At 29.3% G+C, this 72,089-nt stretch overlaps 7 protein-coding genes across 10 annotated transcripts; 2 read left to right on the plus strand and 5 right to left on the minus strand.

Moving 5' to 3' along the window:
- Positions 1-7,070: 7,070 nt before the first annotated feature.
- LOC124942040 (heavy metal-associated isoprenylated plant protein 30-like) lies at positions 7,071-9,818 on the minus strand. The gene is made up of 3 exons (XM_047482447.1): positions 9,549-9,818; positions 7,576-7,651; positions 7,071-7,507 (listed from the first exon to the last, which is right to left on the minus strand). Exons 1-3 carry the CDS (start codon positions 9,723-9,725, stop codon positions 7,185-7,187), a joined length of 576 nt encoding a protein of 191 aa, XP_047338403.1. The 5' UTR covers positions 9,726-9,818; the 3' UTR covers positions 7,071-7,184.
- Positions 9,819-13,819: 4,001 nt separating this feature from the next.
- LOC124941131 lies at positions 13,820-18,539 on the minus strand. The gene is made up of 7 exons (XM_047481396.1): positions 18,368-18,539; positions 17,949-18,208; positions 15,568-15,702; positions 15,317-15,359; positions 14,502-14,570; positions 14,305-14,419; positions 13,820-14,233 (listed from the first exon to the last, which is right to left on the minus strand). Exons 2-7 carry the CDS (start codon positions 18,203-18,205, stop codon positions 14,103-14,105), a joined length of 750 nt encoding a protein of 249 aa, XP_047337352.1. The 5' UTR covers positions 18,206-18,208; positions 18,368-18,539; the 3' UTR covers positions 13,820-14,102.
- Positions 18,540-30,298: 11,759 nt separating this feature from the next.
- LOC124943843 (nuclear pore complex protein NUP98A-like) lies at positions 30,299-36,115 on the plus strand. Its single transcript, XM_047484304.1, has 11 exons — positions 30,299-30,320; positions 32,025-32,294; positions 32,375-32,521; positions 32,721-32,960; positions 33,258-33,482; positions 33,684-33,908; positions 34,097-34,321; positions 34,503-34,823; positions 35,068-35,298; positions 35,501-35,719; positions 35,901-36,115. Exons 1-11 carry the CDS (start codon positions 30,299-30,301, stop codon positions 36,113-36,115), a joined length of 2,340 nt encoding a protein of 779 aa, XP_047340260.1.
- A 7,844-nt stretch (positions 36,116-43,959) lies between these two features.
- LOC124941336 (nuclear pore complex protein NUP98A-like) lies at positions 43,960-52,482 on the plus strand. Of its 4 annotated transcripts, none has more exons than XM_047481639.1 (13): positions 43,960-44,038; positions 44,466-44,547; positions 44,998-45,276; positions 46,107-46,613; positions 47,020-47,244; positions 47,328-47,941; positions 48,469-48,550; positions 48,651-48,702; positions 48,986-49,124; positions 49,961-50,074; positions 50,238-50,415; positions 50,720-50,776; positions 51,518-52,482. In XM_047481639.1, exons 2-13 carry the CDS (start codon positions 44,526-44,528, stop codon positions 52,180-52,182), a joined length of 2,934 nt encoding a protein of 977 aa, XP_047337595.1. In that variant the 5' UTR covers positions 43,960-44,038; positions 44,466-44,525; the 3' UTR covers positions 52,183-52,482. The 4 variants fall into 4 exon arrangements, with proteins under 4 accessions (XP_047337595.1, XP_047337597.1, XP_047337598.1 ...); XM_047481641.1 differs by having other exon boundaries at positions 50,720-50,773; XM_047481642.1 differs by having other exon boundaries at positions 50,720-50,773; positions 51,521-52,482.
- A 2,922-nt stretch (positions 52,483-55,404) lies between these two features.
- LOC124941500 (probable cinnamyl alcohol dehydrogenase 1) lies at positions 55,405-57,650 on the minus strand. The gene is made up of 7 exons (XM_047481840.1): positions 57,624-57,650; positions 57,295-57,397; positions 57,097-57,210; positions 56,791-57,021; positions 56,054-56,339; positions 55,835-55,985; positions 55,405-55,758 (listed from the first exon to the last, which is right to left on the minus strand). The coding sequence occupies exons 2-7, from the start codon at positions 57,381-57,383 to the stop codon at positions 55,562-55,564; spliced, it is 1,068 nt and encodes a 355-aa protein (XP_047337796.1). The 5' UTR covers positions 57,384-57,397; positions 57,624-57,650; the 3' UTR covers positions 55,405-55,561.
- A 6,602-nt stretch (positions 57,651-64,252) lies between these two features.
- Positions 64,253-65,233, minus strand: LOC124943845 (zinc finger BED domain-containing protein RICESLEEPER 2-like). The gene has a single exon (XM_047484305.1). The coding sequence runs from the start codon at positions 65,231-65,233 to the stop codon at positions 64,253-64,255; it is 981 nt and encodes a 326-aa protein (XP_047340261.1).
- Positions 65,234-68,095: 2,862 nt separating this feature from the next.
- Positions 68,096-70,547, minus strand: LOC124941781 (probable cinnamyl alcohol dehydrogenase 1). The gene is made up of 7 exons (XM_047482132.1): positions 70,518-70,547; positions 70,214-70,324; positions 69,383-69,496; positions 69,001-69,231; positions 68,637-68,922; positions 68,409-68,559; positions 68,096-68,337 (listed from the first exon to the last, which is right to left on the minus strand). Exons 2-7 carry the CDS (start codon positions 70,303-70,305, stop codon positions 68,141-68,143), a joined length of 1,071 nt encoding a protein of 356 aa, XP_047338088.1. The 5' UTR covers positions 70,306-70,324; positions 70,518-70,547; the 3' UTR covers positions 68,096-68,140.
- Positions 70,548-72,089: the final 1,542 nt, after the last annotated feature.

Consider the following 72,089-nt stretch of genomic DNA (forward strand, 5'->3'; position numbering starts at 1 on the left):
AATAAATATTTAAGAGCGCAAAAATATGAACTATGACAAAAAAAAAAAAAAAAAAAAACAATTGGATAAATTTTTACATAAACAAATATAACTAAAAAATTACCATTATTTTGTAATGTTGGGAGTACATGTTTGTATTTTCAATTTCCAGCTAAACGACATTGAAGAGACCCTATAACTAATTATATGATTTTGTAGCTTATGGCAGTAGTAGGTCTGGGACCCCTAGGGTTTGGATGCATTATGCTATGGCAAACTTTTCCTCATTAATAATGATATTAAAGCTAGAATCCCAATTTAATATAACATTTTTATTTCAAAAAATATTATGGTTTGAAATTGGATTTGTTTTGGAATATTTGATAGTAAGCATAATTTGATTTTAGTATTTTTATTTATTTTAGAAATGGTCGACCTATTAGTTAAAATGAGAGTGGTTTAAGTATACAGCGAAACTAAATATAACATCCTACAAAATTAAAATTTAAAATTCATAGAAAGAAAATTAATTAACCAAAAGTTTCTCAAATAGAAGATCAATCATGGACTTCCCAACTAGGGAGGACAATTATAATGTGTTATGCGGTTTTGGTTTGAATTGTTCTATTATGGGCAATTTTTCTCCGATTTGATGGTAATTGACCGGGGATGAGACGGGGTAATTTGTGTCCCTCGCACTGACCCTGTCCCGATTTTACCTTAATTATGCCCCGAACACTAATAAACACAATTAAATATATAACATCTGTTTATATAATTTTTTAAAATATAATTTATTTTGTTAAAAAATTACGGTATAACGGTGTCCCGCGGAGATTCCCTGAAACCAAACAAATTTTCGAATTACAATGTGCCAGGGATAATAAATGCATGTCCCGTCTCAATCCGCCCCATTGTCATCCCTATTCCCAACTCAACGGACCTTCCAAAACAAATATAAAAAATGTCCTAATAAAAGTAAAAATGTCCTAATAAAAGGGTTATAGATTATTAGATTAGAAGCAAATTTGGTTTTGAATATTTGATATTTAATGATCATGCATTCCAGCTTTGATCTTATCCTTCATATATGAATAATTAGGTTGTCTAAAAGATTGGACAAAATAATTATGGCAAAATTGGCTATCTCAAACCCGTGAATAGTGTAGTCCCCATCAGATCTTCATGCATATGTTGATTTAGAGAGAAAAAGATAGTTAAATTCTTTTGGTGATAGGCACAATCATTTATGACAATAATAGAGCAGGAAAAGATAGTGAAAATGAGAAATGGAGGGAAACAAGTGAAATTTTTGTTGCTATTGAAGAAGTCATATTGTAAGGGCTATAGGGCTATAGTACTATTGGTTTCTCTAGATGGCCCATTGTTTGAGCTTACAAGGCATACGGTTTTAGCTTGTCGTGCCCTAGAAGATGTTTGGGTGAGAGCGATGTATTGTTTGACACCATTATGGATTATTTTTGTACTCGTTGTCTTTTTTCTTTTAAATGAATACAATATTATTTATCCAATAAATTGTGAAAATCGCACACTAATGGTAAAACCAAACAAAAAATGGTTATAATCAAGTTATGACATGTTTATGATAAATTATTCGAATATTACTCAAACGATATAAAAAAACACTAAAAAATTTATGATTATCGAAAAATTAAAGTAACTCACAACCAATGAATTTAGATGTCACATCAAAGGATCAGAAGATTGGAGAATCAGGAGAGTTCATAAAAACTTTCTTGTTTCTTCAATTTGTGGGATCTTGTTATTAGTTGAGATTTGGATGGACGAAAAATACATGACAAAGGGATATGTCTTATGAAAGTTAAATGGATTGTTATGGGGTGACACCTATTTGGAGTCTCATTTGGAATTTGACTAAAATTCAGTTGGTGATATTTAAGGCTCTCGATAGTTATTGAGAAGTTTGGATTGAGACGATAAATATAGCGAGTCTGAATCGTTTGGTCAATATTCATATTATCTTTTGTTAGACTAAGAAAAAGAATCGATGTGCTTTCAATGATCGTATTAATCGATATGTATTATGAAAACTTGTATTAATCGATAGGTAGTTTCTTTAGGTTTAAACGACACTATTTATGAAAACTTTTATTATGTTTTTTAGTCAAATTTGCTTGTAAGTAATTGAAATTTAAATAATTATAATAATTAACTAATACTCTATTTAAGAAAATTATAATTATTAATGTATATGAAACAACTGCTAAATGGTTTGTGGTGTGCCATGCATCAATTAATTGTCTGAAATAACATCATTACTGACGCACAAAATCATTTACTAGCCTTTTATTAGCGTCGCTAAAAACTTTTATACTGCTTTTATTATGCGTTGCCAAAATTCTTGCCAATAAATAACTTTATGAGCCGGAAAAGTTCATTTTCTTGAAGTTGATACTAAATATTCATAATCAATTGATCACTCTCTATTAGCAACTACAACCTGTTTTATCTTTACGGTAAAACTAATAACTTTTTTACAATTTACTTTATTTTTTTGAAAATTTAATAGTAAAATTTCAAACTCAATAGGTAAAGTAGGGAGATGGAAAGTGACAGTACAATAAAGGGGTGTAGGTTTTAAGGATGGAGTTGTGGGCAGCAGATCCCAGAAAACCTCTGCAAAATTGTTGTGAAAATATATGCTACTCATGATAGACCTCTCCCTAGCTAGCCAGCCCGTAATTGTCATTAATTTCTTTTTCCAACAAATTTAACTTATTTACAAAAACACAGTTAAAAAAAATGATCATTTTCATTGTCACAATCGTGCTCTATGGTTGGACCGAATTTTGGAAGCATCAATGATCTGTTACATTTGTTCAAAATGGTCCACAATATAATTATTGCTAAACCTTCAAAATTAGTTACTAAGTAACTAGACACCAAACTTGTGATATCGATGTTATTTCGTCTTAATAAATTGTTTTTTACTATACTAACCCATAAGAATACATGCATGAGGATTATAATATTACACAATTACAAGACAATTTATTTTCAATCTACATTTATATTTCATTCAACTATATATAATATTACACTCATAAAAACTATTTTTCGATTTCTCAATCAGGAGACCCACAACCTCATATATTTGATGCTCTATGATTAATGCAACACCTGAATATGCAATGGTTGTGAATGAAATCATGTAACATTGGATAGATTTAATTAAAAATTTGGGACCCTTTTGGGGTTGTTGGTTTTCAAGATAGAGGTTTGAGTCTACACTCTTCTTCCTTCAAATTTATCATTTTTTTTAGATTCTTTAATGTGTCATGTCTTAATTTCCCCCATTTCCCTAGGCTAATTTAATGCTATTACAACATTATTATTTAGCCCCCCATTCACCCCCAAAGACTGTCCAATTTTTAGGCCCATGTTCATTGTCCACACATTATGTCTTAATGTGAACCACCAACCCTAAACCCTATTATATATATATTTTTTTGTCATTTCATGACCTTATATTTGTCTTCATTTTCAAAGCCCTTCAATTGAACTATTTTCCTACTCTAGGGCATATTATTCTTGTGGGATCCTAATAGATGTTATTGTCACACAAAAATTATGAATAGTATATTATTATCTTTGAGATGGGATGTAATGTAATTCTATTGATCATGTCATGGCCTGTTTTGGAGAATTCATTTTGATTGGGATAGGTCATGAAGTAATGTGAAGACGATATTTTTAATTGTCCGTGACAGCACAAACATGTCGCGTGGAATTAACGTGCAAATGGATCTTGTTGAGCCATGTACACGACACGGGCTTGTGTCGGTCACCCATTACCCTTTCTCTAGTAACACCATATTTAGGTTTTGAAAATTGTATGATAAAATGACCTCCTAATTTTCTAATTAAAGATCAAATATGTTTTTAATCAAACCTTTTAAAATATACATATTGGTGAAGTAAAGGATCATCGACAAGGACATTCCAACTTTGTGAAAAAAAAAACCCATTGAAAATCTCTTTTTGTTGTAAATTTTTGTAATGAGTTTGGCTGCATGTGTAGTTGTGGGGAAGACATGGACCACAATATATGGATACAAACTGAAAGGGAAAGTGGGGAAAGAGAAGATGAGAAGAGTCTTTCAGAGTACTCAAAATGAGAAAGCAGAGTCAGTTTGTTGGTGCACATGAACTTAATACAAATTGGCTTACTATTAATTGAATGATACTGTGGGGATCAATTCTCAATTTAATTTACATTGTCCAAATGGATTGGGTCCACTCACTCTTTATTCAATAGAGAATTGTCATTTTCTTCTTCATTTCAAAACCGACTCCTTAAACTCATTTAATCTATTTTATAACATTTTTTTACTAAGAAGGGTGCCCATTCCGTCCAAATTGATAACGAGCTTTCGGTGTAAACCTAACTTGAAACATCCATATCTTAGTTCAAAACTCTTACATTCATAGTCTGATATTAATATGAAAGGATAACAATCGATAAAAATATTTTTCTTTTTCCTTTTTGCATGGTTCTCTTGAGTCTTATTGTGGATAATCAGTCCATTTGTAGCCAATTACTCCATGGGATATTAATTTAGATAAGATAAACTAATAATGTAAATATTTTTCAAATTATAAGTAACCCACTATTTGTGTTTTTAATTTAAAATGGAATCTGAAACCTATAGGAGACTTTTGGCATGTATTTAATTTGTAATAAAGTTAATGTAAAAATGTAATTTTGACATGATTTTTTTTTCAAAATCTTGTCTTTTGTCTCTCTCCTGGGTTGTCAGTGTACTTCGACCACAGGTTAAGGGTGGTGTCATAAAAAAAAAATTATTTAATTTTACCTAAAAAAAAATAATAATATTAATAATAATAAAGCAATCCTGTGACTTCTCATGTGGGTGTGGTACCACCCGAGTCCGAGCCCCCCCTCCCCCAACTGTAAATGACAGCCATAATTGGCCTACCCTCAACTCTTTCAAAGAAAAAATTTAAAAATTTTTTTTTTGTTATAAGTGTGTTTGAGATAGTCTTCTTGTAGATCTACCAAAACCAATTTTATCGTAATGATATTCATCTTCAATATCGTTTTCTTAATCTCGACGTGATATACATCTTCAATATCGTTTTCTTAATCTCGACGCGATATACATCTTTAATATTATTTTTTAAAAAGAGATCACATAATATTGTACATACCCACTTTCTAAATTTTGATCTTTATGAAACCTACCAAAAAATTTGAATTTTGGAAGCATATTATATTTTTTTTAAATGTAAAATTTAATGGGTTTTGCTGCTCTGTAATCCAACCAGGTATAGTTACTGACTATATATGTTTGGGTCCACATTAGTATGTAAGTGGATCTAGTTCTAATTCAACTTGTTCTCTAACTATGTCTCAACTAGTTCTTGGAAAATGAGAAATAAAAGTTTCAACTATTAATATATATATATATATATGTATTTATTGCAATTTGCATTATTTACACATTATTCTTCCTATGTACCTTAATTAGTGTGTGAGATTTTGTTTTGTTCAATTATAAATAAACAACTTATCTAAGATATGAGATGGACACAATTTTCTTAAACCGGACAACTTCAAATCATATAGTATTTGTGTTAGAGCATGTTGTTTTGTTTTGTGTCTGTTTCTCATGCTACACAATAATTACTAAATTAATAAATTTTGACAATACTGAACTACTGTGATGATTGAGATTCAGAACAATATTTTGCAGGCTACACTAAAAACCATTCAAAGAAGAAAAAATGGATTGGAATTTGATTTTCACGTGTACATTTTTTATTTTGAGATCGTGCAAGTGTAAGGGCCGTGTAACATAAAATGATTAATATGAAACAAAATAAAAATATAAACATTAAAAATGTCAAAAAAACTCAAATTAACGTTATTATCAAAATAGAGAAACTAAATACACGGCAATCAGACTTTTTAGCCGCGTCTCGAACCCGTTTTTGGCCTTCATTGAGAATTTTTTTCTGTTGCGGTTATTTTGTTATAATAAAATTTCTTAATTGAGATTCATTTATTGTTTATGACAATGCATTGGTTTCAATTATAAGAATTATATATATAGATTGTGTAGTGATGATGAGTTTTGAATGAGTGCAATTAAGAAAAATGTAAATATTGAAAGCAATTGAACTTTAAACATATGATGAAATTAAGCAAATGATGAAATTAAAGAGTATCAAACTGGATAAATTGTCTAAAACTTTATAAAAAACATATATGCCTAGAAATGTCGCTAAATGTGTCGACAAAATAAATAAAAATAGTCACTAAAAGTATGAAAATATAAAAACAAACGTCGCTAAAGAGATTAAAAAAATATAAACAAAGATAAATATGTTTAAGCAAATGTTTGTTTACGAGCCCAATAATATTTATCTTATGATCAGCCTCTTTAGTATTATTATTGGGCCTTGGACTTTGGGCTTATATTTTTTCTTTTATTTTTTTTTAGTATGATTTGAATTTATTTTTAAGGGTAGTTAGGCACTTTAAATTAAAGAGTTAGTATGAATATTTAGACTTAAGAGATTTTAAATCTCAAATCTCTACTTTTTGTCCATCTTTCAAAATAAATTACTTAACTGTTTAATTTTTTTAATAAATATATTTCTTAAAAATCAATTCAAATCCAAGATCTAGAAGCCATATGATTTTAGTTGATTAAACTAAGAGATTATTTTTATGTAATTTATTTGGGTTTAAATAACATTTTCCATTCAATTAATGAAAATTATGAAATTATCAATATTTGAAAATTTTAAATCATTTCATAATTCTTGGTTCACTAGATAAAAAATAAATCAATTGATGTTGATGGTTAATTAGAGTGATTCCCTATCTATATTTTGTTTATAAATTTTAAATATTTAAAGAATTTTTTAGTCATTTAATCAAAATACTTATTTTTTCAATTAGAATATTTTTTTAAATGTAATTTCTTTCTTTTATGAAAAAAATAGATATTATAAAAAGCTCTAAGAAACTTAACATATATAATAAAAGAAGATAGGAATAGACAATTTCCATACAATCATTTACTTAACCTATCACCTTAATAACATAGTTTCCATTCACACAAACTAGTTAGAATTTCTTATTTACATAAGTGGCTTTTGCCATGTAACCAAATCTTCGATATCTTACTAAACTACATGATTGTACAAGCGTTAACGTTGTCATCATTGAACATGTTGCTAACCTTGTCGTCTCCACGTTGAGTAACCGGAATATTCCCATGTTTGTCGCCAATATTATACCCATGACGCCAATAATTATAACTCTCCTTATACTCGTTATTTAGATCTTTAAAATAGTCACCCGTTGATGTGAAGTAAAGAGGAGGGTTCGGATAAGGCCAAAACTCGGCCCTCTTCCCGGCTCTCCTTACTTTTTTCAATATTCTGTTACGATCAACATATCCAATCACGGTCACTTTCTCCATCTCCAAGTTTACTTCAACCGAGTCCACCCCTAACACACACAAGACATATGTAACATCAAAATTATTTTGTTTAGTACTATGAATTTGATAAAACTACCTCGAAGTTTGTAGATCGACTTCTTGACAACCCCTTCACAACCTTTACAACACATCCTAACTTTAAGCTCGACAGTCTACATACATGCAAAGATCATTGTTTAACGAATAAAGAAACAAGAAAAAACAACGATAAAATCGAAAGGCTAGAAACCACAAGAGCGCGATCCCTTGACTACTACAAAATGTCCATTATACCCCCAATAGAAATTTAGATAACTAGATACCTAGAACTTAATTAATGGGTTGAGTTGAAAAGATGTTGTTTCTATGGGGAGTGGACACGGTTTTACTCTCCTTTCATGTTATTCTTTTATTCCATTTGTCCATTATTACCATCCATCACTTTCTATTTTACATCAAGCCGATGAATGATGGGACTAAGACAAATCAATAAGATCCTCCATCTTTCCTTTTTCAATTAATCACAAAGCACTAATAAATGGTTCTTCCTTATTCTTATTCTTATTATTTATTTTATATTTTGTAAAGATAGAACCATGTCATTAATTCATGTCTTTTTCTTTTGCAAGATAATCACAAAAAACAGTAAAAAAATTATTAAAAAATCAGATCATAATAAGATACCACATAAATGGTTATAAGTTATATAGTCTTGCACAAAATAAAATAAAAAAAGTCAGAGAAAAATAAACGTATGTCTAATTCAAGTCTTAGGCTTGTTCATATTTAAATAACCTTCTTTTGATTTATTTTATTAGAAATTGAATTATTTTGTAAGAAAAAAAATAAAGGGTATTAATATATAACAAAATTTAATTTTTTAAAGGAAATTGAAAGTATTCTAATCTTGATTAATAAATTGATCATTGAATGATGGATTATTGAAATATTTAAATTGAACTAGGCCTTAACTTGTATTTCAATATTTTTGTGAAGGTTTCACAAATATATAGATTAAAAAAAATGGTTATATTCTATTCTGAAATAATTTTTTTTATAAGAAACAATGTTATTCTCATTGTTATTGTTAACTTTACTTTATGTGTATTCCCCAAGTTGTGTAACTTTTCAACTATTGTTTGTATTACCTATAAGGCTATAACCCTATTTGACATATTTTTTTTTTAAAAAAATGGCTAAAGATGACAATTTTAGAAGTCACACTACCACCCACTTGACCCAAAAAAACATTCTTAGTTTCTTTTATCTAGAACAAAGTATATTACAAATAATATGCTCATTTTGTGTAGCTTTCCATAGAATTTAATAACATTTTCTAAAAATAAAATTTTATATATTTCTTGTCTCCCAATAGGGTATTTATAAAATACATCGATGTCGAGAGATGGTTTTTTCGAGTCCTATAATTAAGGTTGATGGTAACTTTGATATTTTTTTGAATAAATTATAAGTTCAAAAACCATACTTTCATGTATTTGTTTAAGAATTAATGTGTCTTTTAATTGTTTAAAAATAATTTATAAGATCAAACCGAAATAACTATTCATATATATTGTAAGAATTATGTTCTTTTTAACTCTTATTGAGATAACAATTAAAATAGTTATTATTTTAAAATATTTTCAAAAATACAAACTAATAATATAATAAAAAACTTTAAAAATTATAAGATAAAAGTTTGTTTATATTAAATTCAAATAAATCAAAGAAAAAAATATTCTCATTAGTGCCCTAGCTATTTAAATTATATATATGATTGTTCACTTCCAATAGTGTTGTTCATATGCCCAAGGCTCGATCATAACCTTGGTTAACTGTCGTGTTTTTCCAAAACAAAAACCAGTTATAATATTCCTTTTTGAAAACGGTCCCAAATATATAAAAACGTCGTTTAAACAATAACGACATAACCCCCACATCCGACAAAAACCTAGGCCAAAACAAAACTCGCAAGAGCTCAAAAGAAGAAACCATGTTCTTTTCTTGAACAAGATTCATATAATAGCTATAGGTTCTACCAAATATAAGAAGAAGATGTAGAAAAACAACCTGCAAAGAAATCGGGCGACCTTTAGGTGTGGTTCTGAAATACTTAATATCGTGATCTTTGACAGAGATATTAACGTTATGGCTACTACGAACGTGTTTGTGTTTCGTGCCGAAGAAACAAAAGGCTATGGCCGAGAAGAATGACCCGAAAACCCTCTCCAACAAGCTGGGTGCCATGTACGATTATTCGATGTCTCGATAGATTGAATTATTATAAGCTCTCCTTTCGCTATTTAAAGGGAAGAATGATTATCAATTATCAATGGAAAAATATTCTCCAAAGCCAAATGGCATCCCTTTTTTTCAATTTAGTTAGGTAAATACATGATCATCATATATATATATATTGATGATATAGTATAGTACTCATGCACACCGAAAAAGGCATTGTGTATAGTATAATATTTATAATATTCCAAACCCCATGAGAATTATTTCTTGTGCTTTAATTAATTCAATAGAGATAGAGAAAGGGAGGTTAATTATTTTTTGGGTCAAGTTACCACTTGCATTTTCACTTTCCAGATCGTCTTAGAAAGAACTTTAGAGGAATGGTATCTAAATTATTATTACATGACTAAGCTAGGAGGATCACATTCATTTTTTTGATCTATTATGGGAAAAAGCCCTTCAACTTTAACAAAAGAGAAAAAGTAAACTTATGAACTTTCAAAATGGCAAGGTATATGGGAGTTATCGCTAGGGAAGCTAAGTTGAATATTTTCAAGAAACTTACAAGAGGCCGAGGCCGATGGTAATGAATCGAGAGTTTAATCAAATTGAAAAAGTATTGACGAATCAGACGATAACGACGAAAAAACAAGATAATCTAAACTTGAGAAAGAACCTCGCAATAGAGAGAACAAACCAACTATATCAAGAGAGTCCAAATTAACATTAATTTAAGTGCTTACTATTTGTCTTGACTCGGGTTGTTTTTTCTTTTTTTTTTTTTTAGTCAACGATGATTTGTTGTTGTTATTTCTTTTGGTCGGTTGCATTTGGATTAACTTATAATGACTTGAATTGTAATGATCTTTTAATATTTTACTATATTAAAAAAAAGATTAAGAATTCATGATTAAACTATTTTAAACTTAATTACATTCAACATGAAAAGACTAAGAAATTAGTTAAAATAAATCTGTCACGATGTCAATGATAGTGGCATTGTGTGAAAAATCATTTATCCTTACTGGATAAGAATGGGTGTAGTCGAGTTCCTTCTCGAGATGTATTGATTACATTGTTATATCTAGATTGTCCAAATGAATATGGAAACATAAATAGTTGTACAAATGTCTCACATTTTAATAAAAATATAGTGATAATAAAGTTGGTGGAGAGTAAACTTATTATTTTTCTTTAGAAATTTTCAAGTTTGTTAATGCTAATTTTATATGTTGCTAGTGGTTGAGTATTTTGTTTTATTTTTCATTATTATTATTTAAATGGTTAAACCTGTATTTTTTTTAACGCTGAATTGCACTCCTCCTGCTGAGTGCGACTAATCTCCGCGGATTAAACATATAGTCCACAAACACACTTAACCAACTAACCAAGCTAACGAAATTTGATGCATGACGGACTCAAACTCAAAACATCAGGAAGACTAGGGATATCAACATTTTGTTGTCGCTAGACTGTTTCGAATGTGTTTAGTGACACTTGGGTCATTCGTTTTTCTATTGTTTTTATTTTAAACGACTATCATCTAAAAATTATATTGATCGATTTTAGAAACAAATGTCTCCACCACACTAAAATCATTCTAATCAATCCGAAAATATCCAAAGAAAACACTTTCATTTTTTTCATATATATGTCCCCTAGCTAGCTCTTCCTCTGGTCACACACTCCAAATCAAGGGAACACAATAACTTATATAGATGAATAATGAAAAGTTTATTAGGTTTAATAATGATGCTCATATATGTACTTTGCTAAAACCTTGAGTGCTTTTTTGTCTTAAACATCATAATCCGAGGGCTCTTTTCTTTCAAGTTCTTCCTTTTGGTCACGTCACTATCACGTGCTCCCATTTTAGGTGTTTATCAGTTTAGAAAAAAAGAGAGAAACGTCATGATCGGTTATCAGGTGATGAAGGGATTAATTAGGGCTTGTTTGGATTCAAGTTTAAGGCATGTAGAGGAAAAGGAAAAAAAAAAGTTAGTTTTGGATGCTATGCTAAGGAAACAAAATATTCCAAAAATCTCAATAATTTATATGTAGTTAGTTTTATGGAAAAAAAATATCTTAGCCCCCATGATATCAGAAGATTTCAAAACCAAAATAGACAGCATTTGGGCATCTTCAGTGTACAAAGGATCTAAATCAAAAAAATCAAAGGATATATTCTCTTCCATTATGGTTATAGCAAAGAATTCCATACAAAACTTACACATAGAAAAATTATTTAAACTTTATTGAACTCGAGAAGAAGAGACATATTCGCGCATCTAAATAATTTCACAACTTTCATTATAATCGAGATATAGAGTTCGAAACACACAACATAAAAGAAAATATCTTATCGGTCCTCACCCAACATGTAGGTTTTACATACTTCAACTATACGTTATTCTAAAAAAAAAAAAAAAAACTATGCTTCTCTTCTATTTTTCTTATATATATATATATATATATATCAAACTAACTTGTATGTGTTTTAACTAATTTTGGAATAGGTTAACACCATGAATTTGTTTGATCGTGTTTAATTTAATGAGTATTTAATATATTGGTTAATTAATTAAGTTGAAAAGAAATAAAACTTGATAGATTATTTAGTAAAAAAGTACATAACATTAAACGAGTTCAATTATTCTATATTGTTTCAGGTGTAAGTGGTTTAGATCGGTTTATTAACTGAAATACAACTGTTATAATTGGTTTACTAAATTTCAAACGGTTAGTTTGTCGGTTAGATCCGAATTTACTAAAATAGATTAAAAATGTATATCATTAACAACTAATATCTATATTCATGGTACAATGTGAGTCAACAATTTTAAAATTAAATTTGTCTATTACTAGTTAATATCCTTGATAATTTAGTAATAATATTATGTCATTATTATTAATTTATATGTGAGATTCGAATTTTGTTTTTAAACATTAGGTTGGTTTCAATAGCACTGAATCAACAAACTGAACTAGTAAAAAGAAAACAAGTTTGTTTAATTTAGTTTGATATTTGATTTAGTTTGAATAGTTTCAAATTTGATTTAATTTGAACGGTTTCAATTCGTTTGGTTTATTACACTCCTAATCACGATTATTTGGTCGCATTGAACGATTTGAGGTTTGATTTTTATTCTCGTCTTATTTAAACATTACTTTTAAATACTTCGTCGGTTTCCATGTCAATGAACCAACAAACTGAACCATCAATATCAATTTGGTAAAAAGGAAACCAGTTTGTTCAGTTCAGTTGAAGCGGTTTCAGTTCGGTTTATCTTAATCTCGATATTTTTTTATTGGATTGATGTGTGTTATATGTTGTTTTATATTTGCCCTTTTCTAAACAAATAGTAATGTTCCCCTTCCCAAAAATAAAATAAAATAAAATAAAAAAACAAAAAGTGGTACAACTCATGATCTACCTAATTCATCATTTTTATTATATATTTTATGTTGCAATTTCATTCAATGAATTGATTTCTTAATTAATGAAAAAGTTGAGGTAATGAAAACTTTGAAGAACCCACTTATCTATAATATTCCCCAATATTCCATTTTTAACCATTATTCTCAAAAAAAACAAGCAATCTTAAACATAATAAACTCAAAGTTATTAAAAAAAGTAAATTCATACTTCATAGTTAAGAAAAGAGAAAGTGAAAGAAGTGGTTTCAACAAAACCGTGGATAAGTTTGGATAAGTATTAAGTCATATAAATTCTTCCTTTGAATCCGATCCTTCCATGATGAAATGGAAATTTTATAACACACTCAAAAGTGCTCACATGTTTTGTGCTTAACATGGAGCCCTTCATTTTCTAAATAAATTAAAAGTATCCAATTTAAATAAATATATTTTTTTTAAATGTTATAAGAATGTTGGAAAGAACATTACATGTCAAAAAGGGTATACTAGTACTTATCAAAAAGTTGTCTTTTTCCCACACCCACATATTTTATGTCCAAAGTTTATGCTTTTCTTTGGCGGGTCGGGAGAAGGAGGATCGTGTTTTTCATGTAAGAAGTTAGCACGATATTATACCGTCGTAAATCTTCTAGTAATAATGTTTTCTTATAGTAATAATGTTGAATAAAACAACTCTTCTATTCAAGAAACTAAGTCAAAAGTCTTTTTTTAGTAAACTTTATAAAAGTGAGTAAGAACATACATAGTATCTCAATGGCTTAAGAATTCAATGCCAATAACAAAATACACATTAGAACAATACCTTTATCGACGACAAGATCATTTCTGCTAATATCGATCGAAGGAGGGTTCAGAATGACGCCCATCCTATACATAACAATACAAATCTCAGAATACATGTATAAAAAGAAAGGTTAATTATTTCGGTATCGATACATTATTATTCTACAAAGCAGGATGATATCCCATATGCATAGTCGTCTCAACTCTCCGAGTCACTCTTCTTGCATTCCATTCTTGACAGTATTCAAGCCCGAGACGAATAGTAGTTCCAAGTCCAAGTACAACAATAACACCTAAGGCAAAAAATCAAAACAAATTTGAACTTTTCCGATATCATAAATTTAAATTCCGAATTCGAAAATACCTATTATGATGTTAACGGGTAATGCAGAAACGCCAAGGGTAATGGATATAAGAACGTCCAGTAAAAGACCACCAATTAGTATTGCAAATGCAACCCAAAGAGCGTTAACACCTCCCTGTGATCAAGAAAACAATCCGATTTAGCCGAAGATCATTAAACAGTTATCTAACAAGTTAATGATTATTCTCATTACTTACTCTTTGTTCTTGTGCAATGATGGACCCTCTAAAACCTGGATCAGTCCTCCACACCCAGTAACTTGTGTGCTGTTAGACACAAATATTGTTATTTCAACTATATGATATGATTGAGAGTAATTATATTTGATTAAGATATATATTATTACCTTAGGTATTGTATCATTTTTATTTTATTTTTATTGAATCTAGGAAGTTTGCATGACCCAAAACTTTAGAAACAAACCCGAGACTTTAGGTGTCTCTTAGGCAAGACTGTTGACACTTGGACTACCCTAGTGGGTTACCTTAGGTGCAATCTCTATTATGTAATAATAATTGATTCTCAATAATGAAATTTCTCACTAGTTTTTACCATACAAAAAGAAAAAATAAATAGATAAATTTCAACAACTACATTTGAGGATTTCTCAATGGGATTGATTTCCAAATGAGCTCTTTACAGCAACATGTTTTGTTTTTACCAAATGGAAAGATTTTCAATATGTTTTTATGTATAAAGTAGATAGACATTTACAGTGGCACTACACATCATCAAGTCATCAATAATGTACATATACTACTCTTAGAGCTGGTTTGATTTTGGGTTTTTCAAAAAACAACTTTTATCATCACTTTTTCTTTCGACTATCAAGTCACTCAATTCATCAACTAAAATACCAAAACATCCTTCCTTTATTTTTTACAAATTTTAAATGAGTTACCAAAATAACTCACATTTTCATCAACAATATTTTTTCAAATAATCCTAGAAAAAAAACAAACAACCCAAGGTCAAACAGGTTCTAAGTGACCAAAAACACAAAAATACCTACATGTGGCTGAGATTCTGGAGGAGGTACATTGGCAGCAACTTGTCTGCATTAGAATGAAATGCAGTTAGTCCATACAACATATTCTTGAGCCAAGTTTTCTCTATTGTAGCCTTCTAGGATTAGGTCATGCAAATGTTGGTTTCGTTATTAAAGTATATATATGCACATTCTGAATAATGAGTGAGGGCATATATTGACCCCTCCTGGGAGTCACTAAAATATTCATCACAATGTTAGGCGAGATAACTTACTGGCATATTTCACACATATTGGAGCCACGTATTTGAAACCAGGCAGTTATGCAAGACTTGTGTGCTCTGGCAAGTCCACCTCGACATTGACATCCAAGGTCTATCAAATTCTCTTCCTTCTCCTGCTGACAAACTCTGAAACACATATCACATCAAACATAAGCATCACGAGTACTACTGAGAGGTGATCAAAATATTTATCCAAGAGTACTAAAGTGGAATAGAAAAAGAAGGACCATCAATGACTGTGTGACTAGATAACCTTATATGGTTATTAAGCAGTTGTCATACATAGTTTAGGTTCGTTCAAATATCTTTACAACTACAATTAGTAGTGGAGGCAACTAATGTTAGTAGTAGTACCCACCATTTTGATGACTTTGGAGCATAGGATTGTTTTCAAAAAGAAGTAGCTTTTTTGTTATAATCTTAAAATATATGTGATTGAAAAATATTTTAAATATATATAATACTGTAGATAATTAGTATTATTGAGCTATTAGTTTCATAATAAATCAAATTTAGGATCAAAATAACATACATCATTTGACAAAAGTGATTTTGTTTTACAAAAATAGATTATGAAAATAATCCACTTCTCACAAAACACGGTAATATCGTGATAAGAACCCTAAACTGGTTTTGTATAAGTTTTAGTGAAGAAGGGGATAGACTTAGAGAAATTGAGAGACTTACATAATACTTATTGTATATTGTATAGACAATGTTTGTATTATTAGTATACAATCTTTAAATTCCTTCTTATTTTATTGATAAAAACTGAATTTTATCAATACAATAAGTTTGTGTCACGTTGCCAAGGATATTGAGCTTCAAGTTGATCTCAACTTTGAGGTTCTTATGTTTACTTACTTCGTTTTGATTAAGCCATGCCAACAGATAACATAACTTGCAATGGTTTGGATTTTCCCCACAGTCGATGTGACTATCGCGTTGACCGTGGATCAATTAAAAGATTCCCACTTTCCAAAAATGAAATGATAGAAACTTAATTGTAATCAAGGAACTAAGACTTAATGTACATATATAAACCTAATCCTCTAATTTAATGTTGGATTGAATCCTAAATCCTAACATATTATTATCTAACTGAATATTTTGTCAAGGCTGGCCAAAAGCTCCACTTCTTCTGTTGTTGTCCAGACATATAACACATAAGTTTCCAAACAAGGATTGACCACTTCCATCGGGCCATCAGTTTGAGGTGATATACCGACTGCAAGAATTGTTCAACACCCTGCAGCTTAAAAAATTCCTTCCGAAAATTGCTTAGGGAAATCATATTGTGATCGCTTATACAATCATCAGTTGCATCATGTGTAACTTGTGAATGATGTCCAAAGATGTCATGTAGGCATGTGAGGCAGCTACGGACGCAATTGCGAACATCGTGAACCATTCATGTCCAAAATATTGACAGCTTGACCTTCTGGTAATTTGGGAGAATACCTTAGTGTTCTTTCACAAGGACTTATGCATAGACTGCATGATGGTGCATTTGAGAGTCCAAATGGCATGACGAGGAACCTGTAATGGTCGCCACGTGTCTTATAAAGGCAGTCCTCAGGTCCAATTTGGAGAAGTATAAGCTGTATTGAAGCTTGTCCAATAGCTCTTCATCCAATGGTATATGGTACTTATCTTTTAACGTTGCTGTGTTTAGTTTCTGATAGTCAATGCACATAGGCCATGAATGGTCCTTTCTTTGTACTAGAACTATCCGAGTTGAATAAGCACTGTGAATGGTCGTATGATTCTTGATGCCAACATTTTTTGATTATCCTCTCAACCTCATTCTTTTGTAGGGAAGTGTATTTGTAAGGTAGAAGAAGACTTACAAGGTCCATCCCTTCTTTGAGCAGTATGTGAACTTCAGTTCAGTAAGGTGTCTAGTAGCCTAGGTTCCTAGAACATGTCACACCTTGGGCAATTTGTTGGCCTAATTACAGAGACTTCCAATGAATTGAGTCGTTCGTGTGGACCAATGCTGACTTCACTCCTTTATGTAGCCATAGGCTGTATTTATACTGCCTGATTTCCTTGCAAGGTTCGGAAATTCCAGTGGATATCTCCAAGGCCTAATACTAATATCCTAATCTAATGTTGAGTCGAATCCCAATCTAATACCTATTTAATCTAATTATAGTACTTATCTATCAGTAGGTAATGTAACTTCATTTAATGACGCAACTTCTTATTGGCGGATCAGCCCTGTTGTTTCGTATCATATTGTTTCTAAAGTTTGAATATCATTTACCTAAACTTAAACAAGTGAATCAATATTCTAATCAATATAGAGGAAAATAAAAGCCTACATATACATAATTATCACCTAAACAGATTAATCGAAACCGAAATACCTGCATTCATCGCATGAACTTGCATTGCTCGATAAACATTCTTTCCTAGGAGAATTCGTACTGACCACCACCTCATCAGCAGAATCAACAATCACAGTAAGATTCGATGGAGGCAATTCTGAACTTCCTTGTAACGAATTAACCAATTCACCATTCGAAACAACAATAGTTAGAACATCTTCATCGCTTTTCGTAATATCCTTCTGCACATCACCATTGATGTTGCTTCCAATTCCATTTTCACCGTCAGATTTCATTTGCTTTTACAAATTTGACAAGATTGATCCAAAATCAACTGAAATTCGTTTAGCTAGAAAGCATATACATATATCTATAGATCTATATCCTTATGACTCAAATCTGAAACGTATCATCACACATTTAGACTATTGAGAAGGTATATCTACCGCTAAACTTACCGGAGATGGAGATTTACAGTAAGAAACGATGATCGCGCGATGAACGCAACGCCTTCTCTGGATAGGATTGCTGGATTAGTGTACTTCAGTTTAGAGTCTTCTTTTAGGTAAACCTCAAAGGTCCTCAAATGGTCTTTTATATCTTCTTTTTCTCTTTCTCTCTCTAAAAATTATTTAGATTTGAGTATAAAATAATTAAACTAGTATCTTTTGTTCTTCTTGATAATAACATTTGTAATATTTAAATTATAATCCAAACATTTTTAAAGTTTTTTAAGATCTTGATAATAAAATAATACATTATATTTTGAGTTGGAAAAAGTTAGGATAACTCTCATTTCCATTAATTGATCTATGTCTTGAGTGTTTAAAAAGGAAATAATATATTAAATTATTATGTTATTATGATATCATTAATAAATAATATTAATATGATATATATTTAATTAATAATAATATTTTTTAATTATTATTTTATTTATCATAAAATATATATAATATTAATAATTTAATACATGTAATTCTTTTATTAAATATATATATATTTAAGTAATAATAATTTTAAATAATTATATTATTATTTATAAATGTATAATTTAATGCATAATTTCTCTTTTTTCTATATAATATATTATATTATTTTGTAGCTATAATATTAATGTCATATATATTTAATTAATAATAATTTAAAAGTTATATGTTATTCTCATAAATATATATAAATATATAATAATAATATAATATATTATTTACTCAATTTTTTAAGTAAAGAAATTTAATGTGTCAATTTAATGAATAGATAAAATATTATTAAAATATTAGTTTAATATTTGTCATAGAGTTTTGTTTATGTTCTATTCTTATTAAGTAAAAAAAATAATTCAACATTATACATTCTTAAATTCAATAAAATAAAATAGGTTGATAATGTGAACTTCCCAAATAAAAAAACATAACTTACTAAAAATATATATATTTGAGACATTTGAATTTTCTAAATAAAAAAAAAAAAAATTATCTATTAAATATGTTATCGTGTTAAATGATAAAATAATAAGATATTTTATAAAAAAAAATTATTGAAATTAAAATTCCGAACTAAAAAGAGTGAATTGTGAATGATAAAATAACATTTTTTTTATTAAAATTTTAATTTTAATTCTTAATCTTAATTGTTCTATTAAACATACGAATTAGAATCGGACCCCAATTTCAATTCCATAAATACCAAACACGAGTGTAATTCTAATTCTCGTTAGAACATTTAAAATTAATAATTTGAACTGAAATTAGAATTTTAATTTTAATAAAATCAAACCAACATAATTTTATATTCTTAATTCCACTATTTTTAACTATATATTATAATTTTAATATTTATTTATTTTATATTTTTTAAATAAAAATATCTATATCATTTTGTCATTTACAATAAGATTAATATTGAACTGATAATTTTTTATTTAAAATATTAAATATATATACTTTTTAATTTAATAGGTTAACATTTTAAACTGATAATATATTTTTTAATTTAAAAAGTTAACTTGACGAATTAATATTTTGTTTTAAAAAAGTATAAATTTAATACTTTGAATCAATATATATATTTTACTTTAGTAAGTTAAAATGTTGTTGGTATTTTTTTTATTAATAATTGAACCTTAAAATAAAATTGTTGACACTTAAGTTATTCTATTAGGTCGTGTCTAATAATATACATAATATATACTTAAATTATTTTTATTCAATTTTTTTAAATATAAAAATTAAAAACTCAATATTATATCTAATAGAATTAGAATTAAAATTAAAATTTTAATAATAATTTTACCTCTCCAAACATAACAATGTTAATCACATTAAAAAATATCAACAACAAAAGGATAATTAACCTTTTTAAAGTAAAATATGTTTATTTTTTTATTATTAAATTACATTTTAATTTTAATAGAAACATTTTTTCATAAATGGATGCTAAAAATAAAATTAGTTTAGATGCAATATTGTAATATAATATGTGTAGTTATATACATCTATAACAAGTGAATATGAAGTAGAGCCAATAAAATAAAATAATAAATCAATAAAACTCTCTTAGAATAACATAAGAAAAATCAAATTCGAATAGGAACCAAGAAAAAATAAAAAATCGAAAACATAGGTATGATATATTTTTACAGACACATATCAATATTTATTTTGATTCTAGTTTATGTTCTTAATTAATTAGTAGCTTGAAAGCTTATTTTTTACCTAATATTTTTCTTCAAGTACTCCCTTATCAATCTTTTTTATAATAGTCAATAGTTATGTTATATTTTTGTAAGTTACATTTTTTTCAAATACATTTTTTTTTTAAAATTATTACTTTAACAAAATATAATATAAGAAAAACTCAGTATTAAGATACTCTCCACACACATTATATTCATAATTTTCCTTTTATTTTCTTTGACTTACATAAAAAAATATTCAAACACATCCCAACTCTAATTTATCAATTTATCAAAATTGAGAATTCTTGTCCTTGAAAGACATGCCATGTATGTTTGGACATGCAAAACATATGACAAGTGTGGTTTCTTTTAACATGCTAGTGACAAGTGCTAATATTCTTCTTGTCTTGTTTGAGTTAGGTTTATTTGAATAATTCAATAATTTATTTAAGATTAGAAATTTATAAAAAAAATGTGTGCTTTTTGTAAAAGTATTTAAATATATTAATATATTTTTAAAATAAATAAAAGGTATTTTAATTGATATATTAAACGATTTTATCATAAAAATAAATTAATTAAAAGAGGTAAATTTATTAGTGTTTATTATCCGAGTACCTCATTTATTCCTTCTCTTACAATGCATAAAATGTGACACTTTTCATTACTTTTGACTCATGTTTTGCATGTAGAAGAAAAAGAGAATAACTATTAATCACTCGCTCTCTTCAGGCCAACAAAGAAAAACATTTCCCATTTATCTTCTAATCTAGTTGATCTAATTAATAGAACACATGTATAATCTTATGTATCAACTTTAAAAAAAAAAACAAATATTAAGTTAAAAGTTACATGTTAAATTTACACAGTTATCATTATCATTTTAATTTGAAATAGGCAATTATTATAATTATGGTGGGACACTTATGTCTCTCAATTCAATTGAGATGATTACAATAAGAATTGACATGTAATGTGTGTTTTTTAAAATAACAGAAAAATTATGAATAAAAGACTTATGTCTCTCAATTCAATTTAGATGATTATAATAAGAATTGATCTAATGTGTTTTTTTTAAATAACAGACAAATTATAAATAAAATTCGAATGAAAAACATAAATTTTATCCATTTTTATATGAATTAGGGTAAATAATAGTGAATTATGTTGGAATTATTTCCAATATTTGGGTATATATTATTTAATAATGGTATATTATTTGTTATCATAATAAATATTAAACCCAAATAAAGTGATCTATTAAAATATAAAGGTTATGAACTTATTCAGACATCTATAATAAATATGGTACATAATTGTGTAGAAGCAGAAATATCATTTATTATTTCGTTGATGAGCCGAATAATAAATGGGTATATTATGGCTAGGTTCTCAACCCATATAGATAGTCTACCTATTATATTTCTCTCATCACACAAAAGGTAGAGTTTTGTTCATCTCTCAAAAACACTCAGGGGCTATACCACTTGTTATATTCTTTAATCTAGATCCTTAAATCTATAATCATTATATTCTATGTCGATAAATTTAGAAAAACATAAGTTGCGGAAACGTACATGAATCTGTAATGAAGAACGGTTCATGAAGTCGTTCTTAATTATTTTTCGAATCTTCTCTTGATCTTGGATCTTCTTATTCTGGATCTGGACCTGAATTAGAATGTCTAATTTGGGTTGGGATTAAGTATTTCAACCCTATATCGATAGCCCTTGAGTGTTCTTCAGAGATAAACAAAACTCTACCTTTTGTGTGATGAGAGAAACATAATAGGTAGGTTATCTATATGGGTTGTGGACCTAGCCCTAATATACTCATTTATTATTTGGTCCATCAAGGCATCAACGAAATAATAAATAATATTTTGCTTCTACACAAATATGTCCCCATATTTATTATAGATGTCTAAATAAGCACACAACCTTTATACTTTAATAGATCAATTTATTTGGGCTTTAATCTTTATTATGATAACAACTAATATACAATTATTAAACAATATATGTACCCAAATATTGAAAATAATTCCAACAATCTCCCACTTAGGTCATATAATATTTTTTTCAATTATATATTATAACCTTAAGAGCTCAAAATATTGTTATCATTTCCAAATACATCTATATCAATCTTGTCCATCAATTATAACAACAAAGGATTAAAGCAGTTTTTGTTACATTAATTCGTAAGTCACATATGTCAATGCAATCAATTGACATAGATTAAACATAAGTGTGTAGTATGGATTAATATGTAGTGTGATCTTTAACATTCCTAATACCAACTATCCTCCTTTATTCCTTATAGAGATCAATCATAATAACTTTATAATCTTATTTTTTTTTTTAAAAAAAACTGAATCTTTAATTTCTTTAGAGACTGAATCTTTAATGTGCACACAAATTCCAAATTATATTTATAAAAGCATCACAATACAAACTCTCACTAAAAATATATATCATCTAAATATGCAATATCCATATGAACAATATGTTCATGAAAGATCTCGGATAGCAAATATTTAGAGAATTGATCCGTAATTTTAGAATCTGTCCAAATATTCTCAATAGATAAGTAAACATTCTGAATTCTTTATTTTCCAAATAGTTCGACTTAGTCGAACTCATATTACTCTTAAAGTAAAAGAACTGCAAATTATTGTCACATAATATCTTTAGTGGTCTTTCTATATCATTCATAATTTGCAAACCCCGTGACAAAAAAAATCAGTAAGATTCTTTAATTGGATGTCACAAAACACCTAATAAATTCTGCCATTAACTTAAAATAATTTGAGTGTCTGCTTAACACTCTTACAAAAATTAATTCTTTGAACTAATAATTTAAACTAAAAGTATGTGGCACGAATTTCCGGTTGTTTTGGTATCCAACAATATTCGAATCAATATACCAAATGATCTCTATCCGATTTGATTTCACTATATAAGTATGCAATGTTTTGTTTTAAAATGTCACATTACTTGTTTGGTTGTTTTCTTAATGATATAAACTAGGATCCTTCAAATATTTGTCCAACATCATAAATATACTAAATTTATTAATTCATATAATCTTGAGCATACATTAGACTCTTGTTTAAGGAGTCTTTTGTATTTATTTATTTTCAAGACTAATCTTAAAATACTTATGAGACTAAATTTGTCTCTAGACCTTTTAAAATATCAAACATTTAATATTTAACAATTCTTTAGTCCAATTTATTTTCTTTAGGCCTGTAACTCTAACCTTAACTAAACAACCCCAAAAGAATTTATTAGTTGTTTTAATTGAAACTTATTCCATATATAAGTTGTAGTTCTTTAATTATTCTCTCCAAATAAATTTATTATATGAAGATATGTCCTAAATGTTTGTTTCTAAATAAAGAGTTTCTGAAATTGTTCCTTAATTCTTTATCTTTAATTTGAATTGTCATTGTTCACGTCGATGTTTCTTTCACCATCAATTGACTTTTAACAACTAACTCAACCATACATTAACACACTCACTTTAGATAGTAACACCTAAGTTCCCATCAAATGCGTCTGAGTACTGAAGTTAAATTACTCTTAAAACAAACAAAACAAACTATAAAATGTATTCTTTTATGCATCATTTTCTTTAATAATTTCCTTTTAGGTGTAATATCTGCAATTCTTACAACTTAATTTTTTTATTATCTTTTAAGGTATTTGCTAAGTGAACACTATTTATATTATTTTTGTTTCAATCTTTTCTTTTCTTACACACAATATGATGTGAGTTCATATAGAGACTAAGTCTTCCTTTAGACAACTGCAATTCACATCATTTAACTTAAGTGTGAATAAGAAAATCTAAATTAGATGCATGAGAATACATTAATGTAACTCTGACTTTAATGCATTAATTTTGAAACAAAATAAAATATATATTATGGTGTATTTCTTATGATATATTTAGTCTAATAATATCCTTAGCAATTTTATCCCATTTAGATATAATTCTTAAAAATAACAAATTCTTGATACGCCTTAAAACGTTTATCATATAAAATAAACTTAAGATATTGACAAGAAAAATGCGTATAAACAGAAGTGTTAACTTAATTAGATAACAAAATAAATGAACAGTCATATTCACAAAATTTTAATAATCTCATAAATTCAAAATAATGGTACGTCTCATCATAAGATACCAAACACAACATTAATATTTAGTCTTTGGACATTAAATATTAACTTGCAAACGGTACTCTTTTGTAGTAATCAAATATTAACAATAAGTCATGTCAAATAATTGGTTAGTTAACTTTGGATAGTCTAATTATTCACATGGCACACCGAATAATTGTTACATATTTATTTACCACATGTGCATAATATTATTCTGCCCAATTATTTATCTTCTTTTGGACAAATTAAATAACCGCATGAATTACATACACACTAGCTTCTTAATTTATAAAACATATTAACCTATACAAGAGATCCCTACTTTGGTAGGATGTTGCTTCAATTCATTGATTAAATAAATTAATAACTTATGTACATATTTTAAGTGTGTAACTCGACCAATTATTAAACTTCCTTTTGTCCAATTAATAATTGCATAGTTATAAACACAACCGTCTTAATCTTATAAAACAAAGAGTAATGATATATACAACACCTTCTTATAGCACCTACCTCATTTAGAAAAAAAAAAATATATCTTAAAAAAAATACAAGAGAGAGAAAAATATTTTCTCTTTCTTTCCAAATGAGGTAGGTGCTATACGAAAGTATTGTATAAGGGTGTTGTATATATCATTACTCTAAAATAAATATGTTCTATAAATTAATAATTTGTACATTATTTAAATTTATAATCCGACCAATTATTAGCCTTCCTTTGGGCCGATTAACAACCGCATAATTACAAATTTAAGTGAGCCTAAAATTGTACCAAATTTTGAATATGTTATTAATACCAAAAATCTGAATATTGTTTTATGTACCAAAATCGCATAAATTCCATATGTGTTACACAAAACAAATAATTGTGATATTACTAAACATTCAATTATTTCTTAATATCAATCAACACAATATATACATAAAGACCGATATACATATTTGAATGTGTAATATAACATGATTATTCATCCAAATATAATAATAATAATAATAATAATAATAATAATAAATAATTAAATAATCAATTACATACTAATAAGGATTACGCTAAAATTCTAAGATTTCCTTAATTAATTCATAAGTAAGTTATTGATATTCTTTATTTATTTTCTTTCTCTTTATTCTTTAATTTTTTCTTAATTTATCAATACATTAATTAAGTCAAAAATTATATGTATTCATCCATTTTTATATTAATTCATTAAATATATTCTATTTAATTTTTAATATGCTAATCAATATTTATAAAATATTATAAATATATTAAGTAATATAAACATATTTATAACCTATATCATAGACATATATTAAATTTTAAAATATTTATAACCTATATCATAGATATATATTTTTCTTTGCTTAATTTTCAAATAATAACATATATCATAGGTATATATTAAATTTTAAAATTCTTAATCTATAATTCCTTAATTAATTCATAAAAATTGAATTCCTTAATTAATCATTATTTTAAAACTGAATTCTTTAATTCCTTATATAATTAGAATATAATAAATTATTATTTTAAAATTCAATTTTCTTAATTAAATCGGTTAAGATTCTTTAGAATTAGTATGAATTCTTAAATTCATACATAATTCTAAATATATATCAAAATATAATATATATATATAACCGAAATATATATAATATATTAATTAATATCTCCTTAATTATCTATTAATATCTTAATTTCTTAATTATATATATTTATATAATTAATGTCTAACTTTATTCTGGCTAATCTTTATTCCTTATTCTTTAATTATATATATTCATATCTTAATTTCTTTTATATATATATATATATATATATATATAATTAATGTCTTATTTAAGTTCTAAAATTTAATATATATATATATATATATATATATATATATATATATATATATATATATATATATGAAAGCGATGTTTTAAATCCTTTATAATGTATATATATATATTAATTAATTAATTATAATTCTTAAGTTCTAAATGTATAATTAATTATGATATGTATACATGACTATATATATATGTATTTATAATGAATGTATTATATATTACTTCATTCTTTATCATTATATCCCCATATTCTTTATTTATTTATATATTATTATTATTATTATTTATAACCGAATTAGATCAATAACATATATATGTGTATTTATTTTCTTAAAAAATCTTATAAGACTAAATCTCAGTAGAATATAGAGAGCTCTAATATCACTAATTGTTATATTCTTTAATCTAAATTCTTAATTCTTAAATCTATAATCATTATACCTTATATCAATAAATTTAGATAAACATAAGTTACGGAAACGTACATGAATCTGTAATGAAGAACGGTTCATAAATTCGTTCTTCGGATCTTTTCTTGATCTTGGATCTTCTTGTTCTGGATCTGGACCTGGATCAAAATGTGGATTAAGTTTTCAACCTTGGCTATTTATATGAGTTGGGAACTTAGCCCTAATATACTTATTTATTATTCAGCCCATCAACCTAATATACCTATTTATTATTCGGCCCATCATCAACGAAATAATAAATAATGATATTTCTGCTTTTATACAAATATGTCCCCATATTTATTATACATGTCTAAATAAATAAGCTCATAACATTTATATATTTTAATAAATCACTTTATTTGAACTTTAATTTTTATTATGATAACAATTAATATATAATTATTAAATAATATATGTACCCAAATATTAGAAATAATTTCAACAAACAAATCTGATTACAAAGAGTTAGGTTATCTTTTTATAAAAAAAAAAACAAATTTTATTTTTATTTTTTTAGGTATGGAATATATATATATATATATATATATAAAGTTAATAGATTTGACTTTGTTGGGTAGCAATATTTTATATAATCTTAATATAATAAAATTATATATTTTATTAATTACATTAAATAACATAATTTATTAATATAACACTAAAATATCATTCATTTAAAAAAATACATTTTATCATTAATATTTTTCAAATATTATTTTTACATAATCATCTTATAAATTTTTACTTTTGCAAAATAAGCTTAATCTTTTAAATAATATTTATTATTTAAATAACCCACTACACTTTCTAAACTTTTTTTTAAATTAAAATGTTGAACTCCTCATGGATAGGGCTAATAAATTATTATTTTGCTTTAATTACTTTGGTCTTTTCTCCCCTAATAAATTGATGTGCGTTGAAATGTTACAAAGTTAAAACTATATTTGAGTTGTTTCCTACTTTCTTTTGGTTTGCTTATCAGATTCAAAAATTTCGACAATCTCTTTAGTTTCATACAATTGGATCCAATATAAGTATGTTTATGCTTCAAAATATCATTCAAGTTTAATCTTTTCTTGAACTGTAAAAAATAGAGATAATGTATGTTTACAGAAACCTTCTTCAGTCCCTTTTGTTTCCATTGTTTCATTAAGGTTTCCTTAATGATTGAGAATGATACTTTATTCTTCCCTATGTAGTTTTCAACCACTACATTTTCCCATTCCTTAACGCATTTTTCTTCTACTTCAGTTGACAGTTTAAATTCAAAAATAGAATTAAGTATCTCCACTTTTGTTTTAACATTGCCCAAGTTCATGCATTATTTTTCCAGACTTCGTTTACTCTCCAGTTGGAATTGCTCATAATAGTATATGTTTTTGATTTAGGGGACTTCATCAACTCTCTCATTGTTTCAATTGACCAATTTACTATCTTTTTATACTATTCCATCTTTAGTAAATTTTAGTCATTAAGATAATGTACATTCAATTTGACGATTGTTTACTACATTTCTCTTTGTTGAGCACAATCTCTCATTTCTTTATGTGCATCAGAAACTTTGTGATTTGATTTTCAGTTCAAAGAGATTTGATCTTTCATTATAATCAACCTTCCAAATTTATTTTTTCTTTCTTTGTTTTTCTGCTGCATTTTCTTTAGAATTTTTAACATCAATTGATTTCTTACCTTTCTTGTACAACTTATTTTTTATGGATGATTTTTTTAGCAATTCTATCAATTTTCTTTTCAGCTTCCTCTCTTAAATCTTTCATCACAGAATTTTTGACTTTCTTATCATTATTGCTTTTCTTTCTTCTTATTTTAATAAAGAACAGAACACAGCAACAAAACGGAACAGGGTACACCAGAAACCATATCTATTACAGAATAGGGTAACCAAAAACCCTAACTTCCAACCAAGCTTTGAAGATGAATGACTAACCTAGATATTAGAGCTGATATCGTGTCGTTTGTGCAGATTGTGTTGATCGTGTTTCAAACCGATAAACGATGCCTGATTTTTGCGATTGCGGTAGATGGTTGATCTTTTGAGTTATTATTGTTGTTGAATATGAGGGTGTGCATGTTCTTGATTTGACAAGCGACCATGAGCGACTAGCAACCGCGACCTTGATACAGTGTCGATCATGCTGATCGTGTTTTTGTGATGAGAGAATTTGATTTTCCTTTGCCGACATTTTCGTCGTAAAATATCGCTTGAAATCTCTAGTGCTTTTCTCCTTTAACCCACCTAAATTGAATAAAAAAGAATTCGTCTTCTTTTAGCAAATCATTTGTGCATATCAATATTTCCACAATTTTAAAAATTAAATTGCTCCTAAAATGATCCATTATCTTATTACTCAAGTTAAAAATAGACTCATTAATAATAGTTAATAATGAAAATATATAGGGATTGTATATATATTAAGAGAAATGATTAGGTGAGGGAATTTGGTGAGGGAATTTGGTGAGGGAATGATGTGGCATAATCTTATTCGCTGAAAAAATCAAATAATTTTTCTCTTTTCTCTCTTTCCTTCCACTTTTACATTTTCCAACGAATGAAGGTGATGCCACGTCATTCCCTCACCAAATTCCCTCACTAAATTCCCTCACTTTATCACTCCTCATATATTAAATAATATTAAAGCATAATTATATTTTAATTTGATTTCTAAAAATATTTTTATAAATATATTAACATCAAATTTATTTAAAAAAAATATATATTGTTAATTTTAGATAGTCATAATAGATACCTTATAAGTTCAGTCTTAAAATTTTATAATGACCATGTGAATATAATTTCTGAAATAGAAATAAAATATTATAAATAAAATATAATTATTTATAATTTTATTATTCATTATTTATTTCCTTAGAAGTATTATATATATATATATTTATTTATTTATTTATTTTTAATATAATATTATTTTGATATATATATCAATATACTAAAATTTAAAAAATATTTCCTTATACCAAAATTTAAATATATTTATAAATATATATTAATAAGTTTTTACCGGCATTCATCATCTGCCGGTACATAGATCGAAGCAAGAAGAGGTAATGCTTTCTTTTCATCTTCCTCACACTCATATAAATTTCTTTTCAGTTTCAATCCATTATTTTTGAAAACCCTAATTTTTGTTTGTTTGTCCAAATAGTGTTTTTATTCAGCTTAATTCGAATTGGGACTTTATTAAATATTTGTGGAAGACCAGACCGAGGATTTTCTGAAAGATGTTTAGTGCTGGAAGTAATGGTAAGTTCTTGTTTTGTTTTTTTGTTTGGTTGTACATGTGAATTGAGTTAAAATTTATGCATATCAATATTCAAATATTTTTCGATAAATTTTTAAATAATAAAATCCGTTATAAGCTAAGATTCGGCTCAGCAGATGAGTTTAAGCGGGACTCTGACTGTGAGGTGTTATACTAGTTCTTCTTTATTACAAAAAAAACGTTATCAAATTCGCTGAATATAGGGTCTTAATATAATATAACCGACTTCCTTTAGCTAAATTTAAATTTGTCAAAAAATTGACTCAATCCGATCGGAGAACAACCCTAAGAAATACCTAATGATTTATCTCTTTTATTTTAGTGTATCTATTGAAAATTTAAGATTGGATTGTGTAGATGTTTGTACTTCTTTTTTATGAAAAAGTGAGATGTTTTCAATGTTTATGCTTCTATAAAGTGTAGAATATTTATATAAAGGGGACAGCCTTTGCACTTGGACAGTTATCTTGGATTATCCTGCTAATATTGGCAGGATAATGAAGGATGATGGATTATTTGAAAATGGTTTAAAGCTGCAAATCTATTGATTTCACCATTCATCATTTATCCTTTTTTTTATAAAGGTTGCAATCAATGAACCCTATTATTCAAGAACTTGATAGGGAATCAACTTTTTTTTTCTTCGAAGATTCGTCTGCTACATGATTGTTCTTATTTTTTATTTAATATTATCGATTGGAGATTTTGAAACAAAATCGCTTAGGTAGAGATTTTACTGTAAGTTTGCAATCTCTTTTGATTTGAAGTTATTTCTTGATGATGATTTATGTTCTTTGTATCATTATGGAGAAATGATCAATTTTTTTCAAACTTGATATCAGCAGGATGACATGTGAAGACATTTTCTATAACAAATTACACAATTTTATAAATAAAACATAAGAATTCTAAATAAAACTTGATGAAACACTCTCGATCATCCACAAGAAACTACCATTTAATTGGGAGTAACCGAAAGTAACTCGTACTAATGATAGTAACCAATTAAGAGAGAAAAATATAAAGAGAAAGTCTCATTTCTCCCATGAATGCAATACATTGAGTTTATTTGAAAATTAGTATTTTGTTACAATCTCATCGGAGAATCGTCAAAGTTCATATTGGATGTATTTTTTCTCGTTTGATATAATAGATATGTTTTTAGATCATGATCAAATTATTTGCCATACATATTATATCGTGATTCAAAATTATAGTGTAATTTTTTGTTTAGTGAATTTTTCTTCGCGGTCATGATTATAATATGCAACATGGAGTATGCAGAATAATTCCTTATTCACCAGCAACAGATTGTCTTATCCCATTTTATAAGGACAAAATCCATTTAGAACTGAAATGGGAGGACTATCAATTGAGTGATAAAGGAACAGATTTCCTCAACCATATGTTTGAAATTAGTAAATAAATATTCTTTTCAAAAAAAATCATCATTTTGATTTATTTCAGGAGAACTTTTTTACTGCAACATCCTCATTTGGTACATAGACTTGTTTTCATGAGATCATGATTAGAATATGTTTTAGATCATAATCAGATCATTTTATATATCAAAACAATCGTTAACAAATTTAGATTACATTGTTTATAACAAAACAACCCATTTTATAATTAGTAGATTATAGTTCATGCCATTTGAGATATGCTGCATTTTCTAACTTTTTCAGGAGCCCAAGCTTCAACTCCAACTCTAAATCCAGCATTTGGACATTCACCTTATGGCATTAGTGGAACTTGGGAAGAGCTGCAGCAGGTTTTGAAACATAAACTTGACCTTGGGGGACAACGGGAAGGAAGCAGAGCAACTCCTTATGCACCGGAAACTGAATCAGATACACAACATCCTGGCAAGCTTGTGTCCATATCTGCTATGAAATCTTATAAAAACAAAAACCATGAAGAACTGAGATGGGAAGACCATCAATTGGGTGATAAGGGTGTGGATCTCCTGAACCATATGTTTGAAATTAGTAAATTCATATTCTTCTCGAAACTTTTTCATATTGATTTATTTCAGGTGGACCTTGGCCAGCTAGTCAATCACCAGGTACTGTTAGTTTTTGTGGCACCACTCCACAAGAAAACCTTTTTGCTGCAACATCCTCAAGTCCTTTTGTTACTAATACTCCTGGTTTGGATGCTGGATTTGGATCATCACCCTTTGGTTCATCGACCACTTCAAACATTTTTTGAACAACCTATTCATTAACACATTCCTTCATTTTTTATATATATATATATATATTTATTTGTAGATTGTGATTAAATCATTTGGCATACATATTATTTAAATTTAGTAGCATTTATTTCATGACCTTTGACATATTCTGCATTATCTGAGATGAAGTATGAACTTTTTTCAGTAGCTCAAGCTTCAGCTTCAACTCCAACTCCCTTTGGTGCATCAAGCACTGCAGCATTTGGGGCAAAAATTTCTCCAGCTTTAGGTGTCTCGAGCACCACTGCTTTTAGTGTTTCCAGTACTCCATCCTTCAGCTTTGGGTCCAGTCCAGCATTTGGCAAACCAGTTTCTGCATTTGGTGGCAGTCCCAATCCATTTGGCACTTCAACAACACCTTTTGGATCTCAAAGCTCTCCATTTGGTAAGTTAATATTATAATCTGTGAGTATGCATATAAACCTTGTAAAATATTGTTAACGAGTCTATTTGAAAACTAGTACTTGTCACAATTTCTGTCACAGTCATATTATCATAGGAAATTGAAAGTGATTTTATTCGTTTGGTATAATATATTTATTTGTAGATCATGATCAAATTATTTTATAGATCAAAACAGTCGATAACAAATTTGAATAATGATCAACATGATTTAGCTTGAAGTTCATGCCCTTTGACATATGCTACATTTTTTGAGATGTAGTTATGAACATTTTTTCAGAAACTCAAGCTACAAGTCCAAATCCAACATTTGGAAGCACACCCTTTGGGAAGCAGCCTGATTTTGAGGGTCAGCTGGGAGGAAGCAAAGTAACTCCTTATGCACCATCAATTGATATTGATTTAGAAATTCCTGGTCATTTTGTGTCCATATCTGCTATGTCATTTTACAAGGACAAAAGCCATGAAGAGTTGAGATGGGAGGACTATCAATTGGGTGACAAGGGTATAAATTTCCTATACATCCATTTTTTTTCTTGCCCATTAGATCAAAACAGTCTGATAACAAATTTTGATTTTTCCGAATAATGATCAACCTGATTTATTTTATTACAAAACAACCCAATATTATAATTTGGTAGCTTGAAGTTCATGTCCTTTGACATATGCTACATTTTTTGAGATGTAGTTATGAACATTTTTTCAGAAACTCAAGCTACAAGTCCAAATTCAACATTGGGAAGCACACCCTTTGGGAAGCAGCCTGATTTTGAGGGTCAGCTGGGAGGAAGCAAAGTAACTCCTTATGCACCATCAATTGATATTGATTCAGAAATTCCTGGTCATTTTGTGTCCATATCTGCTATGTCATTTTACAAGGACAAAAGCCATGAAGAGTTGAGATGGGAGGACTATCAATTGGGTGACAAGGGTATGAATTTCCTATAACATCCATTTTTTTTCTTGCCCGTTAGATCAAAACAGTCTGATAACAAATTTTGATTTTTCCGAATAATGATCAACCTGATTTTCTTATTACAAAACAACCCATTGTTATAATTTGGTAGCCCTTTGGCATATGCTACATTTTTTGAGATGTAGTTATGAACATTTTTTCAGAAAGTCAAGCTACAACTCAAAATCCAACATTTGGAAGCACACCCTTTGTGAAGCAGCCTGGTTTTGAAGGTCAGCTGGGAGGAAGCAAAGTAACTCCTTATGCACCATCAATTGATATTGATTCAGAAATTCCTGGTCATTTTGTTTCCTTATCTGCTATGTCATTTTACAAGGACAAAAGCCATGAAGAGTTGAGATGGGAGGACTATCAATTGAGTGACAAGGGTATGAATTTCTTGAAACTATAACAGCCATTTTTCTTCTTGCCCATTAGATCAAAAGTTTAAAGTTCAATTCTCACTAAAAATGTCTTAAGTTGAAGTAGGAGTCATGATTGTAGGGGATCGTGTTAGTTCCTCATGAATGCCCTAAATTCATTTTCTTCTATCATGTTGTTCTGTTTCAGGCAAGCCTTTGCCATCTAGTCAATCATCAAGTAGTTCTAGTTTTGGTGGCACCACTCCACAAGGAAACCCTTTTACTGCAACATTCTCATTTGGTCAAGCTTCCTCGAGTCCTTTTACATCAACTACAGTTTCTAACCCATTTGCTCCAAAGACTCCGGCTTTTGGTGTCTCTAGCACCCCTGCTTTTGGTGTTTCCAGTACTCCATCCTTCAGCTTTGGGTCCAGTCCAGCATTTGGCCAACCAATTTCTGCATTTGGTTTAAGCCCCAATCCATTTGGCACTTCAACAACACCTTTTGGATGTCAAAGCTCTCCATTTGGTAAGTTAATATTATAATCTGTGAGTATGCATATAAACCTTGTAAAATATTGTTAATGAGCCTATTTGAAAGTGATTTTATTCGTTTGGTATAATATATTTATTTTTAGGTCATGATCAAATTATTTTATAGATCAAAACAGTCGATAACAAATTTGAATAATGATCAACATGATTTAGCTTGAAGTTCATGCCCTTTGACATATGCTACATATTTTAAGATGTAGTTATGAACTTTTTTTCAGAAACTCAAGCTCCAACTCCAACTCCAACTCCAACATTGGGAAGCACACCCTTTGGGAAGCAGCCTGGTTTTGAGGGTCAGCTGGGAGGAAGCAAAGTAACTCCTTATGCACCATCAATTGATATTGATTCAGAAATTCCTGGTCATTTTGTGTCCATATCTGCTATGTCATTTTACAAAGACAAAAGCCATGAAGAGTTGAGATGGGAGGACTATCAATTGGGTGACAAGGGTATGAATTTCCTATAACATCCATTTTTTTTCTTTCCCATTAGATCAAAACAGTCTGATAACAAATTTTGATTTTTCCGAATAATGATCAACCTGATTTATTTTATTACAAAACAACCCAATATTATAATTTGGTAGCTTGAAGCTCATGCCCTTTGACATATGCTACATTTTTTGAGATGTAGTTATGAACTTTTTTTCAGAAACTCAAGCTCCAACTCCAACATTGGGAAGCACACCCTTTGGGAAGCAGCCTGGTTTTGAGGGTCAGCTGGGAGGAAGCAAAGTAACTCCTTATGAATCATCAATTGATATTGATTCAGAAATTCCTGGTCATTTTGTTTCCATATCTGCTATGTCATTTTACAAGGACAAAAGCCATGAAGAGTTGAGATGGGAGGACTATCAATTGAGTGACAAGGGTATGAATTTCTTGAAACTATAACATTCATTTTTCTTCTTGCCCATTAGATCAAAAGTTTAAAGTTCAATTCTCACTGAAAATGTCCTAAGTTGAAGTAGGGGTCATGACGTTGGGAATCGTATTAACTTCCTCATAAATGCCCTAAATTCATTTTCTTCTATCATGATGTTTTGTTTCAGGTAAGTCTTTGTCATCTAGGCAATCATCAAGTACTTATAGTTTTGGTGGCACCACTCCACAAGGAAACCCTTTTACTGCAACATTCTCATTTGGTCAAGCTTCCTCGAGTTCTTTTACATCAAATGCAGTTTCCAACCCAATTGCTCCAAAGACTCCTGGTTTTGGTGATGAATTTAATTTGAGTTTGCAGTTTCAGCTATTAATGCTTGATTAATGTGGTGGTTTTGAAGGAGAAAGTTGTTCATTGATCCTTACTAGAACACTTTCAAAAATAGTTTATTCTATTGTTTCTTCAACTAGATGACTTCATTTATTGTATCATTTATGATATATAGGTGCTATTCATGTCTAAGTATTCTGGTTAGTAATGGTTTTGATTCAGAGTTTTAATGTATTGAATTTTAATATAGGCTCATAAAAGAGTTTATAATTTTTTAATTTTTTTTAGTTACCATAAGTATGAATAAACTTAATTAGACAATATACAAAACAGCTATAAAATGGTTTTTAATTTATTAATTTAGTAGATATACATAAATTAATTTTATTTTCTTTTATTTTTATTTTGAACTTATAGAAAAGTTGAATGTGATTTATTTATTTGTATTTTAAAAAAATATAGTTTATTTTTTTAGACAGTTTATCTCCATCTCCATGTTTTTTTAAATTTGAGACATTAGTCTATTTAATAAGTTATTTTAAATTATTTTTATTAAATTTTATTGTAATACTCTTTGCAATAATTGGAAACAAAATTTAAAAATTATCTTAATACTTTTTGAAAATATTTAGGTAAGTAATAACTAATTTATGGTTAAGAAAAAAAAATAGAGAAAAGGAAATGAAGATCTTTTAGGTTTTGTTTGAATAATTTTTAAGTTATTTTGAAATAATATTGTTTGATGTGAATGTATATTATTTAAACAAAAATGACTGTTATATTTAGTATTTAAAATGATATAGAAAATAAAACAAGCTAATTTACTTTGATATTTTAATTAATAATTAATTGATTAAATAATTAATTATTTTAGATTATTTTAAATCTATTCTATCATTTATTCAACCCTATTATTAAATTTTTAATTAAAATTTTATTTATTGAACTATTGTAAAATCGATAACATAGCCTGATTTTTTTTTTACGGTAAAATTGTGATATTATTTTTTTGTTTTTTTTAAATAAATTAAATTTATGATTTATTTACCTAATTCTAAAAAAAAAAATTGAAAATTTTTCCTTTATAAATTCATTTTATCAATAATAAATTCACCCAATTTTTTTTCCAAGCCCATACCGATTTAAAATTAGATTTTTAAATCCGTCGCTAAACTCAAATACTCAAATGCATAATGATTGAAACTCGACAGTTGATAAAGTATTAAATAAATAAGAGAAATTATTTATTTATCTCCTATTAATTAGGCTAAATATAATAACCAAATCCTATATTTTATCTCCTATTATTAATTAGGCTAAATATAATAACCAAATCCTATATTTTCTCAATTTAGTTATTTCTCTATTACTATTATAAATAGATAAACTATTGTAAAGATTATTGATTCAATCAATAATATTATTTCAATCTTTCTCTTCAAGAACTCAATCAAATAGTTCTTGTTTATTTTATCAATTCAAGAAATTTAACTTGGTATCAGAGCGTATAAGGGAAAACTCCCGAAAACGATTTCAATGGAAGAACAATATCACTCCTCAGTTCTACCAATAATATCTGGAAGCGTAAAGCTTGATAAATATAATTATATCTATTGGAAATCACAAGTTACTCCAATCATGATAGGTTATGATTTTATGGATATAGTAGAAGGAAATCTTGAAACTCCTCCCAAATTTCTTCAAGAAACAGATGGTCAAAATAATGCAATTCAAATCAAGAATCCAAAGTTTAAACAATGGCGTATCCAAGATCAAAGGGTACTTGCATGGCTCTTTTCAACATTGACCGACGAGATTCGTCAACAAGTCTCAAAATCATCTTCGGCACAAGAACTTTGGAAAACCTTAGAGAAAATCTATGTTTCTCAATCAAAGAGCCGACTATTTGAGTTACGGAGTCAACTCCTAAACGCACACAAAGGTAGTGATTCTCTTCTTAACTTCATTCAACACATCAAAAACCTATCAGATGCACTTATTGCTGCCGGACAATATGTTTCTGATCAAGATCTGCAACTAACTCTACTCAACGGGCTTGGAGACGAGTTCGAGCCGATGATATGTGCTCTAACTTCCGGACAAGATCTATTGTTTAATGAGATGACAGACATACTTCTAAATTATGAACAACGACTCATATTCAAGAAAAGAAAATTCCATTATGAAAATATTTCGCGCTCAAACGTTTCGGCGAATGTTGCTTATATTTATAGGCATGGAGGTGGAAAGAACCAAAGACAGAACCGAGACAATAATCGTCCGCAATGTAATTTTTGTCATAAAATTGGTCATCGCTCCGAAAGTTGTTTTTATAATCCATCTTGTCAAATATGTAATGTACAAGGACATAGTGCTCTTGAGTGCCCTCGTTTTAATCCTTCTACAAATCCTACGACAATGTTAGTTACATCGTCTAATATTGTAGATCCCACTTGGTGTCCAGATTCAGGTGCTACCGACCATATTACTTCCGATCTTAATAATCTACATGTACATGCTCCTTATACAGGTACTCAAACTATCAAAGTCGGAAACGGTATGCCTCTGAATATTTATAATATTGGTACGACTAAAATTTTAAATCAACAAAAATCTCTCTACTTACGTAATATCTTACACGTTCCGAATATTACTAAAAATTTGATGAGTGTCGCGAGATTTTCATCAGATAATAACGTATTTTTTGAATTCCACCCAAATATTTGTCTTATTAAAGACCGAGATACGAAGATAGTGCTTCTTAAGGGATTACTCAAGGACGGACTTTATTGCGTTGAACCTACTGAAAGTTCGTTTTCAACATGTTCTAATAAACAAGCATTTATTGGTATTAGATCTCCGGCTCAAATTTGGCATTCACGACTTGGACATCCTTCTAGCGCTACTACATCTTTAGTTATATCACACTTTAAATTACCAGTTTCAGGTAGTAATACTATTTCTTTTTGTGGATCATGTCAATATGGGAAAGCACATAAACTACCTTTTTCAGCTTCAAAATCTACATCTATGGCTCCTTTAGACCTAATTCATTCAGATGTTTGGGGACCTGCTCCTGAATTTTCATCTAATGGTTGTCGTTATTTCGTACATTTTGTGGATGATTTTAGCAAATTCACGTGGATATATCCGCTAAAGAAAAAGTCGGATGTTTTGAATACGTTTATCAACTTTCTTCGACTTGTTGAAAATTTATTTAGTCGTAAAATAAAAATATTGCAAACTGATTGGGGAGGAGAATATAGAAATTTCAAATCATTAACAGATAATCATGGTATTTTACATCGTTTATCTTGCCCACATACTAGTGAGCAAAATGGCATTGCTGAACGAAAAATTCGTCATATTACGGAAACTGGTCTCACTTTATTGGCTCATGCATCTATGCCACTACATTATTGGAGTGAAGCTTTTGAAACAGCCACATATCTTATCAATCGTCTTCCTACTCCGACATTACATCAACGTTCACCATTCGAGACTATATTTCACTCTTCTCCTGATTATGGTTTTTTGAAGACATTTGGGTGTTCTTGTTATCCACTCACACGGCCGTACAATCAACACAAACTCGATTTTCATACTACTGAATGCAGTTTCCTTGGTTACAGCTCATCTCATAAAGGTTATAAGTGTCTTCACATTCCGTCTGGACGAATATTTATCTCTCGACATGTCACTTTTGACGAACTCACTTTTCCTTTCAAAAATAAGGACCTTGTGCGCTTGTCTAAACCACAAGAAGATAACGAGACATCTCTTCCAACAACTATACTTAATTTACCAATACCACCTCTATTATCTCATATCACTTCACCGTCTTCATCATCACCCTCTTCGACCTCAACAACATCACCAAACACTATAACATCTTCTTCTACTACTATTAATGTTCCTTCAACACAACCAGTTATCACAACAGTTAATGCACCTACATCTTCTACTCATCATATGATCACACGCAATAAAGCACGGTCTATGTCCTCATCAGCTCTCATTGCTACTTCTTCCGCTACTACACCTACATGTTTTACCAAAGCTAATAAGGATCCGCAATGGCGTCTTGCCATGACAAATGAATATAATGCTCTTATTCAGAATAAAACATGGTCTCTTATTCCTCGTACACAATCTCATAATATTGTTGGATGTAAATGGGTTTTCAAACTCAAGCATAAAGTTGACGGGTCTATTGATCGACATAAAGCACGTCTCGTGGCTAAAGGATTCCATCAACAACAAGGTATTGATTATGAAGAGACATTCAGTCCTGTGGCAAAACCCACTACTATTCGTGTTATTCTTTCTTTGGCAATATCTTATCAATGGTTCATTCATCAACTTGATATTAGCAATGCATTTCTTCATGGGTCTCTACAAGAAGAAGTTTACATGGCACAACCACCCGGTTTTGTCCATCCAGATTTTCCTAATCATATATGCAAACTTCATAAAGCAATATACGGTCTTAAACAGTCTCCTCGTGCCTGGTATGCTACTCTCCGGACTGCTCTACTATCTTTTGATTTCATAGAATCAAAATCTGACACGGCTCTCTTCACGTATCATGCACCTCAAATAACAGCATACTTTTTAGTATATGTGGACGATATTATTCTCACAGGCAACTCTAAATCGTTTCTAACAAAAATTATATTTCAATTAAATAAATTATTCCCTGTTAAAGATTTAGGTCAATTACATTACTTTCTTGGAATGGAAGCCACTCGTACCAAAGATGGCTTATTTCTTTCTCAATCCAAGTATATTGACGATATTCTCACTCGGGCTGATATGATTCAAGCAAAGCCATTACACACTCCCGTCTCTGCTGGCTCATCCCTTTCTAAACATGATGGTGATCCTTTATCTGATCCGTTTCTCTATCGTAGTATAGTAGGGGCTCTACAATATCTTACACTAACTCGTCCTGAGTTAGCCTTTGCTGTCAATCGAGCTTGTCAATTCATGCAAACTCCCACATCTTCTCATTGGGAGCGGTTAAACGTATTCTTCGATATCTTCGTCATACTCCTCGTCATGGGATCTTTCTTCGTCCAAATTCACAATTCACTCTTGCTGCCTACTCTGATGCTGACTGGGCAGGATGTCCCGATGATCGTCGTTCAACAACTGGATTTTGTATTTTTTTAGGTGACAACCTCGTTTCTTGGAATTCTAAGAAACAACAAGTAGTTGCTCGCTCTAGTACTGAATCTGAATACCGTGCTCTTGCATATACAACTGCTGATCTTTGTTGGATTCAATCTCTACTTAGTGAACTTCGAGTTTCACTTTCTTCTTCTCCGGTTCTATGGTGTGATAATATTGGTGCCGCATTCTTATCAGCAAACCCGGTATTTCATGCTCGCACAAAACATATTGAAATCGATTTTCACTTTGTTCGGGAAAAAGTTGCTCGTAAACAACTACTCATCCAATATATTCCTACTGAAGATCAAGTGGCTGATATCTTCACCAAAGGTCTTTCTTCTCATCGATTTGCTCTTTTACGTAGCAAGCTCACGGTTTGTGCCTCACCTTTTCGCTTGAAGGGGATGATAAAGTATTAAATAAATAAGAGAAATTATTTATTTATCTCCTATTAATTAGGCTAAATATAATAACCAAATCCTATATTTTATCTCCTATTAATTAGGCTAAATATAATAACCAAATCCTATATTTTCTCAATTTAGTTATTTCTCTATTACTATTATAAATAGATAAACTATTGTAAAGATTATTGATTCAATCAATAATATTATTTCAATCTTTCTCTTCAAGAACTCAATCAAATAGTTCTTGTTTATTTTATCAATCAAGAAATTTAACTACAGTACTATTAAAATTTATATAAATTAACAAAAATAAAAAGAAGAAAAGATAATTTATAGATCCGAGTGAATAGGATATAATCTCAGCTTATGATTTTGATGTGGTATAATGTATTAGTAGTTAGATTTATTTTATTTGATTTAATAATTTTTTAATTATGTATTAAGGATTAATAATAATAATAATAATAATGAACTTTTTAAAGTTCAACTAATCAGTGATCCTTAGCTTAGAAGCACAAATCGATTAGGTTAAAATTCTCTTGGAACACTTTTATACTATATTCTTTAAAAGTAATTTTTTTTGAAAAATTTATGTCAACAATATTTTAAAAATTATATTGTTGTAATATTATTTATTTTTATATTATTATAAAGAAATAAATTTAATTTTTTTTATAAAATATGAAGAATAAATAAATATATGAGCGATGTTATATATTTAAGTATTTATTAGAGTTTTGGGCAAAAACGGGGTCAAATCAGGGTGGAGTCGAGAGTCTCAACCCGATGAAAGGACTGAGTCACTAGTTACTGGTTCAACCAGTTCATAAAATAATAAAATGATACAAAAATAGTAAAAATTCATCAAATTATTTATATAATAATAGTCAAAGTATAGATCAAAATTCAAAATATTATTTCGCAATTACAATTTGTTCATTGTTTATATTACGATAACACAAATAAAATAAATACAAACTCTTAAGTCGTGGATTAACACAATTAAAATAAATATCAACTTTTAATTATTCTCAAAATATTCACATTATTCACCAAAATCAGTCCCACAAAAAATTTGAGATTGTACACTTGAAGAATTTGGTGTTTTATTTGTTGGTGTTTCTCTAACACAATCCATTATTAAACCACACTTAAAAAGATAATCCATATTCCAGATATCTAATAATTACTATATGAACTATGAAATATAAACCTCAAAATAATATCAAAATACTATTATCAACGATATGAAGTATGAACCTCAAAATAAACCAAATTTTGACAAGAAAATGATGACAATAATAACTTAAAAGAAGTTGAAATAAAAAGACTTAATGCGAGAGACAAGGCTTCAAATCAAACTACAACCTTTGATTTTTGGATAATTATGCTTTTATTTGAAAAAGAAATTAGGTTTAAGTTATGACTTACAATAACATCTTAAATCATTTTTTAGTCCGGTAAAAACGGAATCAGCTGGTTTAGGTAGGAGGTAAACTTAAGGTGAGTGAAAAAATTTATCATTCTTAGTGTCTACAACTAAAAAACGATAAATCTACTCATATAGAACTAGAAATAGGTAAACACAATGAGAATAAAAAACGTGGAGGGGGATTGAGAAAGTGATAAGTGAGAAAAAAAATAATTAAAAAAAATAAATAAGATAAACTCGCTGGGTTAATCCGGGCTGCCGGATTTTCGATCCAACCGGCGGGTTGACCGGGTTTAACTAGGTTGATTGCATTTCCGATTTTTCATCAACATAGCCTAATTTGATGACCGATTCACCGGGTTTCAAAACTATGAGTCAAGACACAAATATCATCTCCGCCCTATCTTCGGTCAACTGCAGATCAAACTACGAAAAAAAATCGCGCGACGAATTCGATACTTCCTCCAATTTCATGAATTGCCAATTCTATCTTTTCATTGTATCAACTAACCAATATATTTTACAATAATTTTCCAATTAATTATTTATGAAAGTTTTTATTTTGACAAAAGATAATTTTTTTAATTAACCTAAAAATTACTCATATAATAATGCCATATAAACAAGCTCCTACAATTTTGCCTAAAAAAAAACTCTTACCTTTATTTATTTATTTTAGACAAAAAAAAAAAATATATATATAAGTTTTTTAAATAACCTAAAAAATATTTATATAACAATGATCAAATAAGGACATATCAAACAAGCTCCAACATTTTTGCCTAAACAAAATAAAAGCTAACATTTTATATTTTTTTTTTGCTAAACTCCTCTCTTGATTGGGTCATAATTTACATCCTTAATTAATATATGTTTTGACATAAAAAAAAGATTGAAATTCAGACTGAGGTTTTCGCCGGCATTCTTCATCTCCGCCTGTACACAGATCGAAGCAAGAACGAGGTATCCATTTCTTTTCATCTTCCTCAGGGTTTCGTTCTAAATGTACTCAATCTCAATAGCAAGGGCTGCTCATTTTGAATCCATTCTTTTCAAACAAAAAAACCCTAGCTTTTCTTTCTTTACATGGGTTGCCGCATAATAGAAGCTAGCAGGTCTTTTCAAGGATTTGGGTTGTTGAATCGTTAGTTTTACAGTCGTAAATTTGATTAATTCCATCTGGGTAACTGTTTTACGAATTCAAATTTTATTGCTCCGTGTTTGAATAGCTGTATCATGGAAGAGGAAATGAGATGAGAATGGTTGACGTAAGAGGAAGACAGTTGACTTCTCTCTCTTTCTCTCTCTCTCCGTGGCTGCGTTATTTGTCCGCAACTTATAGGATACCCATTTGTTTTCTATTCTCATTCATGTAGTGTTTTTATTACAGCTGATTTCGGATTGGGACTTCACTAATTATTTGTGGAAGACCTAGGATTCAGACAGGAAGATGTTTGGTGCTGGGAGTAATCGTAAGTTCTTGCCCTACTTGTTTTGTTGTCTTCTGTTGTGTGTGAAATAAGTTCTCATTTGGTTAATTTTGTGTTGGGGTGATATATCTTATATATTTTCTGGCCCTGGTTTTGTAAATGACTTATGTGGAATCTTTGATCTTACTTTATACTTGTTATGAGTCCTTGGTTATGCCCTGATGATTCTCTCTTCCATTTTGTTCATCTGATGAAAATTTAAGATTGGATTATGCAGATGTTTGTGCTTCTATAAAGTGTAGAATATTTATATAGAATTCAGGAATCTCTTTAGTTTTGAAGGGACATGCTTTACATTTGGACAGTTATCTTCCTTTTCCACATGGATTATTCTGCTATATATATATATATATATATATAAGCAAGTGATTTCACTTTTCATCTTTTATTTTTTTTACACTTATTAATAATGATGTTGCAATCAATGAACAGCATTTGGGCAGTCATCTAGTAGTAGTCCTTTTGGGTCTCCATCAGTTTTTGGGCAGAATAACAATGCACCTAGCAATCCATTTGCTCCAAAACCTTTTGGTAATACGACCCCATTTGGCACGCAGACAGGGAATTCCGTTTTCGGCGGTACTTCAACTGGCGTGTTTGGTATGACTCAAGCATCTTCTCATTTGACTACCACACCAGCATTTGGTGCATCGTCATCCCCATCCTTTGGGAGTTCAGCCTTTGGAGCTTCTTCCACTCCTGCTTTTGGCAGTAAGCATATGTGTGCTAGAATATTAGCATATTTTAACATTATAGAACTCATTTTCCAAGTGGTTTTAGTTTTATTTTTAACTCCATATTATCATAAGAGAATGGTAGAATCATGTTGGTTTCATAATGTAGGTTCCACTTTTAGTGACTTTAGAGTAATGACCCTACTTAATAAGACAAATATGTTTTCCCCACAGAATGTTTTCCATTGTTTGTATATTCTGTATGCTTTCAGCTGCACTTTCTGTTTAAGTGCAATGAAGTATGTCTTCGATCTCTATTTTAGTTGGAAACATGAAATTGCGACATGTTTTGTTTTCTATAATTGGGAACAAAAGCTGAAGAAAGGAAGAGTTATTAAAGGAGGCTGGAAGAGTTTTTTGGTCATTTACTCTTCAAAGAGGCATGCTTTATTTAAGCTACTTGAATGTGTACCTTAGCTACAACATGCATCATGTTCTAGTTTTTTTTATTTAGCATTTACAGTTTTTTTCTCTCTAGAAGATGTTCTTATAATCTTATTTACTGATTTTATGTTTAGTGTTGGTGTAACTTTGTAAAGTTAACCACATAAATTTAGATGTACTGCAGGTTGAGTCCCCTTATGACTGCATATTCAGTATCTTCTGAAAGTATTTTCCTTGTGTTCCTTAAAAGGATTGCATTTATTGTCATATACTTCTAACATCTCTATAATGTCCTTAACTTTTATGTTTGTGATTTTATGAAGGTCATTCGAGTAGGAGTTAATCTCCTGACAGATAGTTTTTCTTGGTTTTTTCAACTTTAGGACTATTCGTATATTTAACTAACCACATTTTGGACTTTAGGTTCTTCAGTCTTTGGGCAGAAGCCTGCTTTCGGTACGTTCGGCTCAAGTGGCACGCAGACAAATCCATTTGGAAGCACATTCCAACAGTCACAGCCAGCATTTGGGAACAGTCCTTTTGGATCAACTACATCTTTCGGAGCAGCAAGTCAGCCTGCCTTTGGTGCTTCGAGCACTCCTGCTTTTGGTTCAACTGCAACCCCAGCTTTTGGTAGCACACCTACGGGTTTTGGTGCCTCAAGTACCCCCGTATTTGGATCTGGAGGAGCTTTCGGCCAAACAAGTACCCCAGCCTTTGGTGCATCAAGCACTCCAGCATTTGGGGCAACAAGTTCTCCAGCTTTTGGTGCCTCTAGCACCCCTGCTTTTGGTGTTTCCAGTGCTCCATCCTTCAGCTTTGGGTCCAGTCCAGCATTTGGCCAATCAACTTCTGCATTTGGAAGCACCCCCAGCCCCAGCCCATTTGGCACTTCAACAACATCTTTTGGATCTCAAAGCTCTCCATTTGGTAAGTTAATATTAGAATCTCTGTGCGTATTCTGGGCTAAAACAATGAATATGCATATAAACCTTGTAAAGTATTTTTGTCACATTCTCTTTCACAATCTCATTTAAAAATAGTTAAAGTCCAAATTGGATGTATTTTTTTTTCATTTGGTTTAACATATTTGTCTGTAGATCATGATCAAATTAGATTTTAGTGTGCCTTCATTTAGCATACATATTATTTTCTAGATAATGATCCAAATTAGTGTAATAATTTTTTTTCTTCATTTCAATAATTTTATGCGATCATGATTAGAATATGTTTTAGATCATAATCATATTATTAGATCAAACCAGTCGTTACAAATGTAGATTTTTCCGGATAACACATGCTGCATTTTCTGAGATGTAGTTATGTACTTTTTCAGGAGCTCAAGCTGCAACTCCGACTCCAGCATTTGGAAGCACACCCTTTGGGCAGCAGCCTGGTTTTGGGGGTCAACGCGGAGGAAGCAGAGCAACTCCTTATGCACCAGCAACTGATACGGATACACAACCTCCTGGAAAACTTATGTCCATATCTGCTATGACATCTTATAAAGACAAAAGCCATGAAGAACTGAGATGGGAGGACCATCAATTGGGTGATAAGGGTGTGGATCTCCTGAACCATATGTTTGAAATTAGTAAATTCATATTCTCCTCAAAACTTTTTCATCATTTTGATTTATTTCAGGTGGACCTTCGCCAGCTAATCAATCAGCAGGCACTGTTGGTTTTGGTGTCACCACTCCACAAGCAAACCCTTTTGCTGCAACATCCTCCTCATTTGGTCAAGCATCCTCAAGTCCTTTTACATCAACTACAGTTTCCAACCCATTTGCTACTAACACTCCTGGTTTGGGTGCTGGATTTGGATCTACACCCGCTCCATCATTTGCTTCTTCACCCTTCGGTGCATCGACCACTTCAAACCTTTTTGCATCAACCTCTTCACCAGCACCTTCCATATTTGGAGCCAACACCTCAGCCTCTCTTTTTGGATCAACTAGCTCAATGGGTTTTGCATCATCACCGTCAACATCTATTTTTGGGCAAGCACCTGCATCGACTCCAGCTTTTGGTACAGGTTTAAGCTTTGCCAGCTCACAACCATCACCACTATTCCAGTCATCTACTCCTTCCCTTGGTCAGACCTCTGTATTTGGACAGTCTGGCTCTTCCTTTGGACAAAGTTCTGCACCAGCTTTTGGTCAAACAAGTTTATTTAGTGCTCCTTCTACTGGGTTTGGTGGGAATTTATTCTCCAGCACTCCTTTGCTATCCAACAATCTCTTTGGTCAATCAACTGTAAGTGGCTGACCATGTGTACTCTGTCATTTTTGTTTATATATTTGATTCATTGCTATATGGATATGGGATATTTCATATTTATTATATGGAGACATTATTATGATTCATCCAATTCTCTAAAGAAAAAATGGTAAATATCTTTTTTTATGCAAGCATATTTTATTCTCAAGTTTTTCAAAAGTTAAAATAATTTATAGTCTCATTTGGTATCCTGAAAGATTACTTTAATGCTAATGGATGCACTTAATTTTGAACTTTCTTCTTCCATTATTACTTCTATTTCAATGCTATTGGAAACACTTATCATTTCTATTTTTGTATCCAGTTCCAAATGAGAAACAACAACCACTGTCTTTGTATAAGTTTAGTTTTCAAACATATCTGGAACCAAATACAAACAAATATAAGAAGTGTTTCCAAATGGGCAATATGCCTATTTAGATATCCAATAATTCTACGTGATAGAGACAATGTAAAAAAACACCTGGTAGTTAACCTTCCTTAATGTTTTACTGTCTCCTCAGCCCTCACTTTCAACACCTGTTCAACAAGCTCAACCTGCACAGTCTTCTTTTGGATTTGGCACTTTTGGACAGCCACAACCAGGTATTTTATATTCCCATCTACCTTATGTGTGGTTCTTTGACATCTCAAATAAGTGTATATAACGTTTCGTCTCTCTTTTGCATGATTTCTTATGCATTAGCAACTGGTGCAACTTTATTTGGCGGTACACCAAATGCTTTTTTGGGGCAATCGTAAGTTTATTCAATCTTCTCAATTTTATTTTTCAGCATTTAGTTAAGTTTATCACAACGACAGGTCCTTCATCAATTTTGCATATCAATTACTCAGGAAAAAACATGTTCTAGATTTTTTTTTCAATACTTGTTTCTAACTTCAGAAAGACCTATCAAGTTTCATCCGTTTCCCTTCATCTCTGCATATCCTCTTTCTCTCGAGTTCATTCTATATAAATTTGCTAGTATTATGGACTTTACTTCTTTGTGACACGAACTTTCTTCTGCATGGGTTTAACAGATCAGCTACTCAGATATCTGCACCTATACAATCAGTTCCTGCTGCAAATCCTTTTGGGACTCTTCCTGCAATGCCTCAAATGTCTATTGGCCGAAATGGGAATGCACCTTCTGTTCAATATGGAATTTCTTCTTTGCCAGTAAGTCTTTCTTAGTAGCCCAGAAAAAGATCTTATTTCTGTTGTTTTATTACACATCCTTTTTTGGGCGCACATGAAGCCAAAAACTAATGATCTGATGAATGGAAATACATATTGATAGGTGCTATACCAAAACTAAGAGCTTGTTTTATCTGTTTTTTTTTGCATATTTTTTGATGTTAAAGTGGTTTGTTAGGGTTATTTGGCTTATATGTCCAAAATATTGAGTCCATTGGTAACTATTATTGTTTCAATTGTCACAGTTACGACCTCATTGAAAAAATCTGTCAAAGTTAAAATTGGATTCTTTTTCTTTCATATATTTTTTTTTTTTGTTTGGATCATGATCCAAATTATAGTGTGATTTTGTTGCTTTATTTGATACACAAATGATATTCTACATCTATCCAAATTATAGTTTAATTGTTTTACTTCATTTGGTATAGAGATTTTTTTCTTGATGATCAAATTAATTTTTTTGCATCATGATTAGATTATTTTGGATCATGATGAACATGCAGATTTTACATCAAGACAGCCTATTATAAGTTTTTAATATTTTAAAATGTTATAAATAATTAAGGGTTTTTGAATTTTGGTTGATGACTTGAATGATTTGATAGAAGAAGTGATTGCCGATTATATATTGCTTTATTTGGATTAAATCTAAATAAACCACATCAAACAAGTGGTTTGACAAGGAGTTCTCAGTGAGATTTTTTTTTTAATCTTAGGAAGCTAGCATTGACCCCCCCACTTCCATTTTAAGGCGTTCTTAGTGGGATATAAGAAATGACAATTTATTAGGAGTATGATTTACTTTTTTCTGCCTACAGGTTGAGAAACCTGTTCCAGCGAGAATATCATCTCTACTGACATCACGCCATATTTCTCAGAGGCGTATCAGACTTCCAGCAAGGAAATATCATCCTAAAACTGATGCTCAAATGGTAACAGTAATTATCTTAATGAAAACATGCATTTTTGTTGTTGTTGAGAAAAGTAAAAAGAGACACTTGTTTTATGTTCTATTTTATTTTCCCATGAATTGCTCATTAGCTTAGCCTTCTTAGAAAATACTCTAGGGTTGAGTCTGAAAGAGTTTTTGTGCAGGTACCTTTTTTCAGTGACGATGAAGAATCACCAAGCACACCTAAAGCAGATGCCCTTTTCATTCCTAGAGAGAATCCTCGTGCACTTGTTATTCGTCCAGTCGACCAATGGCCTTCAAGGTTAAGCATAGACAAAGCATCCCCTTTGAAGGATGCATCTACTGCTGTGCATGAGAATGGTAAGATTGCACTGTTCTTATATATTTAAACTGTTAACGTTTGTGTATCTGGATCCAGATACAAATGATGAACAACCAATAACTTTCTGAAAATCTGTCTCTGATTAAATTTAGTTTTCAGATTCAGAAACAAAAATAAAAGATTATTTTTCCAAATAGGGCCTACATAGTCATTTTACCTTATTGCTGAAGCCCTAACTCTCTCTTTCTTACTCTCCTTTCATTCTTGATAAAAAAATATGCTAGCCTCTACTGTACCTTTATTTGCAATTTCTTGTTTGTATCTCTAACTTTTACTGTCCAGGTAAAACTGCTGACAGAGCATCTACTATGAATGGATCGATACCCGAGAACGAAGGTAGTAAGCCTTTCTTCTTAAATTTTTTTTGTATAGTAATAAACATAAATAGTCTATTTGAAAACTGGTATTTTATCGTAATTTATGTCACAACCATGATCTTATTAGAAAGTCACCAAAATTTAAATTGAAAGCGATTTTTTTTTCCGTTTGGTACAAGACTAGATAATGATCCAAATTATAATGTAACTTTAAAGACTTCATTTGGTATAAATATTGGGCTGCTTCGTTACCATTTTTTTTCTTCATGTTGATCATTATTTGAAAATTATTCTACACTTGTTATGTTTATCAAAAATCCTATCATGTAAACTAATCTGATCATGATCAAGAATAAAAACCTTATACCAAATGAAGAAAAAACTTCCACTATAATTAGGATCATGATCAAGAAAATAACTTATATACCAAATTAAGTAACAAAGGTTATACTGTAATGTAAATCGTGTTAAAAATAATTTCATCATGATCCAAAAATAAATCTTCTACCAAATGAAAAAAATCACTTCAGTTTTATCTTTGATGATTTTCTAATGAGATCGTGATAGTGACAGATTGTGACAACATACTAGTTTTCAGATAGGCTCAATTATATTTTTTCTATTATGATCTAAATTATTCTGTGATGTTTATTAGCTTCATTGGATGATGATCCAGATTATTTTATGGGATTTTGTCAATTTTTGACAAGGTTATAACAAAACGACTTAAAAATGCTTCTAATTCCCCCTTCTTTTTTTGAAGCAGTACAACATCCTGTTGCAAACGGTGGCTCAAATGACCAAAATCTTCCCCCACTGAAAACATCCCCAAAGCCAAATGGAACCCACGAAGAAAATCCTAACCAGAAAGAAGACTCATACATTACACTCACTAGTCACAGAGCCGGCGAGGCAGCCATTGTCTATGAACATGGAGCTGGTATCGAGGCAATGATGCCCAAGCTCCGACATTCTGATTACTACACCGAACCTCGAATCCAAGAACTAGCTGCCAAGGAAAGAGCTGAACCTGGTTTTTGTCGCAATGTGAAGTCCTTTATCATTGGTCGCCATGGATATGGAAGCATCATGTTTATTGGCGAGACAGATGTGAGACGCCTCGATCTAGAGTCGCTGGTGCAGTTCAATAACCGAGAGGTTATTGTTTATATGGACGAGGGCAAGAAACCTCCGGTTGGGCAAGGGCTGAACAAACCGGCTGAGGTAACACTTTTGAATATAAAATGCTTTGATAAGAAAACAGGTCAACAGGTGAAGGATGGACCGAAGATTGATAGATATAAGGAGATGCTTAAGAAGAAGGCGAACGATCAAGGAGCGGAGTTTGTATCGTATGATCCGGTTAAAGGAGAGTGGAAGTTTCGGGTGAAACATTTCAGTAGCTATGGACTTGATCATGATTTTTAAGGATGAGTTTTGTTGGTGACAACCTTGGACGGATCGAACAACCATGAATTGTTTCACTTTTTTTTTGTTCAACACCCATTTTTTGTCTGTTTGTTTGGAATATCATTATGTTGATATTAGAATGAAAGGGCAAGTCAAGTCTCTTCTCATGGTAGAACTATTATATTGGTTTTAGTATTGTTTTTTGAAAGGGGCTTAACTTTCATTTTTTTTGTTGATTACATTGTTTGACATGGACTGATGAATTCTATATTGTATGCTTTTGCATATTGGAGATTGGAATCACATATTTTTGAATGATTTATTTTGTTGGGTTATGGAGTCTAGAGGCAGTATGTAAGTAAAAAAAAGGCATGATCTTGTTTTCAATATCCATTAAGAACGCAATGAATAAGGAACTAGGTCTCTTTACACATTGTTAAGTTCAATTGATCCAAAATTTTTAGATGGAAACCTCCTAAGTGGTCATTAATACATATAGTCTGGTAGCCTTTCGGATGATAATTTTGTAAGTGACATTTGGTTAAGGATGAAAATGGCATTAGGGTCTAAATCTAAAGAAATGAATGATTAAGAAGCCACAAAAAAATTAATTCATAAAATATGATAGTATTGAAGGTCGTTAAAGTGTTGTAACTTTAGCAAATTAGTCAAGCCAGTTCAAACGACTTTATAAATTTGAGCTCGACTATTTACCTACAAGCTTGACTTGACTTGAAAACTTAAGCTCGAAAAAAGCTCGATGAGTCATCGAACAAGTATTATATGAGTTTGAGCTTGACTCAAATATTAAACGACCTGGCTCGATCTCGATTCGAACTTGGTCAAAGTCAAACTCAAGTCGAGCTTGACTAGGGATGACAACGGGTACCTTACCCGCCGGGTAGTGAAGTACCCATCCCCGAACCCGAATTTTATTCTATTACCCATTCCCGAACCCAACGGGTATATCTATTTGTATCCCCATCCCTGATTCGCCGGGTACCCGATACCCGACGGATACCCCATTACCCGATTACAATATAAATTTTAATTTATTATTTTCTAAATATACTAAATACTAAGTATTAAAAACATATATGAAAATATATTGTAAAGTTAAACAATATACATACATGAACTTCAACAAAAATTAGAGAGAAGTAAAAAAAAAAAAAAAAAAAAAAAGAGAAAATGTTGAAAGAAAAGAGAGATATGAGATTTTAATCTTGGAAATAAGAAGTGAATAGAGAGGAAAAATTTAAGAGAGATTAAGAGTCGTATGAATATAAATTAAATTAATGATAACGTGGAGTGGGTGGTTGAGTGTTGGTATAACTAATTAATTAATATATTTAATGTAAATTTGTAATGATGGTATTGATTTGAAATTTGAAAAGTCAATTTAATTTTTAACATATATATATAATATTAATATTTCGGGTATCGGGAATTGGGTTTGAGTTTGGGTTTTGCACACTCCCTATTCCCGACCTCGAACCCGATCAGGTAATCATTTTTACTCCCCATCCCCGACCCCGATTTAAAATACCCGAACCTAAACCTGACCATCTGGTACCCACAGATATCGGGTATACGGGTACCCATTTTCATTCCTAAGCTTGACTCATTTGCAGCCCTAACAGGAAGTATATACATAACTAATAATTGTTATTTGAAGTTCCAATTTGAGTCATTTTTTTTATGGAGACTCGAACTATTACAATTTTAGTAATCAAAGACTTTTCTCAATGATCAAAAACGTATTTTTTTTTTAAATTGAATATTATTCTGAGATTTATGCATTTTTAACCTTTCAAAAGTGATTTTCGCGATTAAAAGTTGTGTGATGTGAAAAAAGAATTGAAAGAAATATAGGTTTGATATTTACCTTTTCACATAACAACGTAACTTTGTGTACGGTCTAAAAATTTGAACATATTTATTTTTTAAATTAAATATTATTTTTGAGATATACACGTTTTAAAATGTCGATTATATAATGATTATTAAGAATTAGAAAGAATTAAAGAAAAAAAATTGAGACTTTGTTTTACAAATATGATAATTATTAATTAAAAAAAACATTAAATTAAGAAGCCAAACTATTATCATTAAACCATCTCCAACCGAAAAATTCATTTTTAAACTCATTTTGTGTAAATGTCACATCAAATGGTAATTCTTTTCCAACTTAAAAACTCATTCTCAAACCTAAAAAAATATTCTTATAATATTCTTCCTTACATCAACTTTTATAACTTTTTAATATCACCCCATATATTTTATATTTTTATAAACTACACCACAATATTTTAATATTAACTCATTATTTTAAATTTAATTATAAATTAATTATAAAAATTCAAAAATTACAATACATATACTAAAAAAATATATACCTAAAATAAAAATAAAAATTATTCGTACATGTAAAAAGGAGATAAATTTTTCAATATTTTGTTTATTATTGTAATGTATTTTGTAATTTTTATAATTATATTTTATATTTTATAATTTATAATTTTTATAGTTATATTTAAATATAAAATAAAATACGAATAATACACAAAATAAACATTATAAAAAATTATAAAAAAACTTTGTAAAAAATAATAATAAAACAAACATTATTAAAAAAAATAAAAATCATTAAATCTTGTTTATTATTATAATTTTTTTAAATTATTATTATTTTTTATATTATTATAAAATTTTAACATTATTATAATTTTTTAATATTATTATAATTTTTTTAACACTATTATAATTTTTTTAATATTATTGTAAATTTTTTAAACATTATTATTAATTTATGTTATATAAAAAATATTATATAAATGAATTTATTTTATATAAATAAATTGTATAAATAAATTAAAATAATAAATTATATAAGAAGTTTAATTTATAAAATATACCTAAATTAAGTTTAAGGGTTAAATAAATTTTTTTTTTTTTTTTTGAGATTAGCTATAGTACAAATGCAAATATGAGTGTTTTGGAAAGAGAAAATAGGAAAATTCATTTTAAGTTTGGATTTTGGTATCGGTTGGAGGGGAAAAAATGATTTGAATATGAGTTTGGGGTTTGATTGGAGATGGTTTTATAAGGATAGTTTAAGTTAAATAATAGCCCAATTCAAAGTCCAAACTCTATTCACAGTTCAAAGTCTCTATTCAATAATTATTGTGCCATTCAAAATATGATTTTCATCTTCAACACGAGTTTCAGATTTCATCAATAAAGAAAAAGAGTATTTCATTACAAATATGAGAATAACTTAGTACATATTTCAACAAATTATTCAAACCATAAACAAAGAAAAGTAAGAAAATTCTCACTTTATTCCTTGTACATTTCAAAATATTAAATCATCTTTTACATCTTTTTCCCAAATCTACTTGAGAGAATTGGCGATATCAATGACAAACCTGTACTTAACATCCTTATTTATCATCCTTTCAATAGCTTCATTTGAATACTGAATAGGAACAATTTCAGTCTCTGGATAAATCTTATTAGTTGCACAAAACTCCAACATTTCCTGAGTTTCTTTTGTTCCTCCTGTTATACTTCCAGATATTGTCTTCATACCTGTTACCAACATTAGTAATACATATTATTAACACAAAAAAACAGTGGAAAAAACAGAAAGACAACCACAATATACCCATATTTAGACTTCCTGGATGAAATTTCACTTCACTAGGAAACCCAACAAGAACAAGAACACCAGCTGTTTTCAGCAACGATAGGTATTGGTCGAATGGTATATCACCCGAAGCAGTATTGATCAGAAAATCAAGCGAATTAGCAGTTGCCTGTCACACACATAGATTATTAGTTAATAGTTAATACCCATGTTTTTGTGATGAATTAAGAATCTTACATTCATTTGCTCTTCATCGGATGAAACTACGAATTTGTCTGCTCCTAGAAGATTCAAGGATTCTTCTTTCTTGGATATACTTGTGCTTAAAACGGTTACATTCAATCCAAAGGCCTTTCCAAACTTCACTGCCAAGTGTCCCAATCCTCCAAGGCCAATTACGCCAAGGGTCTTTCCAGGTTGGTTCATTTTATGTCGAATCATTGGAGAGTATACTGTTATTCCAGCACAAAGCAATGGAGCGGCTAGATGCGATGGATAATTCTCGGGTATTTTGAAGCAATATCTGTGTGTTTTAGAAAGAAAAAAAAAATGATTCATTTCCTAAAGCCATGAACTTCCACTTTCTTAGTGAGATTGAACCTGAGTTCTATTTTACTTTATCCATTCTCGGGTATTTTGAAGCAATATCTGTTTTTTTAAGAAACAAAAAACATGATTAATTTCCTAAAGCCATGAACTTCCACTTTCTTAGTGAGATTGAACCTGAGTTATTTTTTACTTTTTTTGACCCGTGTTTTTTCCTTTCACAGTCATGACACCGGTTTAATCATAGTGTTTTAGTGAGAACCGAACTTGAAACCTATGGTTTCTTAGATATCAGGACCTTTTGCCTAAGGATACCATCATTCAACTACAATCCTCTGCTCTATATATAAGTTTTGAAGTTGCGAACTATTTAAAAACAAAAACAACAAAACAATTGAAAACGAAACATTAAAATCCTTGAGGATTACCTTTCGTGAACAACAATGTAAGTTGAATATCCTCCCTTAGTAACAGAACCATCTCTATCAATCCCATCAAATGTAAGAGTTGTACCTTTAGAGCAATAAACTTCTAAACCATCATTACAATAATCACATTCTCTACATGAATCAACATAAGTTCCAACCGCAACTCTTTCCCCAACTTTGAAACGTTCCACACTCGAACCAATCTCCCTTACAATACCCACAATCTCATGTCTGTCCAATCAAAAGAAAACCAAACTGATCAATCAATGAAAAGAATTAAGGGTCAATTGACAAATAAGGACTCACCCAGGAACAATTGGATATTTTGTGAATCCAAGTTTGTTCCTTGTCCAGATAACATCGGCATAACAAACTCCACAATGGGTAATATCGAGAGAAACATCATCAGTGTTTATACTCCTGCAAGCATTGAACATGCACAAAACAGTAAAGAACTAGATTCAAATGTTTCAATTCAATCCCAATGAAGAAAGAAGGAGAAACCTGCGGCTGAATTTGAAAGGAGAGAGTAAACCAGAAGAATCTCTTGCTGCCCATCCAAGACAGTCCTCATTTGAAGTATTATCACCCATTTTCAGTTAATTATCTGTCAAATACAATTCTCTGTTAATGAATCGAACTGATAATAACATGATTTTGACCTAATTCGAAACTATTTTGTGGGTTCTGTAACAGGTTTGGCGATTAAGCATATACTAATGAATCAACATTGATGAAGAGATTGAAACTAATTCAATTACATGATCAAACTGAATATGATGATATGAGAAAAAACGAAAGATTGAATCTTTAGTCAAGATTATAGGATCTACCTTCAGAAAGATGCCAGATATGTTTTTGATGAAAATGCGCCGCCTTTTATATGGGTACTGGTCAGTGTATCATGATTTCTGTTTTTTTTTCTTGTGATGCTAATTTATAATGGTCAATAAGTTTGATTTTTTTATTTTTGTTATTTAGACGGTTGGGTTGGAATTTGGATAAAAAAATAACAAAAAATAAACATTATTTCATCTATTTTTATTAATAATTATTTAATTAAATAATCTCTCTTTTAAAAAAAATATTATATTATTATATATTAATATTTTAATTTTTTTTAACAAACACAGTTAAATCAACATTAATTTTATTTAAATAATTCCAAATTTATTTTACAAATCCTCTACCAATTAATATGATATTATAAATAATATTTAATTAGTAATTTAAATAATAAAATATATTAATGAAATAATACTAATTTCACATTATCTATGTTAGAGGTTTTTAGATGACTTAAGTTAACTATTAAATTAGTTCAAGTAATAGAATGATTTTTAATAAATTAAATAATATTTAATTAATAATTTAAATAATATATATATATATTAATAAAATAATACTAATTTCACATAGTTATTTGAATGGTTTATGGATTATTTAAACATTTTAATTTGAAGCAATTTTGGAAAAATATGAGTTTTTTTTTTATAAAAGGGTTGAAAGATATTATTATATAATAGTTTATATTTTTTTAATTAAAGGATATTTTAATATTTTGATTAATGTATTGAGTGATTTATTTAATATTGGATTATTTAAATTTTTTTATTAGTTTAATTTTTTTTATTTAATATAAAAATGTTATTTGTGTTTTTAGTTAGTTAAATTATTATAATATTTTATATTTAAATTTATAAAATTAAAATAAAAGTGATTTAATATTTTAATGAAAATATAATAGATGAGTTTTATTTTTGATAATAATTCTAAAAACAATATATCCAATGAGTTACAATAAAGTGATAGACCATTTATATTATTGATATTATATATATATATATATATATATATATATATATATATATATATATATATATATATATATATATATATATATATATATATATATATATATATATATATATATATATATATATATTTGCAGAATCTAAGGTACACATAGGAAAGGCTTGACTTGGGAAGGTAACATGTGAGATAATCAATGACTTCATGTGACATAATTGATGAATCATGTATCATGACTTATTTAAAAAAAATCTTCACTTTTTTATGAAGATGAAAATTTTAATTTAACATGAAAGTTATAAAAGAAAGGATCCCAACAATAATATTCAAGCAAGAAACATTAACATATTATGGAAACAAAAGTAATTGAAAGATTTGAGTATGTACAATTTTAGGTGATGCAACATAAGATAAAAACAAAATAACAATTTTATATTATTTTTATCAATCTTGATGCAAATCAAAACAACTAAATTTAAATATTAATAATATGACATATTTGTAATAATTAAAATTGAAGAAAAAAAATTAACAATTTATAACAATGAATGTTGAAGTATTGTAAGTGGAACAAACTAATCAAAATATATCGAAAAAATCTCTATCAAATATTCTAACTCTTTAATCGATGGTAAATAATAAACAACGTCAGAAAATGTTCTACCAAGTGATAAATAACCATCTACATATATAATAAAAAAAAAATTAAAAATGCAAAAAAAAAAAATAATAATAATAGGAAGATACATGTCTCCGATTGAAAAATCGGTTTCAATGTCTCAAACAGTTTCAGATCTAATAATTTCATTTCTTTTTATTATAAAGAAAATAACGGATCATCAACACAATGAAGAGAGAATTTGAGAGATTAACGTGTCACCACGTCACTACTAAAAAAAGATAAAGGGTGGGTAGAGGAGAAGAAAAATAAAATTTATTATTTTTTCAAAATTTAAAATACACCCAAATTCCATTCCCAAATCATTTCTCTTATTATATTAAACTATTGCATATTATAATTCCCTCCTTTATTAGGATATTTAATCTTATGATCAACTTAGACGATGTGAATCCAATGAAGGCTAGAAAGACTCCAATTCATCCTTGACTAGGGTTTCTCTTGATATTGTACTTAGATTAGACTATACTTAGACTTTACCCATTACGTCTTATTAACTTCTTAGCTGATCTATTTTCATATTGAAAGAAATAATGGATCGTCTACACTTCCTCTTGGGGGCATAAAGGAGTATTATACAAGTCCATGTTAGGGAGGTACGTATTTTCATGATGTCTCTTTTCCTTTTTTTATTTTATTACCTTGATCTCGCTCAGTTAATGGATTACACCCCCGACTCATTCCATGTTGTATGTCGTACCAAACTTATTTTTTTTTTTTTGTAATTTTGAATTCCCCAATTACTTCGAAATAAACAGAGTGATATATCTTTTATCTATGTTAAATCGATTTAGGATACTTATGTCAAGCTTGGATGTACAAAAAAAGAAGAAGATGGTTCTATGTTTACTTTATTTATCTTTCTTAAGGGTGAGAGATTGAGAAATGCAAGTGGTGGCTGGTTTGGTGATAGTTTGTGTTTTCATTTTTGATACCAAGGTATTTCAAATATGGGATAAGTCAAGAAAACAATGGTAGAACTATTCCTCCATTTTTTGTGTCTATTCACATGTTTTGTCTATTTTATTTGAATAAAATATTATCTTTGTTATTATAATATTGTTATGTAGAATTACATTATAGATGTGAATTTTGGTACACTTCAAACATGGATAAATTTCAAATTTGTTGATTTTTATATCATTGGCAAAGCTAATGATCTCACTAGCTTTGATGTCTAACTTAATGGTTATGAATATAGTGACTTGGAAACACACCTGGATTATTATTTCACTTGAATATTTGATGATGCACATATTTTTTACAATTAATATTAACATTTTATTTAGAAAACTTTTAAAAGAAGAAGCAATAAGTTTTTTTTAAGGAGAACTAGCATGACATCTCACAGTCATGGTCCCCGCTTAAACTCAAAGCGTTTTCAGATGTAATCGAACCCGCGACCTTTTAATCACTTAAGCCGAAAGAAGAAACAATAGATAACTGCTTCTAATAACATTATAAATAATTACATGTATCAATCTTCTTTATTTACAAACTACAAAATAATGAAGTAATTTGAACTTTTATATTTGATTTATCCTATAAGGACTTAAGTTATTGTCGATTATATATTTTTTAACAGTTTTTTCTTTCATGTTTTTCCAACAAAATTTAAACTCTTAAGAGAGTGTATATACTTTAACAATGCTGTCAAAAAAGTAATTTCTTCATATTTTTTTTTTATAATTTTAACATTATTTTTCTTCATGTTGATAAACTTTTTTAATGATATTGTCTTGAATATCATGTTGAAATTGTCAACAAAATGTAAGCCCATCCAATAAAGATGTGCTACAATATAAATAACAAAAGACTTGTATTTAAGTTTTATTAAATCATTCTTTTTATGTCTTTACAAATTTAAATATTTTTTTTTTGAATTTGATAATTTAAATGATATTATATTTGTTCAATAAAGATTCATTGAAACTCACACTATTATATACCTTCTTTAATTTGTACTAATTTTTCATTATTTTGACCTATATCTATATTGATGGTAAATTATCATAAGTCTAAATATATCTAATTATCATAAGTCTAAATAAACTCTACACGGGTTAATTAGAGTTTTTGAATTTGGTTTTGGGCTGGACCTATCTAAGAATTATTTAGATTTAATTACCTTAAAGTTTACCTTATAAATATGTTATTGTAATTATTTTATAGGTTAAGACATAATTCTAAATAGATAATGTTTGAGGCAAAAAAATTTGTATTTCTTCTTTATAGTGAAATTTAGTGGTGACTAAAGTGGACGCAGCTCATTTAAGTGAACCACTATAAATTTTTGTCTTCTTATATATATATATATTTTGCGTTTTTACCCATCGTTTTAAACATGTCAGATTTTAGGGATTGAAATCCTAACGATGGAGCAAATCGGAACCAGACATGAATTTGTGATTCTAGTTTTTGTCTTATTTTTGATGAGTGTAGGATCCAAATATATTTATTATGAGTCCTAATATATTTATTTTAAAATATGAAGTAATAAATAATAATATATATAGTTGTGTTCTAATATTAACCATAAATATTGAGTTGATTTATTATCATTGCAATGAGCTTCATTGACTTAGACTGAATCAATCTTCAAAGAAATTTTCAATATGCATAAATCTCCAATTAGAACACATATACTTATGTTTGTTTTCCCTATTAGGGAAAAACTCATAGAAGCTATAAATTAAGCTCAATTGTAGCTCATGCTTCACAATTTAATTCAGACAGTCTATATCTTAATTATGATTATATTCATTTTTTTCGAATTCAACATATGAAATTACATTCAATCCCTTCTAACCATATGTAGCCTTCAAGAGTAATTTCGTGAATGAAACAACAATTGAAAGCAAATAATTCCACACAAAGTCTAGGTCCAATAAAGTCAAAAGGCACATTTATATTTGATGAAAAAGAGAGTTAGAAGACTATAATATAAGAAGAGAATATGAATATCCATTGAATCCTATTTATCAATACCCAAATAGAGAAATCATGTGTGATTAGATCAGAAAGAAAATTGATTAATTTGATTGGGAAACATTAATTGATCTCAATCTCCAGTTCCGAAATTTGACAGTGCTATCATCTTGAAATTATATATATTGAAGATTTTTTTTACACGTTACTTTTCATTTATTGAATGATTTCTCTTCACCATTGTTATTTTTTGTTATTTTGTTTGTAAACGGCTATCCATTTCATGATATAACTGAACATATAATTAAAAAAAAGTAAGAAAATTGATTTTAGACAATTTTTAAATATTTATTTTGTTTAATTTAGAAAGTTAGTACAATTCCCATCTTACCTAATTCAACTTGCATTTTGAGTGAATAATTTGTTAGTTGTACATCGAAAATATTATTAGTAGTTTGACATATTTTATAATTTATGTTTCAAGATTATTACTTAGATTTTTAATTTGTGACTTTCGAAACTAACTTTATAAAACTATAAATAATGATAATTTTTGAATTCATACTATTTTATAACTTTCAAAATTTAAGACTTTGATTATCGTGTATGTTAAATTTAGTTTTTTTTGTTTTAAAATTTATTTATGGAGTGACGAGACTTTTATAGTGGATTATGTAACCATATTATTAATATGTGATTGTGATTATATAACACTTATTTTTACTTAAAAAAATGTTATATAAATGAATTATTGAGAAAACATATATGCTAATAAAAATCAAATAATAATTATATCTCATAAGTAAGCAGAACACATTTCTTTTATATATAATTTATTCTTTTCACATCCATAGTTTGGTGCAACTTTGCGGTTAAAGCGCAGGAATAGGAGGGAAACATTTTCTCGCACATATGCATTGAAAAATACCGTTACAATACGCGTTTGTATTGTTAACAGATTCAGCTAAACAATAATTTCTACAACTGTTGTCCGAAAAACACGCACCTTTAAAAGTAGCACTCTTGTTATAACAAAAAGCTGACATTACTCCGTCATTCTCTGTAAAAATAAATAGTTAAGAATGCTTTTATTATTAATTCTATCATAATTAATCTAATTAAATAAAATTATTAAACTTACGAGAAATGAGAATAACTAACACCAATGCAAGATTGAAGATTAATTTATACATGTTGTTTAAATAAAAATATGACAACTTAAATTTACTTGATAGAAAGAACTAGAGAGTATTTAAAGTAATTTAAAATACTAACAATTTGGAAAATATTTCAGTAAATCTGAGTAGATTTTTACAATCTAACAAGATTTCTAGAATAATTGTTAAAATAATAGATTATTCCAATATCTTTTCAGAGGTAAATCTGAGTAGATTTTTACAATCTAACAAGATTTCTAAAATAATCATTGAAAATTATAAAAGGTATATCTACTAGGGCTGAAAACGAGTCGAGTCGAGTCGAGCTCGAAAAAATTTCAACGGCTCGAACTCGAGCTCGAGCTCGATCGAGTATCAAAATTAAAGCTCGAGCTCGAACTCGAACTCAAAACAAGTACTCGAGCTCGACTCGAACTCGACTCGATTAGCTTGAATTTTACCGAGCTCAAGAGCTCGGCTCGAGCTCGACTCGATTAGTTCAATTTATAGCTCGAGCTCGAGCTCGAACTCGACTCGAAACATACAAAATTAAAACATATCAACTAAATAGTTTCATACTTTCAATATATCAAAAGATCACAACAAAATGAATAAACATATAGAATTATTCATTTCACCTAAAACATAAACATTACACATTAAAAATCAAATAGAACACACAACATTACACATTAAAACATTCAACTTAAAACATAACCATTCTAACTAAAAATATCTAAAATCCAAAGTCCAAACATACAATATATTAAATTAGTCCAACATAAAACAACCAAACTTACTTAATCAAAACTCCAAAGTTCCCAACATTCCAAAGTCCAAACTTACTTAATCCAAACTTCCAAAGTCCAAACTAAAAAATAACACCTTACAAAATTTCCAAATGGAATGAACGAGAAATCATTTCACAAGCATTTTCAGCAACATAGACATCATAAAGGCTAACAAGAGCATCTTTAACCTTACAAATATTTCTTTGGGCATCACCATGGGAATAAAGTTTTGGAAAACAAAACTCAACTGCTAACATTTTTTTGGTTGGATCTAGAACTGCAGCTAAAGCCATCAACAAATTGCACTCACCCCAATACTTGTCAAATTTTGTCTTCATTTTCAAAACCAATTCTTTAATAAAAGAATCCTCATCATTCACATGCCCATCCAAGGTAGATTTTATTTTTTGAACTTCTTGAAGAAACAAATTAGAAGTGGGATATTCACTACCTAAAATGATGTGTGTTGCTGTCCAAAATTCTTTTAACAGTGAGCAAATTTTCCGTGCCTTCTCCCAACCTTCTTCTGAAGGGCAACAATCATAGAAAGGATCGCGTTCATTGAACATTTTGAAAGCTTCTTTAAATTTGAGTGCACAACTTAACATCTCAAATGTAGAGTTCCATCTTGTTTTGCAATCACGAATCAATTTCTGATCTTTTAACTGCAATTGTTGCACACACTCAGCAAATTGTACACGCCTTGCCTCTGAGCGATTAACATATTCCACGCCTTCTCGAATATCACCAATTATATCTTCAATCACCCCTAATCCATCTTGAACACATAAGTTTAATATATGTGCACAACAACGCACATGGAATAGATTTCCATCACATGGCAATGTTCTAGACCTTCGAATGGTATCTTTCATATACCGAATAGCTACATCATTATTAGAAGCATTGTCAACAGTAATTGTTACAACTTTATTCTCAATACCCCACTCTTTCATACATTTGAAAATAACATCAGAAATCTGAAGACCCCCTCTTGGTGGTGGAATATTTGCAAAACTTAGAACCCTTTTTTGTAACTTCCAAGAAAAATCAATCCAATGGCCTGTAATAACCATGTATTCAATTTTTTGATTTTTTGATTTCCAACAATCAGTTGTCAAACTGATTGTATGAACACTTTCCAAAAGTTTTTTCAACTTATTTTTTTCAATCTAAAAAATCTTAACGCAATCTGCCTTGCATGTAACTCTACTATTTTTTTTCCATTCCGGCATCCCTCGTTTCATCATCAAATTAAATCCTTCCTCATCTAAAATGGTGAATGGATGTTCATGCATCATAACCCAATTAGCAGCTGCCTCTCTCATTTGTTCCATATCAAATTTTCCAGTATGTAAATAAGGGAGAGAATTTGAACCTGAGTCACTTGGCAAATAGTTTAGCTTCATTTGTCGTTCGGCTTCTCTCAAATTTATCTTCTTTTTTATGCAGTTTGTACTGTGTCGCAAAAGACTTGTTGTAGACCCTTTGCATATTGATAAAAAAGAAGAGCAATGCTTGCACTTTGCCTTTTTACTTCCATCCGCCACTGTAACAGATTCAAAATCATTCCAAACACTTGAAGTTTTTCTTTTTTTATTGATACGGAAACCTTCTTTCTCATGTTCTTCTGGATCTTGATTTTTTTGTGATTCTTCCCCAGCATGCGAAACAATTGTTTCATCTTGTTGAAGTTCATCACCAATTTCATTGCTCTCAATTTCATCTACAGCTGCTACACCATCTACGGACATAATTGATCTAAAAGCCACCAAAAAATTCATAATATATGATGAGTTAGAATTATATCATATGACAAGGACGTAATGCAAAAACATACTTTCTAACTGTAAATATAAACGAAGCAGCATGAGAGATTACCTGTTGAAAGACCGAATATCTGTAAAAGGAACCTCACGAATGGTGTAAAGATTCTTATCTGCGTAATATTAGAAAATTTCATTAAATGCAGTATTACAGACATTAAATGCAGTATTAAATGCAGTATTACAGTATTCATATTAGCAAGATTCCTAAATGCAGACATTAAATTGAAGATAACTCATACCAATTTCGTTCAACCTTTGATTTGGGACAGTATTACAGTATTACAGAAGTGGTCTTTAGGGATTTAGGTATTACAGAGTACAGACTTAAATGCAGTATTACAGTATTCATATTAGCAAGATTCCTAAATGCAAATATTAAATTGAAGAGAATCTAGTTCTTTGTTGACAGATCGAAAGTATAACATATCGAATCTATGCAAGATCGAAAGAGAATAAAGAAGAAATTGAAATGAAAATAAAAAAGGGGAAAACGATGAAAACCTTTCGGTGCTTTGCATTGAGCTCCTTGGTGACGTTTGCTTTCTCGTTTGATGAAAACCTAGTTCTTTGTTGGCGGCTGTCCGAATGAACTATGGAGGAGAAGAGGTTAGGGATTTTGGACTTTGGAGGAGAACTGGAGAAGAATGAAGAGGGAGGGTGCCCGTTAGGGATTTAGCCATTTAGGGTATAAATTTATATTTTATATTTTAATACTCATATTTTATATTTAATTAAAGTATTACAATTTTTTATATTATAAAAAGTAAATATAAAATATAAAATATAAAATATAAATTAAAAAATATATATAAAATATAAAATATAAATTAAATATAAAATATATTAATATAAATTATATATATTCGAGTAGCTCGTCGAGTACTCGAGCCGAGTATATAACTACTCGAACTCGGCTCGATTATATAACGAGTCGAGCTCGAGCATGCTCAAGCTCGAGTTTGACCGAGCTCGAGTCGAGCTTTGACCGAGCTACTTGCGAGCATCTCACGAGCAGCTCGTCTCATTTTCAGCCCTAATATCTACCATTCATAAAAGGTGTTTAAAGCAATTCATATTTAGAAAAAGAAAAAAATTTAAAGTTTTGACTTCCATATTAATCACTTAAGCTTATTTAATGTGTTATTTTTATTAAATACTCCTTCTTTAAATGATCAAATTCATTAACAAAAATATTTTGATACTATTTTCTTATATATTTTTTAAATTTAAAAAACTAATATGTATAATACTTTAACTTAATACCATCTAAATAAGAATTAAATATGTTTATATTTTTTAATATAGGAAAACAACCCAATCTCGAACTTTTAATATATTGATTAAATACCGCCTTTTACCACTAGAGTTATTATAATAATTTTTTTATAATATTAAAAAAAACATATATTAAAGATATTTTTAATTGAGGAATGATAGAGGCAACGAAAACAAGATTACGAATCTTACGTGACCTGCCACATGCGCAAGAGAGAAATTTTTTTTTGGTAGTATAAATACAATCTTAAACCCACCATCGAGATATGATGAAGTTAGTCTCAAGTGGGAGATTGTTGAGTTATGAAGCCTACACTTATAATAAACTCTACATTGTTAATTAGAGTTTATTGATTTTTCTTTTTGGTTTTGGGCTTGACCCTGTCCAAAGTTATTTATGTTTATTACCTGAATGTTTACCTTATAAATATGTGATTATTAAGGTTTACATTGGGAAGACAGAATTCTAGAGAGATAAAATTTGAGGCTCTTCTTCTTCAAAGTGAAATTTGGTGGTGGCTGAAGTGGACGTAGCTCAATTTGAGTGAACCACTATAAATCTGTGTTTTCTTGTGTTCTTCTTTTTTGCATTTTTACAGATTGTTTTAAGCTGGTCGAATTTAGGAGATACAAATCCTAACCGATGTAACAATCTCGCTGATCAATACTTTTTTTTTTTAATATTGATTTGCTCTTAACTTGTTTTTCAATTATAACCAAAATATCAAAATACGACTTTATTTAATTTTTAAATACAAAAACATTACAATTTATAATTAATAATTGCAAACTCAAATAACTTACATTTTTATCCAACAAGATTTATTTTTTCAAAACAACATAATAAAAATTTCAAATAACCCAACATGAAACAATATCTTACTTGAGAGAATTCTCAATATCAATCACAAACCGGTATTTGACATCCTTATTTATCATTCTTTCCAATGCTTCATTTGAATATTGAATAGGAACAATTTCAATTTCTGGGTAAATTTCGTTAGCAGCACAAAAATCCAACATTTCTTGCGTTTCTTTCGTTCCTCCAACCACACTTCCCGTTACGGTTTTCATTCCTGTAACCGATATTTAATTTTAATTCAAACCAACCAACAAAAATACTAAATAATTTAAATAAAAAACATACCCCCACTTAGAATTCCTGGATTAAATTTCACTTCACTAGGAAATCCAACAAGAACAAGAACACCAGATATCTTCAACATTAAAAGGTATTGATCGAACGATATATCACCCGAAGATGTATTTATAAGAAAATCGAGCGATTTCATAGTTGCCTGTCACATAATTTAATTCACATGTCACATAATTAGTTAACCCATGTATTTTTGTGTGTTTTTTTTATGAAACTTACATTCATTTGTTGTTGATCCGAAGAAACGACGAATTGATCTGCCCCAAGTAGATTCAAGGCTTCGTCTTTCTTGGAAAGACTTGTGCTAAAAACGGTCACATTAAGACCAAACGCCTTTCCAAATTTTACCGCCATGTGCCCCAATCCTCCAAGCCCGATCACTCCGAGGGATTTTCCAGGTTGATTCATTTTATGTCGAATCATTGGAGAATAAACCGTTATTCCAGCACAAAGCAAAGGAGCAGCTAGATGCGATGGATAATTCTCGGGTATTTTGAAGCAATATCTGTTACCACGAGAAAATGTCAATAAATTTATGAATATGTATTTAACTTATAAATTTTGATCAATATAATTATATAACCTTTCATGAACAACAATGTAACTAGAATATCCTCCCTTGGTAATGGTTCCATCTTTATCAATCCCATCAAATGTAAAGATTGCACCTTTCGAGCAATAAACTTCTAAATTATCGTTGCAATATTCGCAATCTCTACACGAATCGATGTATGTTCCAACCGCTACACGATCACCAACTTTGAAACGCTCCACACTCGAACCAACCTCCCTTACAATCCCCGCAATCTCATGTCTTTCCAAAATGAACAAATTAGAGTTATCAAAGTTGAACAAATTATTTGGATATATTAACTTCTTTAGTAATAGGAATTTAGTGTTTAGTAGTATAGATCAATGAAAAATAATTATTTTAAAAAGATATTCAAATGTTTGTACGAGATTACCCTGGCACAACAGGATAATTTGTGTTCCCGATTTTGTTCCTTGTCCAAGCTACATCGGCATAACATACACCACAATGAGTAATATCGAGCGAAACATCATCATTGTTTAAGCTCCTGCATTGAACACACGACACAAAATATACAAGATAAACCGATGTAAAAGCTCTATATGAATTTTTCGGTGAGAAACCTTCTTCAATCATGTATACCATACTTCAACGTATTCATTCCATTTATTTAAGATATATATTTGGTTTTAGCGTTTATTTTAATAAAGTAAAATAGATTTTTGTTTTCTTTAAAGAAACAAATATTTCAATTTTGTATCTATAATAATATAATTACTTGAAAATTAGGGTCGGACAATACTAGCTCCCTAAATTAAAAACAAAAACGGTTAGTTTTACTTAAAAAAAAATAAAATTACAATGAAAATAAAACCTTAAAAAAATTGATAGTTCCACCTACCTAATCTTTGGACAAGCCAATTGGATAGTTCAAGCAAGAAACCAATATTTCAATTGACTTAAAAAATTACCCATATTCTTGCTAACATATCAAGTTTCCCTTAACAAATCATATCGAATTAAAATTGATTTTTCCCCTAATTCGAATATTGATTTAGAAGAGATAATATTTTAAAAATTACTTTAATTATATATATATTAACAAATTTAATATCGTTCTTAGGTTTAAAATACAAATTCGTTGTTCAACTTCATCTTAACTTCAAGTATTTCCAAACAATATGCTCAAACACAGACAGCGATCGAGAAAACAGATCGAAATAAAGAAAACAGATCGAAATAAAGCAAAAGAATCGGGAAGAACCTGCGGCTGAATTTGAAAGGAGAGAGATGACCAGAAGAATCTCTAGCTGCCCATCCGAGACAATTCTCATTTGAACTATTATTATCACTCATATTTATCTGTGCTCTGTTTCTGTTAAAACAAAAACGAAGATCGTGTTTGATTCTATTAAAAACATCTTAAGTTAAAACGGAAAACAAGTGCCGAACAATCATGTTAACTTATAACAGAAAATAAACTCGTGTTTAAATGAATATCACACCCAAATTGAAAGAAAAAATAAACAAGATTGCCTATGTTCTTTAGCTAAAGTTATGGAATTTACCTTGAGAAAAAATCCAACAGTCAGAGAAGCTGATGATATACGATTTGATGAAAAATCTGCTATTTATAAATAAAAATAGTAACAAGATATTTTTATAGGACAGAAAATGCCAAACTTTGTCATTAATAATTCAATATATTGACTTAACTGTCCCATTCTCCTCATTATTATCAATTTATTTAAATGTGATTTTTCTTTATAAATAAATTTATTTTTCTTTATTCCATAATTTATACTAAATTAACATTTAAAACAAGTATTTTTAAATTCTTATTGTAACAAAAATTAACTTGAAACTGAATTACTTCGGATGATAATGTACAAACTACACATTCAAATTTATGACTCACTCTACCGTATACTGCGAAGACACATATTTATAATGGTTCACTCAAACACTTAATCTTTTGATTTGTTTCATTTTCAACCAAAGTCTTTTTCTTTTTGAAAATAACAAATATTTTAGACTTGTGCTTTATAAAGTAACTCATACTTTTCTTGTCCATTTATCTATAAACGTCACGTAATGGTGTGATTCGCCAATAGAAGAAATATGCGCAGGTCCCCAAACATATGTGTGTACCAACTCTAGCCTTTTTTCTTGAGTTCCTTCCCAATTTTTAAGAAACTCACACGCTTCCATTCTCTAAGAATGCAGTTTTTACATAACTAATGTTCAACAAACTTCAGTTTTGGAATCTGACTATTCTTTAAAATAATTTCCATCCATTTTTCGCTCAAATGGCCTAACCCGCAATGCCATAAAACACTGTTCTTTGAGTCATCAACAATATCAGCAATTGTGTCTCTATATATTGAAGTCGTGTATAACGAGTTAGGATTTGGATCCCTCAAATCTGACCTACTAGAAACGATGTGTAGAAATGCAAGAAAAAATAAGAACATAAGAAGACACATATTTATAGTGGTTCACTCAAATGAGCTACGTCTACTTCAGCCATCACCAGATTTCACTATGAAGAAAAAGAATGAATACAAAGTTTTTGTCTCACACTTTATCTCTCTAAAATTATGTCTTACTTGTGCAAACTCTTAATAATAACATATTTATTGGGTAAATATTTAGGTAATAAAACCTAAATAACTCTTGGTTAGGCCCAAGCCCAAACCCAAATACAAATCCAATAAACTTTAATTAATATTTGTAGAGTTTATTATAAGTGTAGACTCCATAAGTCAACATAATGTTCTAGTTTTGTGACCTCGAATAACAACTATTGCTCCTTTAGTCACCTTCAACGCATCGTTTCGTCTATAACTAAAATGTGGCCCTTGTACTCTTAGAGAAAATAAGAGGTGAATATCCACAGTTTCCTTGAGAGGTCATGGGTTCGAGTCTATCAGGCGACAAGTTTTGCGACTGGTTAAATGATTAGAGACACAATTGCTGATATTGTTTATGAATCAAATAACAATGAGTTATGCATTGTAGGTTAGGCCATATGAGCGAAAAATGGATGAAAATTCTTTTAAAAAATGGATAGATTTCAGAACTAAAGTCTGTTGAACATTAGTTATGTAAAAATTACATTCTTAGAAAATAAAAATGTG

This window comes from Impatiens glandulifera, chromosome 6 (assembly GCF_907164915.1).
Source record: "Impatiens glandulifera chromosome 6, dImpGla2.1, whole genome shotgun sequence".
Lineage (NCBI taxonomy): Eukaryota > Viridiplantae > Streptophyta > Magnoliopsida > Ericales > Balsaminaceae > Impatiens > Impatiens glandulifera.

Coding starts and splice junctions, on each gene's coding strand:
- LOC124942040 (XM_047482447.1), bottom strand. CDS start 9,725: ATGGCACCCAGCTTGTTGGAGAGGGTTTTCGGGTCATTCTTCTCGGCC. Junction 7,652..9,548: donor GTCGCCCGATTTCTTTGCAG/GTTGTTTTTCTA, acceptor GCATGTATGTAG/ACTGTCGAGCTTAAAGTTAG. Junction 7,508..7,575: donor GTCGATCTACAAACTTCGAG/GTAGTTTTATCA, acceptor TGTGTGTGTTAG/GGGTGGACTCGGTTGAAGTA.
- LOC124941131 (XM_047481396.1), bottom strand. CDS start 18,205: ATGAAATCTGACGGTGAAAATGGAATTGGAAGCAACATCAATGGTGAT. Junction 15,703..17,948: donor AGTTCATGCGATGAATGCAG/GTATTTCGGTTT, acceptor TATGTGTTTCAG/AGTTTGTCAGCAGGAGAAGG. Junction 14,571..15,316: donor CTCCAGAATCTCAGCCACAT/GTAGGTATTTTT, acceptor TGTGTCTAACAG/CACACAAGTTACTGGGTGTG.
- LOC124943843 (XM_047484304.1), top strand. CDS start 30,299: ATGTTTAGTGCTGGAAGTAATG. Junction 32,522..32,720: donor ATTTGGATCATCACCCTTTG/GTTCATCGACCA, acceptor AACTTTTTTCAG/TAGCTCAAGCTTCAGCTTCA. Junction 34,824..35,067: donor ATGTCAAAGCTCTCCATTTG/GTAAGTTAATAT, acceptor ACTTTTTTTCAG/AAACTCAAGCTCCAACTCCA.
- LOC124941336 (XM_047481639.1), top strand. CDS start 44,526: ATGTTTGGTGCTGGGAGTAATC. Junction 44,548..44,997: donor GTTTGGTGCTGGGAGTAATC/GTAAGTTCTTGC, acceptor ATCAATGAACAG/CATTTGGGCAGTCATCTAGT. Junction 47,942..48,468: donor ATCTCTTTGGTCAATCAACT/GTAAGTGGCTGA, acceptor CTGTCTCCTCAG/CCCTCACTTTCAACACCTGT.
- LOC124941500 (XM_047481840.1), bottom strand. CDS start 57,383: ATGGGTGATAATACTTCAAATGAGGACTGTCTTGGATGGGCAGCAAGA. Junction 57,022..57,096: donor AAATATCCAATTGTTCCTGG/GTGAGTCCTTAT, acceptor TTGATTGGACAG/ACATGAGATTGTGGGTATTG. Junction 55,986..56,053: donor CCGATGAAGAGCAAATGAAT/GTAAGATTCTTA, acceptor TGTGTGTGACAG/GCAACTGCTAATTCGCTTGA.
- LOC124943845 (XM_047484305.1), bottom strand. CDS start 65,233: ATGGTTATTACAGGCCATTGGATTGATTTTTCTTGGAAGTTACAAAAA.
- LOC124941781 (XM_047482132.1), bottom strand. CDS start 70,305: ATGAGTGATAATAATAGTTCAAATGAGAATTGTCTCGGATGGGCAGCT. Junction 69,497..70,213: donor CCTTTCAAATTCAGCCGCAG/GTTCTTCCCGAT, acceptor TGTTCAATGCAG/GAGCTTAAACAATGATGATG. Junction 68,338..68,408: donor TCCAGGAATTCTAAGTGGGG/GTATGTTTTTTA, acceptor TATCGGTTACAG/GAATGAAAACCGTAACGGGA.